General features: G+C 51.3%; 1 protein-coding gene across 3 annotated transcripts; it reads right to left on the bottom strand.

Annotated features, from left to right (window-relative positions):
- Positions 1-28,611: 28,611 nt before the first annotated feature.
- TMCC2 (transmembrane and coiled-coil domain family 2) lies at positions 28,612-59,487 on the bottom strand. 3 transcript variants are annotated; one of them, XM_026450912.1, is made up of 4 exons: positions 58,929-59,487; positions 32,054-32,988; positions 30,701-30,836; positions 28,612-30,141 (listed from the first exon to the last, which is right to left on the bottom strand). In XM_026450912.1, exons 1-4 carry the CDS (start codon positions 59,442-59,444, stop codon positions 29,830-29,832), a joined length of 1,899 nt encoding a protein of 632 aa, XP_026306697.1. In that variant the 5' UTR covers positions 59,445-59,487; the 3' UTR covers positions 28,612-29,829. The 3 variants fall into 3 exon arrangements, with proteins under 3 accessions (XP_026306697.1, XP_023042641.1, XP_023042640.1); XM_023186873.2 differs by lacking the exon at positions 58,929-59,487 and adding an exon at positions 45,114-45,345; XM_023186872.2 differs by lacking the exon at positions 58,929-59,487 and adding an exon at positions 33,879-34,051.
- Positions 59,488-66,027: the final 6,540 nt, after the last annotated feature.

The following is a 66,027-nucleotide window of genomic DNA, read 5'->3' as shown; positions in this document are numbered from 1 at the left end:
ATAATAATAATAATAATGCCCAGCTAATTTTTGTATTTTTAGTGGAGACAGGGTTTCACCATGTTGGCCAGGCTGGTCTCGAATTCCTGACCTCAGGTGATCCTGCCTGCTTCTGCCTCCCAAAGTGCTGGGATTACAGGCATGAGCCACCATGCCAGGTCTATTTATTTATTTACTTATGAGACAGCATCTCACTCTGTTGCCCAGACTGGAATACAGTAGTGCAATCTCTGCTCACTGCAACCTCTGCCTCCCAGGCTCAAGCAATCCTCCCACCTCAGCCTCCCAAGTAGCTGGTACTACAGGTGTGTGCTACCATTCCTGACTAATTTTTCTTCTTTCTTTTTTGAGACAGGTTCTCACTCTGTTGCCCAGGCTGGAGTACAGTGGTACAATCTTGGCTTATTGCAGTCTTGACCTCCCAGGCTCAAGCAATCCTCCCACCTCAGCCTCCCGAGTAGCTGAGACTACAGATGTGAACCACCACACCCATCTAACTTTTGCATTTTTTTGTAGAGACAGGGTTTTGCCATGTTGCCCAGGCTGGTCTGGAACCCCTGAACTCGAGTGACCTGCCCGCCTTGACCTCCCAGAGTGCTGAAACTACAGGCTTGAGCCACTGTGCCTAGCCATGGCCTTTTAATATACTATATCATTTACTTATTTACTGTACTTGTCTGTCTTTCTCCACTAGAATGGATGCCCCATAAGACAAAAATCTCAGTTTTGTTCACAGATGTATCTCCAGAGCCTGCAGCAATATACACTGTTGGCTCTCAGTCAATGCTGAATGAATGACTGAATGACCGAATGAACATCATACTTTTTTTTCTTTTGAAACAGAGTCTTGCTCTGTCCCCCAGGCTGGCGTGCAGTGGCTTGATCTCGGCTCACTGCAATCTCCACATCTCTCTTGCCTCAGCCTCCTGCATGGCTGGGATTACAGGCACACGCCACCACACCCAGCCAATTTTTGTAATTTTAGTAGAGACTGGGTTTCATCATGTTGGCCAGGCTGGTCTCGAACTCCTGACCTCAAGTGACCTGCCCGCCTCAGCCTCCCAAAGTGCTGGGATTACAGGCGTGAGCCACCACACCCGGCCTGAATGAACGTCCTATGTAGGTGGTTGCCTTATCAAGCTGAATCTAGTGTCTCAGTAGCCCCCACTCAATGGTCCTGGTCCTGCTCTCTGAACCATGTCCTGTACATCTATTCTCTTTTCCAAAAAATCAACCCTGTTGTCTATTATGTGATTCCCACCCACTCCCCTTCCCCTACTTTAGAAGTGCCCAGGCTCTTCAGCTAAGACTCAGGACTCTTCCTTTGTCCTAGGTCCATCCTTGTCCTCGAGACATGTGTGGGCTATCAGTCAGCAGGCTTCAGATTCTGACTCGAAGAGCTGAAGTCCGCCTCTAGAAGCTCTACTGGAGTGTGGGCATTGTGCTTTGCAGGGGACTGTTGCTTCCCGACAGTGCTCTGGATCACTGTCTCCCCTCTCACTTTATCTGCCCAGGGAGGGTCCAAGGCAGCTGTTGGGATGGGGCAGGGGGAGAGGTGAAGGGGTCATCTTGATGGTGGGAACTAACATGCCGCTGCAGTTTCCCTCCCTCCACACAGAGGACTGCCTGGACTTGCCCCGGGAAAGGGCTGAGGACGGGAGAGGATTCCTACCAGGATTTCATGGTCCTGGTTGCAGAAGGCCCTTTCCTGTCTCTTAAAACTGCTTCCCCACCTCCCCCAACCCTCGTCATCGTCTGGGTTCTTCACATTCCCGAAGCACTGATGTGGCACTAAATATTCCTGCAGCTCCAGCCTTCTCCCTTGGGGGCCCACATCATCGCTGTGAGCCTGGTTTCTGGAATGTTTTTGGTATGAAGTGTCCAGGCAGGTGAGGGGAAGGGCTGTGCAGGGTGGGATCCACAGCCCCTCATCTAGGTCTCTTTGGAACCAATAAAATGGATACTCTCTTCCACCTCAGATTTTCTTTCCCCAGAAGGCTTCCCCCACATCCACCCCCTCACCTTGCCCACCCTTTCCTCCGCCTGGCTTAGAAGAGGTTACATAAGCAGATGCAGGCGGACACAGATGTCAGGACTCTCCTTTCCTGAAAGTCCACATCCCCCAGTCTCTGCTGAGACAGCACTGGCGGAAAGGGCTGTGTCCTCTCCCTCCCTCCCCATTCCACACCCTGTGCTTCCCTTAGGTACAGGCTGTCCCTCCACTGTGTCCTCCTCTCCTCCATCCCCTCCCATTCTAGTCCTGTCCCTCGCCCTTCGGCTTCTCCCACTCACTCTCTCTCTCTTTTTTTTTTTTTTTTTGAGATTGAATCTCGCTCTATCACCCAGGCTGGAGTGCAGTGACGCAATCTAGGCTCACTGCAACCTCCACCTCCTGGGTTCAAGCTATTCTCCTGCCTCAGGCTCCCGAGTAGCTGGGATTACAAACATGCTCCACCATGCCTGGCATGGTGGCGGATGCCCATAATCCCAGCTACTCAGGAGGCCAAGGCAGGAGAATAGCTTGAACCCAGGAGGCGGAGTTTGCAGTGAACCAAGATAGTGCCACTGCACTCCAACCTGAGTGATAGAGCAAGACTCCATCTCAAAAAATAAATAAATACATAGTCATGATGAGAATTCGGAAAATACTAATAATTAGGATTGGGTACGGGGATGGAGAGGAGACAGAAATGAAATTTTAAATAAGGGTGATCAGAGAAGGCCTTCCTGAGAAGGTGGCATTTGAACAAAGACCTGGTGGCAGGGGATGCAGGTGGAACTAGCTATGTGGCTATGTGGGGGAACAGTGTTCAGGGTGGAAGGAACAACCAATGCAAAGACCTTAAAGCAATAGCAGGTTACAAGTTCTAGAATAGCCAGTGAGGCTGGAGCAGAGTGAATGAGACAGCAGCAGGAGACGTGTCAGGAGAGGTAAGAAGGGTGGGGAAGGTGGATTACGCAGGGCCTTGTGAACCATTATATGGGCTGTGGCTTTTATTCAGAATGAAATTGCAAACCACCAAGAAGTTCTGAGCAAAGGAATGACTTTTTTTTTAGATAGAATTAAAAAAAAATTCTTCTGCTTGTTGAGAGTAGCCATGGGAGGGTCGATGTTGTCCAGTTCTGGAAAGAGGTTGTCCAATTCTGGAAAGGGGCTTGGACTGGAGTCTGTAGCAAAGAAATGACAAGTTGTCAGATTTCTGACATATTCTGAAGCTAGAGCCAACAGGCTTTCCTGATAGATTAGATGTAGGATATGAAAGAAAGAGGGAAACCAAAAATCACTCCATGGCCTTTGGTGTGAGAAACTTGGAGGGTGGAGTGTCCATCAGCTGGGTTGGGGAAGGCCTGCAGATGGAGGAGGTGTGAGGTGAAGTCAGAGGCACTTAGGCCTCCAGGTAAAGATAAGTGGTATGAGGAGTCTGGAGTTTGAGAGATTTGGGTTGGAGATAGAGATGTGGGGGCTGTTGCTAGAAGGAATTTCTGCTTCGGGTGGAAAATCCAGCCAGATGACACCTGAAGAAGTCGCTTCCATCTGTAAAGATTCTAGGATTGCATTGACTAGGAAAGCAGAGAGCACTGCTTTCCAAAGCTCGTCTGATATGATTATGTGAGGAGGTGGGCAGTGCTGCCATGAGAAGGCATGTTTTGCCTGCTGGGGACTGGCTTTCTCCACCCAATAAAGTCTTCTTTTTTTTTTTTTTTTTTTTTTTTGACACAGGGTCTCACTCTGTGGCCCAGGCTGGAGTGCAGTGGTGCAATCTCAGCTCACAGCAGCCTCCACCTCCTGAGGGCAAGCGATCCTCCCACCTCAGCACACCCTGCTCCTCCAGTAGCTGGGACTACAGGTGCACACCACCATGCCCAGCTAATTTTTTTTGTATTTTCAGTAGAGAGAGAGTTTTGCCATGTCGGCCAGGTTGGTCTCGAACTCCTCACCTCAAGGATCCACCTGCCTCGGCCTCCCAAAGTGCTGGGATCACAGGCTTGAGCCACTGGGCCTGGCCAAAGTCTTTCACAGATTTTTATAAGAAGGTTAGAGAAGTCGCCCTTAGACCGGGGCTCTGCCTCTGACACTGGCCCCTACAGAAGGGTTGTGAGTCGCTTTATACAGCAGAGGCCCCAGGCTGGGAGAAGGATTCCCACTCAATATTCTTTCTGTGTTTCAGAACTTTCTACTTCAGATCCCTGAAGGAGCCTGGAATTGGAGCGCAGCCCAGTGAGGGCATGGCAATCTCTGCATTTTCACAAGCACGGCAAGTGACTCTGATCACACTAAAGTTCCAGAATTTACTCAAGGTGAGGGCCTGAACCTACCTTAACCTGGAATAGTTTTACTCTGCCAGGCATGCAGCTTCCCCCTGGGATGAAATCTTTGTCTCTTTCTCATTCTGCCTCTTTTTGGCTCTGAAATCCTCTCCTCACCATCTCTTTGCAAAGGAATTCCCCATCCTTTTCAGTTGTCTTTTCCTTTCTCTCTCCAGCCTCCAACCCCCTCCCTGAGCTAATCCCACCGTCTCAGTTTCACCCTTTCCCCTCTCTAGGGGCAGTTGGGTCAAGCTGGGGGATGAGTCATCCTAGGTGGGGGAGGGGATTTCAGGTCCATAAATGGGCAAAAACTCAGATTTCAGGTTTCTGTGTCTAGGAAAAAGCCAGTCTGTCCCCTCTATCTCTCCACCCCCAAAGGAATTCCCCAGGGAAGAAGAGGAAAGAGTCTGGGGCTGGCTTTGACCGGATGGAATCCTAGAAATAGCAGAGCTTTTTAAGAGAGAGATTTCAGTGTGACTCAGCTTCCCTGATAAACAGACACTGCCGGCCAGGATTTTCCCAGCCCAAGAGGCCAAAACCCCCACTTCCCAGTGGAAGTGTTCAGCTCTGCCTTTGGAGTTCTGGGCCCAGCCAGCACCGCTGCCTCCATCCTCCTCAGCATTCTCTTTCCGTGATCAGAATTCGAGCTCCGGGCTGCATTAACCTGAGCTCTGGCCTGTGAGGGCACCCAGCTATTGCAGCAGAACTCACCACATGTCCCTCCTGGAAGCTAGGGTCAAGGTGCAATGACCCTTCAAAGTTCTTCCAGCTAGATTCCGAATCACCTCTTTATGACCCCTGGCAGCAATCACCCATCACCTTTGTTGTGTCCATCCGGAGGGTCCTTGGTAAGTGACAACTTCATACTCACAGCAGGCTAGCTACTGGCAGGGATCCCTCCTCTGGTAAGGGACCCCTGGCTTGCCCTGTGTCCCAGTCCAATGTGCAGTCCTCTGTGAATCCAAGAGCCATTGGTGAGGCTGAATGGGGCCTGGGGAGAGCCTGGCCTGCCAACAGGGCCTCACATGGTGGCCAGGCTCACCTGAAGACCTGTTTGCCATTCAGAGCCTCACTTTGCTGCTCAGAAACCTTGCTTATCAACAGGCTAGGAGGCTCAGGAGCAGAGTCACTGAGCTCTAAGAGAGGAACGGATTCAGCCAACATGCCAATTCATTCATTTCTAACGAATAACAAAACCCCTGTCAAACCAACCAGATACTTGGGTTTGCTGATGGGCACATTCACTGCCTGTGGCAATTTCACCCAGGGGTATTCTGAAGTTCAGTGGGAAGTTTCCTTGAAGAGCGTGGAAGCTGGGCTGGGAGAGCTGGTTGAATTGGTCTTCATGGTGGTGCCAACCTCTTTGTCAAGATACATCTGGTAACCCCATTCAGGACACCCCGCCCCAGCGCAGCTCTTGGGAGTGCCTCCCCACACACGCACACATTGGACATCCCAAAGACAGCCTTGCTGGGCTAGCACATTCTTCCCACAGTGTGCGTTGCAATGACTTAGAGAGTCACTTTCACAGTCAGCTCACACCCATCACATTACTGCAAGGATTAAATGAGACAACACATGAACATGCTTTGTAAGCAATACATCACCGGAGAAAACCTAAGGAGTGAGAACAGGTACTCAATAAATGTTTAATAAAGGGCCTCCACCCGCTTTCCTGGCCCCAGCCCCTTATGAAGGGGAATCTGATAGTTAAATCAAGTGAAAACCCATTCCCTAATAAACACACCAACATTTATTAAGACCTTACTATTGTTCTAGGTGCCACGTAAAATGCAGAACAGAAGCAATTGAGGCACGTCCCCTCCTTCAAGGAATTTACATATAATAAACTTGGGGCCATAAACTAACAGCTACAGGATGGTCATTAACAGCACAGAGGTGGCAGGCTGGTGGCTCAGGCCTGTAATCCTAGCACTTTGGGAGGCTGAGGTGGGTGGATCACCTGAGGTCGAGAGTTCAAGACCAGCCTGACCAACATGGAGAAACCCCATCTCTACTAAAAATACAAAATTAGCCGGGCGCATGCCTGTAATCCCGGCTACTCGGGAGGCTGAGGCAGGAGAATCGCTTGAACCCGGGAGGCAGAGGTTGTGGTGAGCAGAGATTGTGCCATTGCACACACCAGCCTGGCCAACAAGAGCAAAAACTCCGTCTCAAAAAAAAAAAAACAAAACAAAACAGCACAGAGGTGAGTGTGCTAAGGGTGTGTGTAGTAAGACGCCCCAGTTCCATTGGAGCTGGTTGTCATGGGACTGCTTGTGTTGACGTGGCTAGACTGAAAACTGGCCGTTTTCAGTCCCCACTCTTGTGTCACTGGATTGGTCAGTCAAGGAATAAGCCCCCCAGCTGTGGGGCTCTGCACACCTGGGCCCAGGGGCAGAGTTACTGGAGCGGAGATTTGAGAGCCCAAGTCGTTCCTCATAAGTAATGTTAGCCTTGCTGTCCCAGCCCTTGCTGCAGATGCCCACGAGGGTCAGAATGGGCAGACAGGCTGGGCGTAGTGGTTTACATCTGTAATCCCAGCACTTAGGGAGCCAGAGGCGGAAGGATAGCTTGAGCCCAGGAGTTCAAAACCTGCCTGGTCAATATCGCAAGACCCCATTCTCCACAAAAAGGGGGAAAAAAAAAAAGAACAGGCAGACAGATGCCGGGTAGGGGTGAGGGGTGGAGTTGGTCAACTCCCTCCCTCACCAGTCATGGTTGGGTGTGGGGTGAGCAGCACACAGCTGGCTCCTTGACCCTGGCCTCCCACCAGGCTCACCCATTCTGTCTCCCTGCCTAGCAGGGTTGACTTTCTTTAGATGCCTCTTAAAGGCTCCTGGAACACAGAACTGCAGTTCTCTCTTTCACAGCTAAGTGAGCTGGGTCCACCTCACAACTGAGTCCCATACCCAGGCCTTTTGGGGCAGTCTATCCGGATCCACGTTTCCCCACATCTGCACCACTCATCTCAGAAAAAAGAACCAGCTTGGAATTGCATTAAATTATGTGCATGGTGTCACACCATCCCCATCCCAAATTAACTTGCAGGGCAAAGGAGTAGATACCGATCACCACTGAAGTCTCTGGCATTGTGCTAGAGCACTGGTTCTCCAAGTGTGGTCCAGGAACCCCTGGGGGCTCCCCAAATCTTTTCAGAAGGTACACACAGTCAGAAGTGGGATCTGTTGTTGTTGGTGGTGGTGGTGGTGTTTTGAGGCAGGGTCTGCCTCTGTCACCCAGGCTGGAGAGCCGCAGTGTGATCGTGGCTCACTGCAGCCATGATCAAGCAATTCTCTTGCCTCAGCCTCCCAGGAAGCTGGGATTAGAGGCATCTGCCACCACACCCAGCTAATTTTTGTATGTTTAGTAGAGACGGGGGTTTCTCCATGTTGGTCATGCTCTTCTCGAACTCCCGACCTCAGGTGATCCAGCTGCCTCGGCCTCCCAAAGTGCTGGGATTACATGTGTGAGCCACCATGCCTGGCCTTAATTACTACTTTTTAGATGTCTGTTTTCATTTCTAATATAGTAAAAATCAGTAACTATCATTCATCCACATAAACAAAAGTTCTTTGGGTGTCCTCAATAATTTCTAAGAGTGTAAAGAGATCCTGAGATCAAAATGGTTGAGAACTGCTGCTTTCGTGCGAAGGAATACAAGGTTGGGTGGGGCAACTCACGCCTGTAATCCCAGGACTTTGGGAGGCTGAGGTGAGTGGATCACTTGAGGCCAGGGGTTCAAGACCACCCTGGGCTACAAAAAATGCAAAAATTAGCTGGGCACGGTGGTATGTACCTATAATTCCAGCTATCTGGGAGGCTGAGGTGGAAGGATCCCTTGAACCTAGGAGATTGAGGCTGTAGTGAGTTGAGATGGCACCACTGTGCTCTAGCCTGGGTGACAGAGTAAGACTGTCTCCAAACAAAAAGAGAAGGAATACAGCAGGTAGGGAGTTGCCAGATAAAATAAAGGATATCCAGTTACATTTGAATTTCTGATAAACAATGAGTAATTTTTTTAGTATAATATTACATAGGACATGCTTAACTAAAAAGTTATTCATTGTATGTCTGAAATTCAAATTTAAATGGGTTGTCTGTGTTCTGTATTTTTATTTGCAAAATATGGCAACCCTAATAGCAGGAGAGATTTGGGTTAGACAACAGGATGAACTTGGATCAGATATTGGGATTCTGACCCAGGGAAGGATGGAGAATCCCCTATTCTGGACAGCTTTAAGAAAGGAGAACGTGGGCCAGGTACGGTGGCTCACGCCTGTAATCCCAGCACTTTGGGAGGCCAAAGCAGGAGGATCACCTGAGGTCAGCAGTTCAAGACCAGCCTGACCAACATGGAGAAACCTCTACTAAAAATACAAAATTAGGCAGGCGTGGTGGCGCATGCCTGTAATCCCAGTTACTTGGGAGGCTGAGGCAGGAGAATCGCTTGAACCCAGGGGGTAGAGGTTGCGGTGAGCCGAGATCGCACCATTATACTCCAGCCCGGGCAACAAGAGCAAAACTCCGTCAAAAAAAAAAAAAAAAGAGGAGAATGTGGTCAGGTGTGGTGGCTCATGCCTGTAATCCCAGCACTTTGGGAGGCCGAGGCAGGCAGGTCACCTGAGGTCAGGAGTTCAAGACCAGCCTGGCCAACATGAAGAAACCCCGCCTCTATTAAAAATACAAAAATTAGCCAGGTATGGTGGCACACACCTGTAATCCCAGCTACTCAGGAGGCTGAGACAGGAGAATCGCTTGAACCTGGGAGATGGAGGTTGCAGTGAGCCGAGATTGTGCCACTGCACTCCAGCCTGGGTGACAGAGTGAGACTCCATCTCAAAAACAAACAAACAAAAAAGAAAGGTGAGTGTGTCCGCGGACCTGAAGGGCAAGCCTCTAAATGCTTAGGGGTAGAGTTTATAGTCAGAGGGACCTTCCCGCAGCTGCACCAGAGACTCCCCCACCCTCAAGAAACCTCAGCAGCTGAAGATGAACAAAACCCACAGGAAGTGGTGGAAGTGAAACTTGGTGTCAGTGTTGTTGTTATTAAAAGGGGGAAGTGCCGCCGGGTGAGTGAAGGGTGGGTGGAGGCAGGAGACTGAATTTTCTAGAGGTAATGAGGTCATTCAGCAGCCCCTCCCTCCTGCTCTGCTAAAAATAGTTATGGTTGTGATAGGGGTGCGGGTTGTCTGAGGCTGGGGGAATGACTCTTGCTTGAAGTCTAGATGGGGCAGAGCAGAAGTAGTGCTGGGGTGGTCGGAGCTTCAAACCAGGTAGCAGGAAAACCTAAGAAGCATTTTTGGGTTTGGAAATAAACAAATAAGTAGCCTCAGAAGCAGCTCAGAGGAGAAGGGCCCTGCCCTCCAGCTAAGAGAACTAACTATAAGAGGGAAGAGCGGCCCGTGACCATGGCAGTCCCTCCTTTGGTCAACATGGGAAGCTCTAAGAAGCTCTTTCCATTAAGAGAGACAGGGGTGCTCCAGAAATCAGGATGGCAGGGAGGTTGCAGTGTTTTTGTCTTTAGCATTTATTGAGCACTTACTGTGTGCTTGGCATTGTGCCAGGCCCTGAGGCTCCTGAATTAAATACAATGTGGTTCTTGTGCTCCAGAGCTTGGAAGTCCAGTGGAAGAGACACGCATAAAACTAATATAAATTCATGAACTCATTGTGATCAGAGGTAACAGTTGAAAGCTCAAGCAGCAGCCGACCTACTGTGAGCCTGAGCCCGCCCCTCAGCAACTCTCCCCAGCCCTGGCCCAGGCTGCAGACCAACAGAGGCCGGAGTCACCCAGCTGCCTGCAGAGCAGTGCATCAAGTCAGGACCCTTTCTCTCCCCAGACGTCTTTGCCAACTGTTTGGAGCAAAGGGAAATAATCTGGTTTGGGAAAAGACATAAGAATGACAGTTTTCTTTCTTAAACCTTCACCCTCTCCCATTTCAGCCTGAGAAAAGCTGTTAGATGCTTCTTCAGAGGGTTTCTAACGGCCACAATTGCCTTCCACCTAAGAGGGAACAGGGTGGGGAGGGGGGCAATGGCCTTCTTTGACCGCAGAGGTTTTGGATTTAGCCTGAAGACACAGAACAAGTGAAGCTGAAAGACAGTTCACCCTTTCTGGTATCTAGAGCTTATTGAACAAATGTCCATTGACCCCCTATTGCCAGGGGCAGGGGTGAAATATTGAGTTGAGTCCAGGGCTCCAGCCTACTAAAGTCACAGTCTTCAGAGGAGTCAGATAATGACCAGGCAGTGCCTAAGCAGGATCTGAATCCAGGGCCGTGAGGAGGGAGCAGGCCCCTTAGTCATCAGATGCTTCATGGAGGGAGCTGGGTCTTGCAGGCTGAATAATTTTCTGGGTCAAGTATGTGTTTAGGGAGCAAGAATTCCTTGGAATCTTAAAAACTGGTCTCCCATGGACAAGTCCGGTGCCTGTATGGAACATGGCTCTGTATCCTGACTCCTATGCCCCGCTGCCATATTTTATGCTCCTGGGTGTGTGCTCCTGGCCAGTGAGGTGTCTGCACTCTTGGAACAAGTGGTGGTCAGGGAGTCTTTGTCCCCCGCGTTCCTGGAGTTCAGGCTACAGGTCTGGTTTCTGCCGTTGCCCCTTCTGGTTCCCTCCTTCTCACAAGCCACAGCCTGGCAACCTGGCCCTCTCTCTGCCTTTATGAGGAGGGAGGCTGCTCAAACCACAGCTCACCACAGAGGCCAAGCTGGGTGTGCCTCTGTGGAGCAGTGGCAGGAGCCGGCTGAACACAGCCAGGACCAGTTTCCCCAGGGGCCAAATGCAACCTGTTCTCCACTGCATCTTCCCCACTGGTGGGCAAACTGTGTTGGGCTTCTGTGAGGCCCCATAAAGGTAAGAGAGTCTCGAGTGACTTTGCCCAGATTGACTGTGTGACCTTGAGCAAGTCATTGGACCTCTCTGGGCCTTGACCTCCTTTATTCAATTATAATCCAGACCCTAGGGTCTATCCCAGCAATGTATGTGAACGTGCATTGTGAGTTGTCGAGCACAGCACTCACGTGAGAGGTTATAACTTTATTACTTTGAATTTGCCCTGAGCCCCACAGTTCGGGTAGGGAGGTTGCCTCAGAATTTATTTTTGGGTATCAGCTTCCAGATGGAGATTCCTAACCTGGGATCTGAGGATGGTCTGCAGGGAGTCCTGGTGTCATATACAGAATTTTTGAGTAGATGCATTTTTCTTGGAAGAGGATGCAGAGTTTTCATCAGACCCTCAAGAGTCTGATGAAAACCTGGTAAGAGCCACCATCTGAGCCCTGGGGCTCCCTCCATGGGGGGCAGGCAGAGGGGCCTCAAATCCCTGGTGGCAGTATTCATGAACCAATGTGACCCGCTCAACAAGGACATGCCTATGTGGGTCTGAAAATACCAAGTGCAGGCAGGCAAGCTAACAGAGCTCCTGAGAACCACAGCGCCAGAGCCTGCGAGGTGAATTTCATTACCACCCTCTGCGCTGGCCTGACCTTAGCTGGAGCACTGTGCTCTGTTCAAAACAACATGCTTTTTGCGGGTTTTTTTTTTTTTGGTTGGTTGGTTTCGTTTTTTTTTTGAGATGGAGTCTCACTCTGTCGCGTAGGCTAGAGTACAGTGGCGTGATCACAGCTCACTGCAGCCTTGATCTCCCAGGTTCAAGTGATCTTCCTACCTCAGCCTCCCAAGTAGGTGGCCCATGTCTTCATGGCTGGCTAATTTTTTTTTCTTTTTTCTTTTTTCTTTTTTTTTAAGTAGAGATGAGGTCTTGTCTTCTTGCCCAGGCTGTTCTCAAACTCCTGGACCCAAGTGTTGCTCCTCCCTCAGCCTCCACTTTGAGATGACAGGCGTGAGCCACTGCACCTGGACAAAGATATCATGTTTTAAAAAGAACTTGGGTAAATGGAAATGTTTCCAGAGGAAAAAGGCCAAGCTGTCAAAAGGTCTTAAGCCCATGTCTTAGGAGAAATGACTGAAAGAACTAAGGGTATTTGGCTTGCAGCAAAGAATACAGGTTAGATGGGGATTGGAAGTGGGCAGTAACTTGTTGAAATGCTGCCTAGTGAATTCTACCGGGAGGCAGACAGAAACTTAGCAAAAGGAAATACTTTCCAGCGGGAGCCCTGTCCCTCCTGGAGTGGAATAGGACTTCCCTCTGGCTCACATACTTGGTTTTGCAGGATGGAATACATTGCAGACAGGATCCAAGCTCTATCTAAGAAGGGAACAAATAGATGACAATGACCACTTCCCTAGGGGTTGGGAGACTGAGTGATGCCTTGTGGGTCAGGCAGGGGAGTACAGGCTGGACTTGGGCCCTTGCAGCCTCTGTCTCCGTCACAAAGGAGTCTGCTCTGTCTGCCTGGGTCTGCGGCGGTCACACTCCTCCGTCTCCACTTCACAACCCTCTGATGGGGTGTTGCACAAGCAGCGGGGGAGCCAGGTTGGGTGAAGAGAGAGGAAGCTGGCGGCCCTGGGAGGCTGGGCAGCAGCTCCCTTGGAGGACAAGCTAGGCTGTCGTGGGCCAGGCTGGAGGGGGGGCAGGGGAAGATGGCTCACTGGTGAGTCACGGTGGCCATTGTCTGCTCCTGCTCCCTCTGGGGGAGGGTGACTGAAAGAGACAAGCCCTCTGGCCAGCTGGGCCTGTGAGGGCAGGTTTTCCACCCTTGTCTTCACAGCTCTGAAAGCAGCTGGGGTTTGGCTCCCTTACCCTGATTGCCTATCATGCAACAAGGCAGGGCTGGTGGCTGGCATTGGATGGATGCTGAGGGGAGGGTGTCCAACCCCGTTCACACCTTGCTAAGGGGCTCAGGATGGTCAGTGGATCCTAAAAGCCCAGGCTTGGGGAGAAGCTGTCCTGCCCTGTCTGGCACGGCAGAGGAAGCAGGCAGGCGTGCCCCTCTCTAGTGATCACACTGAACCTGAGCGGCACACCCTCCCCACCGCACCCTTCCTAAGCCTCCTTGCAAACCTGCTCCCATCTAGCAGGCCTGTCCAGCACCCCACCCTCCCTCAGGGCCCCAGGGGGAGCCTGCAGAGAGCGAGGTCACTCTGGGTCGGTGCCTGGAGGCACCACCCTTGCCCCTCACCACAACCTGGTCTGGTCCGAGTGTCAGGGCCTCCATCCTGCCCCCTGTCAAGCCCAAGTTTGGATCCCTGATAACTCCTAAGGCTGACGTCACAGAAGCACAGAATGACAGACTGTCAGAGTTATTGTACGTTTGGGGAAACTGAGGTTCACAGAGGTCAGACACATGCAGCAGGGGTGCCCAATCTGCAGTGGGCAGGGGGGGGAGGGAAGACTCCCTGGTGGGGGACAGCTGTGCTTCCAGGCCCTGGCAGGCCTCCGAGTTGGGGACAGTCTGAGGTTTAGGGCCACCTTTCAGTTCCCCTGCCGCTGACTCCTTTGCTGCCTCATTCTCATTTGGGTGGAACAAAGGTGTTCCAGAGCTCAGGGGGTGAGGTGAAGTAAGGAGCTGCCTTTTGTGGGCAGCCGTGTGGCTTTGGGCAGACGTAGGTTAGAGCCTGCATTCCTCAACCTTCTGCCGGTGGGACCCTGAGAGGTGCCTAGATCTCATTTCCCATCTGCGAAATGACAGTAATAGGCATCTCACAATGCAAAATGCTTTGCATATATTGTCTCTTGTATCTTTGAAGAGGAACAGAATATGCCACACCAAAATATGCCACTTCAGCATAAGGGTTACTCTCATTTGAAAAATGGCTGATGCAAAAGGCACACTCTGACCTCTTCCCTTTTCTCCTTGTCCCCAGGGGAAAGAAACATTTTTGTAACCAGAGATGAGGAGTTGAGGCTGAGGTAAATGTGCACAAAACGATAAAATACCTCTTACCTTCCTTAGCTTCCCTAATCATCCTTTTCCACAGTTGCCACTCTTTCTTTTTTTTTTTTTTTTTTTTTTTTTTTTGGAGACAGAGTCCTGCTTTGTCGCCCAAGTTGGAATGCAGTGGTGCAATCTCAGCTCACTGCAACTTCCACCTCCCAGGTTCAAGCGATTCTCCTGCCTCAGCCTCTTGAGTAGCTGGGATTACAGGTGCCCGCCACCATGCCTGGCTAATTTTTGTGTTTTTAGCAGAGATGGGGTTTCACTATGTTGGCCAGGATGGTGTCGATCTCCTGACCTCATGATCCACCCACCTGACCTCCCAAAGTGCTGGGATTACAGGCATGAGCCACTGCGCCAGGCCCACAGTTGCCACTCTTTCTGTGATCATCTTGGTTTTGCAGCTTCTTTAGATTTCCCCTTGTCTTTGGGGGAACCTCTGTGTACAGGTGAAATAAAATCTGAATGTGTTTCTCCTGAACATCTGTCTTATGTCAACTTAATTCTGAGGCCCCGCTGAAGACCCCTGGAGGACGGAGGTGAAGTTCTGCCTCCCCAGGAACTCTTGCAACAACACTGAGGTCAATATTATCCCCGTTCTTCAGAAGAGAAAACTGAAACTTTGAGAGGTTAAACACATGTGCTGGATCCCATGAGGAGAAAGCTGTGGAGCTGGGTTGTGACTGGGACTGTGATTTGAGGGCCTTCTCTCTTTTTTTTTTTTTTTTTTTTGAGACAGGGTTTTGCTCTGTTGCCCAGGCTGGAGTGCAGTAGCATGATCATGGCTCACTACAGCCTTGACCTCCTGGGGCTCAAGTGATCCTCCCACCTCAGCCTCCTGAATAACTGGAACTACAGGTATGCACCATCATACCTGGCTAATTTTTATATGTTTTGTAGAGGTGGGGTTTCACCATGTTGCCCAGGCTGGTCTCAAATTCCTGGGCTTGAGCAATCTTCTGGCCTTGGCCTCCTAAAATGCTGGAATTAACAGGTGTGAGCCACTGCGCTCAGCCGAAGACCTACTCTTTTTTTGAAACTCAGTCTCACTCTGTCGCTCAGGCTGGAGTGCAGTGGCATGGCAACCTCTGCTTCCCAGGTTCAAGTGATTATTCTGCCTCAGACTCCCAAGTAGCTGGGATTACAGGTGCATGCCACCGTACCTGGCTAATTTTGTATTTTTAGTAGAGACGGGGTTGCCCAGGCTGGTCTTGAACTCCTGACCTCAGGTGATCCACCCGCCTTGGCCTCCCAAAGTGCTGGGATTACAGGCGTGAGCCTGGCCTCTCAAGGCCCTACTCTTGATGGCTCTTCTAGACTACTGCTGGCTCAGGATGGATCTGAGACATGGAAGAGGTGAGTGAGATAAAAGGTCACAGTGCTCTTCCCAGAGCAGGGCAGTGGAGAGAGGGGCTTCTCAGGCAGAGGATGCTACTGGTGTCCAAAGGAGAGGAGGCCGAGAGGGTTGCCCTGAGTCCAGGGACACAGTCCAGGGCTTTCAACTGTGCCTGGGGGAGCTTTGGGCTAGCAGTAGAGGAGGGACTGGAAGTCTTGAACAGCAGGTGGCCAAGAGTTTGTATAATGGAGGTTCTGTGGTTAAAGGGGCTCCTCAGTGCCCATGGGATGAGGGCTGAGGGCTCGGACTCAGGATGAGTACATGCCAAGCTGCTGACAGTGCTTTCCTCTGGGGAGAGGGGCTGAGGGACATTGTTACTCTCTATGCCTTCACAGTGTTTGCTTTTTTTTTTTTTTTTTTGAGACCAGACCTTGCTCTGTCACCCAGGCTGGAGAGCAGTGGCATGATCACGGCTCACTGCACCCTCAACCTTCTGGAAGCAAGTAATCCTCTGCCTCAGTCTCCCAAGTAGCTGTGACTGCAGCCAAGAGTCACCACCCTTGGCTAATTTTTTTTTTAACTTTTCTTTTTTTTTTTTTTTGGAGATGGAGTCTTGCTCTGTCGCCCGGGCTGGAGTGCAGTGGCCGCATCTCAGCTCACTGCAAGCTCCGCCTCCCGGGTTTACGCCATTCTCCTGCCTCAGCCTCCGGAGTAGCTGGGACTACAGGCGCCCGCCACCTCGCCCGGCTAGTTTTTTGTATTTTTAGTAAAGACGGGGTTTCACTGTGTTAGCCAGGATGGTCTCAATCTCCTGACCTCGTGATCCTCCCGTCTCGGCCTCCCAAAGTGCTGGGATTACAGGCTTGAGCCACCGCGCCCGGCCTTTAACTTTTCTTTTGTAAAGACAAGGACTTGCTATGTTAGCCAGGCTGGTTTCGAACTCCTGGCCTCAAACAATCCTGCTGCTTCTGCTTCCCAAAGTGCTGAGATTATAGGCATGAGCCATGTTTGCATTTTTTTTGTTTGTTTCTTTTTTGTTTTTTGCTTGTTTGTTTTTACAATGATTGTGCCATATTTGAATTTTCTTTTCTTTTTTTTTTTTTTGAGACGGAGTCTCCCTCTGTCACCTGGACTAGAGTGCAATGGTGTGATCTCGGCTCACTGCAACCTCTACCTCCTGGGTTCAAGCAATTCTCCTGCCTCAGCCTCCTGAGTGGCGCATACAGGCATGCGCCACTACGCCTGGCTAATTTTTGTATTTTTAGGAGAGACAGGGTTTCACCATGTTGGTCAGGCTGGTCTCAAACTCCTGACCTTGTGATCCGCCCACCTCGGCCTCCCAAAGTGCTGGGATTACAGGCGTGAGCCACCGCGCCCAGCCTTTTTTTTTTTGAGACAGAGTTTTGCTTCTCTTGCCCAAGTTGGAGTACAATGGCGCCATCTTGGCTCGCTGCAACCTCTGCCTCCCGGATTCAAGCGATTCTCCTGTCTCATCCTCCCGAGGGACTGAGATTACAGGCATGTGCCACCATGCCTGGCTAATTATGTATTTTTAGTGGAGATGGGGTTTCTCTGTGTTGGTCAGGCTGGTCTTGAACTCCTGACCTCAGGTGACCTGCCAGCCTCGGTCTCCCACGGTGTTGAGATTACAGGCGTGAGCCCTGCACCCAGTCGAATTTCTTTTAAAGGAAGAATAAAGACCAGAAGGGCCTACGTTATGCTAATAGTGGGTGGGGGGGAACAACTTGGGATTTGAGTTTCCCAGTTGAATTTTCTGCAACAAACATGTATCAGTGAAACTAGAAAAATATTTTAAAATGAGATTACATATGTAAATTGTTCAGAGTAGCAGCACTGTTGGAACAGAACACATGCCATACTGGGAAGCTTTCTATCTGCACTGTCCGAGACTGGAGTCACTGAAGCCACTATGGCTGTGGGCTCTTGACATGTGGCTAGTGCAGCTCAGGAACTGGATTTTTAATTTATTTAATTTTGACGATGTTAAATTTAGGCCAGGCGCAGTGGCTCACACATATAATCCTAGTGCTTTGGGTGGCTGAGGCAGGAGGATCACCTGAGTTCAGGAGTTCGAGACCAGCCTAGCCAACATGGTGAAACCCTGTTTCTACCAAAAAAACAAAAACAAAACACCAGGCGTGGTGGCGGGCACCTGTAGTCCCAGCTATTCAGGAGGGTGAGGCACAAGAACTGCTTGAACCTGGGAGGTGGAGGCTGCAGGGAGCCGAGATTGTACCACTGCACTCTAGCCTGGGTGACAGAGTGAGATCCTGTCTCAAAAAAACAAAACAAAACAAAAAAATTACATAGCTCTGTCTTGAGGGCATTGAATAGGACAGACTGTGAGGGTGACAGGGTGATGCTGGGTCTTAGGAGTGAGTTTCCTGCCTTATCACCATCTGAGCCCCTCCTGATGGGTGCTTTCTCCCTTATCCTTTCTCTCCTCCCAGGCTTCAGAGCATCCTCTGTTCAGGGTCCCTCCTGCCTCAGGTTCCTTCTCCAACATGTACAGAGGACAGGGGTTCCTCGGTCAAACCCCTCCAGGTGTGTGCGTGTCACGGTGGGGGTATCTCCTGCAGGTGAGAGCCCAGGCTCAGCACCACCTTGCTGTGGGGATCTTGGGCAAGTCACCTCCCCTTTCTGGGCCTCAGTTTCTTCATCTGTATAATGAGGGTATTGGCCAGAGATTCCATAAGGGCCCCATGGCCCTTTGTCTTCTTCTTTTTTTTTTTTTTTTTTTTTTTTTTGAGATGGAGTCTCTCTCTGTCACCCAGGCTGGAGTGCAGTGGCACAATCTCAGCTCACTGCAAGCTCCACCTCCCGGGTTCACGCCATTCTCCTGCCTCAGCCTCCCAAGTAGCTGGGACTACAGACGCCCCCCCACCACGCCTGGTGAATTTTTTGTATTTTTAGTAGAGATGGGGTTTCACCGTGTTAGCCAGGATGGTCTCAATCTCCTGACCTCATGATCCGCCTGCCTAGGCCTCCCACAGTGCTGGGATTCCAGGCTGAGCCACCGCACCCGGCCTCATGGCCCTTTGTCTTCTAATTGCTGAGATCACAGGTTGAGGTCCTTGGCCATGGTCACGGTGTACTGGGCACTGCTGGGCAAGGGACACTTAAATGAGGTAACAGAAAGGACTTTCTGCTTTGGGAGGCCGAGGTGGGAAGATTGCTTGAGCCCAGGAGTTCAAGACCAGACTGGGCAATATAGTGAGACTTCATCTCTACAACATAGTGAGACTTCATCTCTGCAATAAAAAAAACAATTAGCCGGGTGCAGTGGTGGGTGTGGTCCCACCAGCTACTCAGGAGGCTGAGGTGGGAGGATCGCTTGAGCCCAGGAGCTCAAGCTCGCAGTTAGCTGGGATCATTCCACTGCACTGCAGTGAGACCTTATCTCAAAAAAAAAACCCAAAAAACAAAAAAGGCCGGGTGCGGTGGCGCACGCCTGTAATCCCAGCACTTTGGGAGGCCGAGGCGGGTGGATCATGAGGTCAGGAGATCGAGACCATCCTGGCTAACACGGTGAAACCCCATCTCTACTAAAAATACAAAAAATTAGCCAGGTGTGGTGGCGGGCACCTGTAGTCCCAGCTACTCTGGAGGCTGAGCCAGGAGAATGGCGTGAATCCAGGAGGCGGAGCTTGCAGTGAGCCGAGATCATGCCACTGCACTTTAGCCTGGGCGACAGAGCAAGACTGTGCCTCAAAAAAAAAAAAAAAAGGGACTTTCTGGCTGGAAGACTAACAAGGCGCTGGGATGGGTGAAGTGTGTGATGATAGGTGTGTCGTGGGGCCCAGAGAACTCTCTGCCTGTTGATCCAGCTTGCCTCTGGCAGTTCATTGCTCGGTACTCTTCCTCAGATCCTGACTTTATTTTGGCACTTACCAATCTCTGTTGTCACTGACCTATTTTTATCTCTGTCTTTCCCGATAGATTTCAAGATGTTCACAGAGAAAGAGTCTGCCGAGCTCACCTCTGGATATCCCAGCTCCTACATGAAGCAAATGTTTCTTTTTTAATTTTTTTTTAATTTAAAAAAATTTTTTTTGAGACAGAGTCTCGCTCTGTCACCCAAACTGGAGTGCAGTGGCCGGATCTCAGCTCACTGCAAGCTCCGCCTTTCGGGTTCACGCCATCCTCCTGCCTCAGCCTCCCAAATAGCTGGGACTATAGGCTCCCGCCACCTCGCCCGGCTAGTTTTTTTGTATTTTTTAGTAGAGACAGGGTTTCACCGTGTTAGCCAGGATGGTCTCGATCTCCTGACCTTGTGATCTGCCTGTCTCGGCCTCCCAAAATGCTGGGATTACAGGCTTGAGTCACCGTGCCTGGCCGTTTTTTTATTTTTTGAGACAGTCTCGCTGTGTTGCCCAGGCTGGAGTGCAGTGTCCCATTCTTGGCTCACTGCAGCCTCCGCCTCCCGGGTTCAAGTGATTCTCCTATCTCAGCCTTCTGAGTAGCTGAGACTTCAGGTGTGTGCCACTGCACCCAGTTAAATTTTGGTTTCGCCATGTTGGCCAGGCTGGTCTGGAACTCCTGACCTCAGGTGACCCACCCGCCTTGGCCTCCCAACGCGCTGGGATTACAGGTGTGAGCCATTATGCCTGGCCCAGATGTTTCTTTTTCTTTCTTCTTTTTGAGATGGAGTCTCACTCTGTCACCCAGGCTAGAGTGCAGTGGTATGACCTCGGCTCACTGTAACCTCAGCCTCCCGGATTCAAGTGATTCTCCTGCCTCATTCCCCCATGTAACTGGGATTACAGGCCAGCGTTGCCATGCCTGGCTAATTTTTGTATTTTTAGTAGAGATGGGGTTTCACCAGTTGGCCAGGCTGGTCTTGAACTCCTGACCTAGAGTGATCCAGCCACCTCAGCCTCTTAAAGTGCTGGGATTACAAGTGTGAGCCACCGTGCCCGGCCCCAGACAATGTTTCTACAGGTTTGAAGAACAGAAGCATGAACAGTTCCTTTGCAACCTCTCCCTGGCGTTTCCCCTTTGGGGTTAGAGTTAAGCTCCATGGCTAAAGGACCCAGACTTGAGAAAAAATACAAAGTCAACAGAATTTGGAGACATTTTGTCTTGCTTTCTGCCTCTTTGAAAGTGACTTTTTCCCTCAACTTCTCAAACTCCAACCTTCCCTTTCTCCTGAAAAGCAGGAGAGTGTTCAGTGGGTTGTCCCCCACACCGGGGGCACCTACATTTTTGTTGTTGTTTGTTTGTTTGTTTTGAGACAGAACCTCCCCTGTTGCCCAGGCTGGAGTGCAGTGGCACGATCTCGGCTCACTGCAACCTCTGCCTCCCGCGCTCTAGTGATCCACCACCTCTGCCTCCCAAGTACCTGGGACTACAATCACGTGCCACCCTGCTCTGCTAATCTTTTGTATTTTTTGTAGAGACGGGGTTTCACCATGTTGCCCAGGCTGGTCTCAAACTCCTGGGCTGAAGCAATCCACTCACCTTGGCCTCCCAAGGTGCTGGGATTACAGGCGTGAGCCACCATGCCCAGCTCATTTCTTTGGTTTTCTTTTCTTTTCTTTTTCTTTTTCTTTTTTTTTTTTTTTGAGACATGGTCTTGCTCTGTCACCCAGGTTGGAGTGTGGTGTGGTGGCGTACAATCACAGCTCACTGCAGCCTCAACTTCCACCTCCCACCTCAAGCAAGCCTCCCACCTCAGACTCCTGAGTAGCTGGGACTACAGGTGTGAGCCACCATGCTCAGCTAACTTTTTAATTTTTTTTGTAGAAATAGGTTCTCACTATGTAGCCCAGGCTGGTCTCAAACTCCTGACCTCAAGTGATCTTCTTGCCTCGGCCTCCTGTGGTGGAACTACAGGCATAAGCCACTGCACCCAGCCACACCTGCATGTTACATGAAGAAGTAAAGCGTGAATGTGGCTTGTCACGCTTCAGTTACAGGCAGGAGCATTGTCGTCTGACCTGGGTTCATCCTGGGTCTGCTGTTTGCTAGCTGTGTGTCCATGAGTGAGTTCCCTTTATCCTTCTGAGCCTCAGCTTGCTCATCTGTAAAATAGAGTCCATGACACCTCCCTGGCCATTCTCCAGGTTGCTGTGAGGATACAATGATTCAGTGCAGCACACAAGAAGCATCTGTGAGCTGTAAAGGCCTGAACAAAAAAAAGGGTTCATATTGCCATGACTTTGGGCCAGGGTGGGGCCTTCCCACACCCTCGAATCATACCAGAGTTGATGACAGTGGCTGTGCGTGGAAGCCACCTCCTTTTTAATCTTACAGCTGACAAGCAGAGAGGGTAGCCCTGGTATCGCTTTCATCTTTAGCCTCACCCCTGGGGGAGGGTGACAGAGAGGCCAGGGAAGCCCAGTGGAGCCCAAATCTTGCTCCTCTCCTAACCTGGAGCTCCTCACTGGCCTGACCATCCAGTACTGAGGACCCCTCTGGTGGTCAGAACACAGGTCCCAGATCTGTCTTTCCTTTCTCTCTTTTTTTTTTTTTTTTGAGACAGTCTTGCTCTGTCGCCAGGCTGGAGTGCAATGGTGCAATCTCAACTCACTGCAACCTGCACCTCCCAGGTTCAAGTGATTCTCCTGCCTCAGTCTCCACAGTAGCTGAGACTAAAGGCACACACCACCACGCCTAGCTAATTTTTGTATTTTTAGTAGAGACGGGGTTTTGCCATGTTGGCCAGGCTGGTCTTGAACTCCTGACCTCAGGTGATCCGCCCTCCTCGGTCTTCCAACGTGCTGGGATTACAGGCGTGACCCACTGCGCCCAGCCCCAGACCTGTCTTTACTCCCCACCACCCTGACTCCATAAGCCTCCCCTCTACCAAGCTGGGGGCCTGCCCTTGAGTTGGCTTTGCACACAGACACCATCTTAGGTATTCCCACAGCCCCCAGGGCCTGGTCGCTCATTAGCCATGTCAGCCTCTCCATCGTAAGTTCTTTATTTGTGTAGATATGGGGACACCAGGACCAGAGAGCTGATGTTACCAGCTCAGTGTCACACAGCACATCTGAGCATCAGTCCCCAAATCCCCAGAATGGCAGATGGCTCCAGCTCTTTCTCACGGGAATGCTTTTTCTTTCCCTTCTTTCTCAAAGCTTCCCTCTGGCTTCCCTTTTGATTTCAGTGGGTTGTTCCCACCCCAGGGGCACCTGCATTTTATTGTTTTGTTGTTGTTGTGTATTTCTCTTCCCTTTGGCTTCCCCCTCCTGCTTTTTTTCTTTTTTAAGACAAAGTATTACTCTGTCGCCCAGGCTGGAGTACAGTGGTGCAATCTTGGCTCACTGCAACCTCTGCCTCCAGGGTTCAAGCAATTCTCCTGCCGCAGCATCCCGAGTAGCTGGGACTACAGGCATGTGCCACCATGCCCCACTAATTTTTGTATTTTTAGTAGAGACAGGGTTTCACTGTGTTGGCCAGGCTGGTCTTGAACCCCTGACCTCGTGATCCACCTGCCTCGACCTTCCAAAGTGCTGGGATTACAGGCGCGAGCCACTGCACCCAGCCGCCTTTGGCTTTCAAGCATGGACAACCCCTTTGAAGCCCCCAAGCCCCAGAGTGCTGGGCTGGAGTCTCCTTCCCGCTCTGAAAGCCATCCTCATTCTTCTCCTTCTCACTGCCACAGACTGAGAAGCCCCCTCCTCAGGTATCTTGCCCTCTGGGTTGTGGGCCAGGCAGTGCTGATGCCTGAAATAACTGCATAGCTACTCACACCATGGATACCGTCTCTCCCACTACAACCCCAGGACATGACCAAAGCCATCCTGCTATAGAACACGGTCCCTTTTTGCCTCTTATGCTTCCTCCAATGCTTGGAGAAACCTCCCCTAGCTCCCATCAGAAGGAAGCTCTACATCTTGAAACCTCCCCGTCCCCCGCAGGCCCTATTGATCTCTGCCTGCCTCTGTACTGACGGGGTGTGTGTGCGTGTGTGTGTGTGTCTGTCTGTCTGTCCCCACTAGCTCGTGAGCTCCATGACAGCAGAAACCACGTCTTGCTCCTCTGTGTCTCCACTGCCTGTCACAGAGCCCGAGCTCAAAACCAAGTTTCTTGAATTTAATTGAACCTAAAGCTGGGTGGTTTGGGGGTCACAAACCTGGACTCCATGGCTACCAAACCATGATAAGAGCTTCAAGACCAACAGAGGAGAAAATGAAGAAGAAGGAAGGAAACCCCTCCTTGGCCCCTTCCTCCTCAGCAGCTGGATTCCCATCTCTCAGGTCTTCCCACCCTTGGCCTGGCTGGGCCACACTTGGCTGAGAAGCTAAAGTGGAGGAGGCTGGTCAGAGAGACATCAGGTCTGTGTTGGTGACTTGTCTCTTGCATGAGTTCACTTAATGACAAGTTTCATGGGAAATCCTCTCTTCTCCATCTCCACCCTCAGTATGGGTGACTGGGGCTGACCCAAACTAGAAAAAGGACAGAGGGACCCCAATTAAGTAATGGCTGGAGACAGCACCATGTAGGAGTGGATGGTCTCTTACCTAGGGTGGTATGGAGAGGACTCAGTCTTCTACAGGAGAGCAAGGAACAGAACTCCAGACCACCCAGAGAGATACTTAGATCTTTCTAAAGTGTTTACTTCAGACTTATCTTCAGAGAGCTGAGATTACAACAAGAAAAACCAAAGTGGCCAGGCACAGAGGCTCATGCCTGAAATCCCAGCACTTTGGGAGGCTGAGGCAGGTGGATCACCTGAGGTCAGGAGTTCGAGACCAGCCCGAACAACATGGTAAAATCCAGTCTCTACTAAAAATACAAAAATTAGGCTGGGCACGGTGGCTCAAGCCTGTAATCCCAGCACTTTGGGAGGCTGAGGCGGTCAGATCACCTGAGGTTGGGAGTTCGAGACCAACCTGACCAACATGGAGAAACCCCATGGAGAAACTCTACTAAAAATACCAAATTAGCTGGGTGTGGTGGCTCATGCCTGTAATCCCAGCTACTCGGGAGGCTGAGGCAGGAGAATCACTTGAACCTGGGAGGTGGAGGTTGCAGTGAGCCGAGATCATTCCATTTCACTCCAGCCTGGGCAACAAGAGTAGAATTCTATCTCAAAAAACAAAACAAGCAAAAAACCCCAAATTAGCTGGGTATGGTGGCACACACCTGTAGTCCCAGCTGCCCAGGAGGCTGAGGTAGAAGAGTTGCTTGAACCCAGGAGGTGGAGGTTGCAGTGAGCCGAGATCGTGCCATTGCACTCCAGCCTGGGTGACAGAGCAAGACTTTGTCTCAAAAAAAAAAAAAAAAGAAAAGAAAAGAATAATCAAAGTAAGGCAACAAGAGAGGGATAAAAGACTATGAATGGGGTACAGTGTACACTGCTTGGGTGATGGGTACACCAAAATCGCACAAATCACCACTAAAGAACTTACTCATGTAACCAAACACCACCTGTTCCCCAATAACCTATGGGAATAAAAATTATAAAAACTATTTAATGCCAGATACATGTTGAGAAAATTAAACTGAAATAATTTATTTCACTTAAAAATAAAACAAAACAAAAAAACAAAGTAAGGGCAACAAGAGAACCTCAGGCTGAGGCTGGCAGGGCACAGAGACTGGGCACCCATACCTCTCAGAATCACCACTGGTGCTTTTGTAATCAGAGCCAGCTTTGTGAATGGTTGCCTGGAGGCAGGCGCATGGCTGAGGTGGCACCGCTGGGCCTGGGATACTTCATCTGGACAGTCGGCCTTGGGGTTTGAGGGGACCAAGGCGGGAGTACTCTCCCGGGAGGCCCTGTGTCTGGGAGGCAGCACTGCTGTCACCACCCCGACTGCTCTTCTAGCTGCCTGGGTGACTCAGGACCTGCCAGCAGGCTCGAATGTGCTGGGACAAGTCTCAGCCTCCCCTCCTTCTCCACGTGCCTCCCCGTGGCCTAGTGGGGACCAGGCTTCCCCCTTCCATCCGCACCTGGAGGTAGGCTGCAAGCTGTCAGGCCCGTGGGCCACTGCTGGCTGCTTCCCCAAGCCCTGCCCAGCCCTGTCCCTGGGCAGATCAGAGCCCTCCCTGGGGCCCCAGATGGCTGGCAGCAGTCTAACAGGCCATTCCCCTAGGGTGAGATCCCGGGGTGCCGTGGGGCAGGCACTCATACCTGCACCTGCGAGCCTCACTGGTGTCCTAACAGTTGGGCAGCACGGATATGATTATCCCCATGTTTCAGTTGGAGAAACTGAGACCCACAACCTCCACAGTCTCAACTCAAAAGCAGGCCTCTTGATTCCTGCTCTCCTTCCTAGACCCCACACCCAGGACCACGGGCTGGAGGCGGGAGGGAACCACAGACTGATACACTTGTGGAGTTGAGGTGGAGGCAGCCATCTTGGGTCAAATAGGCCGAATCCAGTCCTCTCTCAAGCTGGGGCTTGGCCTCTTGGGACTGGACCAGCTTTGTCTACCAGACCGAGGGAGGGGAGAGGTTGCTGGGAATAAGCAGGTTCTGGGTTCCCAGGGAAGAGGAACCCTGAGGACCTCTATTAGGCCTTCCAGTGTCAGAGGCTGAGGCTCACTTAGCCACCCTTGGTCTTGTATGTTCCTGTGGGGTCGGCTTTAGACTTCTCTGAACAGTTCTTCTGCACCTTAACATCTCACAGGGTCAGGAATGAGGTGCAGTAATAAATCTCGGGTTAATCCATTATGTTCTAGGCCTTGTGCTTAAGTCTTGATCTGTAGAATGTCAAGTCTCCTGCACTCAAGCCTGTGAGCCAGTTTCATGTCACCTCCATTCCTCCTGGAAGATGAGGATATTGGGCTGAGAGCAGCTGGAACCCTGTCCAAGGTGAGTAGCAGCACTAGGGTTTGAGCCTAGGTCTGCTGGCTCCTTAATATTGGGATCCAGGCTTGACTTAAGGGCCCTGGCTTTGAAGGGGAAATTGAGCCTGCCACGAAGATCCCTCCAGGTGCCCTGGCTACAGCTCCCCTCCTCTCCCACCCTGTGGCCCCAAGTCTTTCCTCCTCCCTTCCCTCCCTCCATAGCTCAGAACCACTCCAGAGTAACCTGGGCTGGCAAGGGTTAAGTCACCTCCTGCTGGCCTGTGTTGTCTGCCTGCTTTGCTGTTTGCCAGGGCTGCACCTGTTGTAGCCCTATAGTTTTGATGAGGTTGGCAGGGAGTGCCAGCTCGTACGGGCATGGTAAACATGCCACCTGCCTGCTCAGTGCTGCCAGAGCAGTAATGTGCCAATTCCAGCATGAATTCTTAGCTACTCCCTCCCTAGTGGACCCAGGCTGACGGGGGCATATCAGCCTGGCTGAGACCTCCAGACCCTCAGGTGAGGGGCTGGCACCTGCATGACAGATGCTCTGGAAAGGACCTGCCTTTTGGCCCTGCATTCTGAAGGAGAATGGTCCCCAGCAGAGGAGGCAACCCCAGTGAAGGCCAGGTTGAAGTGGGGACAATGCACTCCCTTTTTCTTTCTTTTTTTTTTTAAATTTGAGACGGAGTTTCACTCTTGTTGCCCAGGCTGGAGTGCAATGGCACAATCTTGGCTCACTGCAACCTCTGCCTCCCAGGTTCAAATGATTCTCCTGCCTCAGCCTCCCCAAGTAGCTGGGATTATAGGCATGTGCCACCACGCCCGGCTAATTTTGTATTTTTAGCAGAGATGGGGTTTCACCATGTTGGTCAGGCTGGGCTCAAATTCCTGACCTCAGGTGATCCACCCACCTCGGCCTCCCAAAGTGCTGGGATTACAGGGGTAACCCACCATGCCGGGCTGCACTCCCTTTTTTCCAAAGGGCGAGAAGGCTCAAACACAAACAAGGAAGCGTCAGTGAGCATCAGCGTTCAGGATGGGCAGGGCTTTATTAGACACGTTGTCATGATAAGGCAAACACAGGCTGGTGTTCTGTCCTTTTTGCAGATGACCCTGTGTAGCTGGGGCTGGTCTTCCCCCACCTCCTCTGTTCGCTGTCAGTCTCAGGATCAGCTGAGCATGCCTGCCACCCTCCTTCCCTTTTTCCTCCTCCCTTTCAGTGTGGGCTGTGGTTGGCAGTGACATTTAATTCAGGGAAGGCGCCTGACCTTGGGGAGGAATGTGGGAAATGTCTGCAGACTGGGGCAGTCACCCCCCACCTGGAGCCCAGGAATGTGGGCTCTAGGCCACCTGTGGCCCCCAAGGGAGGTGAGTGCAGGGTCCAGGAATGACACTGTTGGAAGACCCTAGCAAGGTCACCTAGTGAAACTCCTACATTGTACAGAGGGTAAGCATGAGCCACCAATGCCCACCCCCGTGGCACCAGCACAGCCTTCTCTCCAATCTGGTGATGGCACTGTCCCTGACTCTTGGTGTCTCCTCAAGCCTGAGGCCACAAGTACAGTGGCAACTTTTGATTTGTCAGACCCACAGAACTGCAGAAAGTCCAAGCCCTTCGGAGTGAGCTGCTGCACATCCTCTATCACTGATGTGGAGACTGAGGTGCAGACAGATGTGAGTTGGCTGCCATCTACTCACTATGGGCCAGGACCCAGGTCTCTGGGGTGGGTGCATTTCCCACCATCCCTCCTGTTCCCGATGCTGGAAGTCAGCATCTCCTCTTCATCCCAGCAGGGAGATTCAGGTGGCCTCTCCGAAACTCCCACAGGATTACTGCTGGGAGTGCAGTGCCTTCTGGGGTGCCCATCTGTGTGAACTGCCGGGAGTGGGCGCTGTAGCCACAGAGGGCCTGGTCACTACACTCAAGCCCACGCTCCAGCACCTGGAGAGCAGGTGCTCTGTGCTCTGGCTGACCGCTGAGAAAACCAAGCTAACTCCAGCAGCTGCCTTCTTTCGGGCTGCACTGGGAGAAAAGGTTAGAGTAAGGACTCTGCTGCCCTCTCGTGGCCCCACTTGGGCATTACTGCTGTCATTCAGGCTGCTGGCAGCTCAACTGCTCCGAGCTATGGAAATCTCTCTCCTAATTGCCCTCCCATGGACTCCAAGAGGCCTGGATGGGGTGTATACCATTCCTCCTATCACACCACTTAGGCCATGCCTTGTTCCTTGTCGGATCCTGGAGGAAGAGGGCCTCAGGTCAACAGATGACGCCCAGCCTGTTACCCAGAATGCTTGGGTGTGGGGAGACACCTGGTGGTTCCCACAGACACAACCTAATCAACCAACACCAGACAGGATGGTTTGAAAATTTAGAGGATATTTATTTCTCAGGAAGGTGCACAACAGCTGGCAGGCACTGCTTTCCCTGCTCTAGGGGATTCCTCTCTCCTTTTCCAAGAAATCCCCTCTCTTCTTGGAAGTGCCCATGGGAGGCTGGGATGTGAAAAGAAACCATACACAACACTCCAGAGCCTTAAAAAAATAAAACAACAACCTCCTCCACATGAATACACACTTACAAAATAAATAGACAGATAAAAGAGGCCACACGCCTCCCATCCCGGCTGTAGGGCTGCTTGGGGAGAGAGGGGCTGAGTGGCTTGGTCCCACTTCTCCCAGCCAGGATGATCCAGAGGCTAAAGGGAATGGAAGGGCCCTGGCTTCAGAGAGGACAGGGCAGGACCTCTCCCGGTGCTCAGCAGGGAAGACGCTGGGAGCATGGGTAGGGAACAAAAGAACAAATAAATAAATAAATAGAACCCAACAGCACTCCCAGAGGCCTAAGGGCTTAGGGTGAGGCTCAGGGGGGCCCTGGGGCCTGTTTCCCTGAAAATAGCAGATCCAGTACAGGCAGAAAGAACAGCAGGGAAAACACAAGCCACACCCACCTGGCCTGCAGAGCCCAGCCCCAGAAGGAGGCCACAAATCAGCTCTACAGGGAGGAGGGGTGGGGTTGGGGGTGCTGAGCTCCACACTAGCTGCTCTGAGCCTGCTCTCTGGCTCTAGAGGTGCCTGAAGGCTAGGGACCCTCCCATCCCTGTGTTCTCTGAGGCCAGCAGAGCCTCCTCCCTCACTCTCCAGCCTTCATCCTCACCATCTCTACCAGAGGAAACCGTAGCTATCTCTGAGGTGGGCTCTTTCCTAGGAAAGTTGAGGCAGAGCCCTCTCCTCTTATTCTTAATGGCCTTCCTGACCCGGGGCATCCTGAGGGTCAGCTGGGAGAAGTCCTTGTGTAACTATAAATAATCAAAACAATCCAATCCCGTGTCCACCTCTGCTCCACTTGGCCACAGGTGCCCCCACTATATCCAGCCAGGGCTGCATTCTAAGCTCCCTTCAGGCCGACAGGGAGAAGGTGTCAGACAGAAGCAAGTACAGAGAAGGGGACAGGAGCTGCTGGAATGGACAGTTTGGGCAGGAGGCCAAACTGGACACATGAAGAAGTCCAAGGGTCCCTCCTGGAGCAGTGTGGCCCGCTGGGGGCCGGAGAGCACAGGGTCGGCATGGCTGGCCACTCAGCTGGGCAGCAACACGTGCTCCAGGAGGTAGGTGAGGGAGTCCCAGTGCTTCCAGAGGAGGAACAGGACGAGGACCAGGAGGGCGGTGCTGGTGATGCGCAGGCGTGTCTTCATGAGGGGCGTGATGAAGTTGGCGACGGTGGACACGAACACCAGCAGCACGGCCATGAGCGCCAGGATCACGTTGATGAACTTGCCCAGCAGCGCCCGCGCGTTGGCGTTCTCCACGCCCTCCAGCTGCACCACCTGCTGCTGTTGCTGCTGCAGCTCCAGCTTGGTGACCCGGGTCAGGCAGGACTCCACGGCCTCCTGCGGGGGGCAGAGGGGCTGGCATGTGGGTGCTCAGGATGGGCAGGACCCCTAGCCTGAAAATCTACCTACCCCACTGGGAAGGTGCCTGTAACGAAGCCTCCTCTCCAAAGGCCAGGAGGAGTGGAGGTTGACTACCTGTAACTTGGGTCAGAGCCCTCTAAGGATGACTCTCTGGGGAGGATGCTAGGAAATGAGAGTCTTGATTACTAGGGATGGAGAGGAGCTGGCCCAATCCCAGCTAGCTCCCTCTTGAGGCAGGCTGGAGCCTGGGAACTCCAATTACTCATTTGCAACGCTGCCATCAAAGAGGTAGGGGGCATGGCGGCCCTTGCCCTGTGGGCTTGCCTCTGCACAGTGCATGCTCTCAGCTTCAGGCCTGTCTTGCTCATCTACACTCGGCCCCCGCTATGCTGCCCTCTTCGTCCACGTGCCTATCTGCCCTGGCCAACAGGCCAGCCTGTGTCTATCGTGCCCCACCAGACAAGAATCCTAACCCTCTGGCTGCTGCCAGCTCTACCAGCACATCTGGGGCCTCCCACGGTTGCCCTGGCCATACCTGGATGTCCCGCGCCCTCTCATAGGACTGGTAGGCCACCTTCTCCTCCATGCTGGCCAGCTCCTGCTTCAGGTTCGTCATCTCGTTCTGGTGAAGCTCAGTCAGGTCGTTGAGCTGCTCCTCCAGCCGCTCATACCTGGCAGAGGGAGAGAGTGACACCAGTCCTGGCTCCCCGAGCCTCCCTTCTCTCCCATGGTTGATTCATTCATTCTCTCAATAAACAATGACTCAGCCCACCCCACGTGTCCAGCTCTGCTCTGTTCTAATTTTAACAGCAACAACAATGAAGCTACTCTTTACACAGCACTTAGGTGCAGGCATTGTGCTAAGCGTCTTGCCTACATGACCTCATAGGATCCTCCCCGCAATCCCATGAGATAGGTGCCAGTGTCATCTCCATTTTACAGTGGAGAAGACTGAGGTGTGGAGGCTGAGGAGCTGCCTAGGATCACACAGCTCATGAAGGGAGGAGTTAAGGATTGGCCAACTTCAACCTGGGCTCTTAAGCCCTGGGCTCAGATGCTCTCTGGGTACCAGGGATACATGGGTGTGGAGGACACAATCCCTGCTCTGAAGGCACAAAATAGTGTAAGATGACTATTATGTGAGGAGTGGATAATTTTTAGGTGGGGCTCCCCTTCAATCTTCCAAACCTTCTTCGTATATATGGAGAAGAAAAAGAGAAAGTGCTAGCTAAGGAGAAGATCCCCCTGTGAGCCCAGGGAGCGAGCGGCAAGTACTGCAGAGGCACACAGCAAAGGGCAGCACAGGGCCGAAGGGAGACACAGAAGGAGAGGCCGAGAGACGCCAGCTCCGTTGCAGGCTGGCCCCAGGAGCTCCGACTGGAGGTTCAAGTTTCCCAAGTTACACAGTCATATGCTTCAACTTTACAGGTCTGGACTCATTATATCTTTACGACCCTATGAAGAAGAGATTAATGTCATCCCTGACTTGAGGTCAGGAGATCGAGACCAGCCTGACCAACATGGTGAAACCCTGTCTCTACTAAAAATACAAAAAAATTAGCTGCGTGTGGTGGTGCGGGCCTATAATTCCAGCTACTCAGGAGGCTGAGGCAGGAGAATCGCTTCAACCCAGGAGGCGGAGGTTACAGTGAGCTGAGATCGTGCCACTGCACTCCAGCCTGGGCAACAGAAAGACTCTGTCTCCAAAAAAAAAAGAAAAAGAAAAAAAAGAAGGCTCCTTAGGGCCTCATGCTGGCCCCTTCCAGCCGCCAGGACGCTGCAGATGCTCCTCTGACTGCCTCCACACCCTGGGTCTGAAATCCAGTGCTCCTTGCCTCATTCCAGGTCCGGCTGGACTGCAGGAGGGGCTGGCTGGGCAGGCACCTACCTGTAGCGCTCCTCCTGCAGGCACTGGGTCATGTAGGTGTAGTCCCTCTGCAGCTGAGTCTTCAGGTCTTCCATGGAGTCCTCCAGGTGAGACTGTCCCTCCTTGATCTCCCGTAGCTCTTCCAGCAGAGCATCCAGGTTTCCAGGAGCACCATACAGTGCACTGGACTTAGGGCTCCCCAGTGCTCCGCTGGGCCCAGCCCCCGAGTTGCTGCCTGCCCCGGCTGAGCTGGCGCTGGCACTGGAGCACTCGTCATCACTGCCATATTTGGGGCTGGAGACGAGTGTGGCACTGCCGCTCAGTGCCCGGGCTGCCTCCTCGGGAGGCCCATCTTCCAGGGGGTCCTTCAGGTGAGCGATGTTGTCAGCACTGCCAAACTTGTTGCGGATGAGGCTGGCAAACTCCCGGGGCTTGGACACCACGGCGGTGTGGGTAGCCTGCGAGAGACCGGAGAGGCTGCCCTTGACGCCCTCCACCACGCCGCCCCCGAAGCCACTGATGCCTGCGCGCACGTTGGCGCCTACGTCCTTCAGCCCCTGCTGCATGTCCCGCAGCACGTCCTTGGGCTGCCGCGAGGGCCCATTCTGCTCAATCTCCTTCAGGCGCCGGCGGTAGTGCTCCAGCTTCTTGTGCAGCTGGGCAATGGTCTGGGCTGACTTCTGGTTCTTCTTCTCGAACACCTGCTTGATGCGCGACACCTGCTGCTTGTCCGCGTTGTTGGCCAGTTTCAGGTACTCTGCCACGTTGTCGTCGCGAGCCTCCTGCTCGATCTTGATCTGCTCGGTGATCTTCAGGATCTTCTGGTGCAGGTGGTCAATGGCGGCCTTGGTCCGCTGGGGGTCCGGTGCCCCGTCGGGCACATCCAGGCTGATGGGGCCGTCAGTGTCACCATGGCCGGCAGGGAGGCTCAGGGCCACCAGGTCTCCCTTGTCGACCTGTGGAAAGAGGCAGGCAGAGGAAGCATGGGTAAACCCTGAGACCACAGGAGTGCCCCTGGATGCCTCTGGACTTGGTTTTTCTACCTGGAAAATGGATGCAGGAGTCCAAAAGAAGACAACCACCACAAGAACTGTATTCCCTGACAGCCACTTACACAGGGCTCTCACATCTGCACTCTACCCAGTCCCCATAGCATCCCTAAAATGCAGTCTAGGCAGAGCTGCTCCTCTTTTGGTCCAGAAAGGTCAAGCAAGTTGTTCAGGGACACACGGCCAGGAAAGGACAGCACTTCCAGCCCAGAACTCTTTTATTTATTTGTTTGTTCATCTATTTATTTGAGACAGAGTCTCGTTCTGTTGCCCCAGCTGGACTGCAGTAGCGTGATCTCAGCTCACTGCACCCTCCACCTCCCTGGTTCAAGGGATTCTCCTGCCTCAGCCTCCTGAGAAGCTGGTATTACAGGCACCCACCACCATGCCTGGCTAATTTTTGTATTTTTAGTAGAGATGGGGTTTCACCGTGTTGGCCAGGCTGGTCTCGAACTCCTGACCTCAAGTGATCTGCCTGCCTTGGCCTCCCAAAGTGCTGGGATTATAGGTGTGAACCACTGCGCCTGGCCCCAGCCCAGAACTCTTAAAGCTCCAGCACATGGACCGGGCAGGTCTGAGGCCTCATTGGAGTCATGGGGTTGGATTTCTGAGGAATGAGACAAATTTTCTCTCTGGACTCAACCGCCTCATAAGGCCTCCCCCAGGCCTCTCCCTCAGGGCTGACCAAAGCCTACACTTGGTGTCCTGCCTGCCTGCCCTCGCCCACCCCATCTTCACTAACGCAGATCGGTGGGCCACCCTGCCTCTGCTGACACCTCTCCCAGGCCCTCCATTACCTTACAGCTCTCCAGAGTCATTGGTAACCTTTTCCGCTTCATAATGGTAGGAGCCCCCAGTCCTTCCTAGTCTCCAAGAATTGGGAGAGGAGCATGCCCCACCCCCACCCTGCTGGCCGGGTTCCCGAGGACTAAAGCCCCAGAAGGAACTCACAGGCCAAGGGAAGCGGGGACCAGTTTGGGGGCCTGAGGCTACCAGCCGCCCAGCTTTTGCAGAGGGTGAATGCGTAGGAAGGAAATGACAGCCCCCTTTACTCCCCACCAGGCGGGCAGGCTTTCTGAGTGCATCAGGGTGGCACCAAAGTTGGAGAGACAAGGAAAGGAGAAGAGAGACTAAGAAAGGATGAGGGGGAGGGAGAGAAAGGAAGGAAAAGGTCGCAGGAGATAGGAAAGATGAGAAATGTAAGATGGGCTGAAAGCGGGGAGGCCTGAGCCCCGCTCCCCTGGCGCCTGGTTCCCCTCAGCCTGTTGGAGGATCTTTCTGTCCACAGCTGAGTCCCCAGTGTCTTATCGCCATGCAACAACGGAAGCAGCAGGAAATGGCTCAACCCTATGTATTTTTACACACAGCACACCCCAAGCAAGGCTGGGTCAGATCATTCGCCCTTAGTATGTACGGGAGGGGGCAGGGGTGTGGTCAGATATATGTGAGGGAAGGGGTTAAACACAAAGAAAGTGGCCCAGTCTAACATGCACCGGAAATGGAAACAGTCCCTGCCAACAACAGGCATAAGTCACTTGGCTTGATCCTGCCAAGGTGCAAAGTTATTGGGAAACATGATTGAAAACAATAGCCCTGCCAAACTCAGGAGCCGGGGGAGGGCCGCTCCTCTGTGGGCTTCCACTGGGGCTTTTCCAGGTTACACTTCCCCCTGGGGATGCTGGGGACAACCACAACCCCGTCCCTAATCTCTCCTGAAGTCAGGACTTCCCTCTTATGTTTGCTTTGGGCCCCTCATCCCCTCTTGCCCTCCCAGCAGGTGCTCATACCTTCAGGACTCTGCTTCTCAGAATTTCTCACCTTTCATACCCACAGTCTCCCTTAAGTGATCTGCTCCAAGGTCAAACTGTCACCGCAGCCTGACTTAAAACCCTACCCTGCAATTAGGCTGCTTCCTCCTGCCTTGTTCCCTGTAGTGACAGCAAAAAGCCCATCTCTCCATTTTCCTGACCTTCAGTGTCCGCGCTGACAAAATGGGGGTAATCATAGCTACTCTCAGGCCTTTTGTGAGGGCTATACAAGATGATGTCTGGCAAGCACTTGGCATAGTGCAGCATACAGAAGGTGCTCATTAAATGCTGAGTCTGATTCTGGGCAGCGTAATCCCTTTTTTCCCCTGGGAGAAAAAATGCCTGCAATCAAGCTGGTCTAAATTTATTTCAGAGATTATACCAACAAATTTACTCCGTATTGCTAGAACTACATAAAATTAAGGGTTTTTTTTGGAGACAGGGTCTCACTCTGTTGCCCAGGCTGGAATGCAGTGGCACCATCTCAGCTCACTGCAACCTCGGCCTCCTGGGTTCAAGTGATTCTCCTGCCTCAGCTTCCCGAGTAGCTGGGATTACAAGCATGAGCCACCACGTCCAGCTATTTTTTCTGTGTTTTTAATAGAAATGGGGTTTCGCCATGTTGGCCAGGCTGCTCTTGAACTCCTTATTTCAGGGGATCCACCCGCCTCGGCCTCCCAAAGTGCTGGGATTACAGGCCTGAGTCACTGCGCCCGGCCCCAAATTAAGTTTTATAGGCAACACACGGCCTTTGATGTTACAGAATCTGGCTCTCTTATAAAGCTGCTGCCCTTTCCACAGATGCCCAGCTCTCTATCACTCTCCTCCTGGGAGAAAGAATATCTAGAAAACGGGTTCTGAGTCTGGCTGCATCACTGCCATTTGCTCATCTTTGTAACAGGGAGAGAGTCTGTCCCACCTACTTAGGGGGAGAGTGGGAGGAGCTAATAAGCAACGGATGTGAAATGCTGTGAAAAGCAAAAGTGCTTTAGGACCACATGGGAGTGTAAAATAGCAAAGTCTCCACCTGCCGTGGCTCCTTCCTGGCAGCTTGGCCCTCTCGTCCCTTGAACTGGCATCTTTCTGGCTTACAAATGGAAAGCTTGAACACAACAGAGTTCAAGCTGGCTGTGAAATGCCCATTAATGAGAGGAGAAGAGACACTCCTGGGAAAAACAGCTGGGGCCTGATGGTGGGTGCAGAGGCCTGGGCTGAAGCCCTGGCTCCCTCGCCCACCCCTCTTCTCTACCCTAGGACCCAGACTTGAGTCTAACAGTCCTGCAGCAGGACACCAGCTCCTTCCATCCCTCCATGGAGGCCTGGACACCTCCTTGGTGACATGAAGGTCTGCAATGCCTGGATTGAGCGGGTCAGTCTCCAGTCACAGAACATATCCCCATTTTATTCTCTTCCCTGTGGAGGACTCAGCTCCACTGGCTTCCAGAAAGGTGGCATATTTTCCCTATGGCCTCTGGGCTCTTCTCTTTTTCTCAAATTCTAAATGTTTTGGAAAAGGATAAGGATAACAATTACAGTTGGCCTTCTATATCTGAGAATTCCACATCCATGGATTCAACCAACCATGGATTAAAATAATAACAATAATACAAATTTTAAAATACAGGGGCCAGGCGCAGTGGCTCACACCTGCCAGCACTTTGGAAGGCCAAGGCGGGCAGGTCACCTGAGGTTAGGAGTTCGAGACCAGCCTGGCCAACATGGTAAAACCCTGTCTCTACTAACAATACAAAAATTAGCTGGGTGTGGGATGTGGTGGCGGGCGCCTGTAGTCCCAGCTACTCGGGAGGCTGAGGTAGGAGATTGGCGTGAACCCAGGAGGCGGAGCTTGCGGTGAACCGAGATTGTGCCACTGCACTCCAGCCTGGGCGACAGAGTGAGACTCCATCTCAAAGAAAAAACAAAATTAGCTGGGTGTGGTGGTGTGTTCTGGTTGTTCCAGCTACTCGGGAGGCTGAGGCAGAAGAATCACTTGAACCTGGGAGGTGGAAGTTGCAGTGAGCCAAGACTGCACCACTGCACTCCAGCCTGGGTGACAGAGACTCTGTCTCAAAAACAAAAAAACAGTGTAACAACTATTTTCTATTTTCTTAGTATTTACATTGTACTAGGTATTGTAAGTAATCTAGAGATGACTTAAAGGAAGGATGTGTGTAGGTTCTATGCAAATACTACACCATTTACTGTATGAGACTTAAGCAATCTGGAGTTTTGGTATCTGCAGGGGGTCTTGGAACCAATCTCCTTCAGACACTAACATTTCTTGACATACTTCAGACTTGTCTCTAAGTGTTTACACCTATTAATTCATTTAATCCCAGTATTAACCTCACAAGATGGGTAGCACTATTATTTCCATTTTACAGGAGAGAAAACCAAGGCCTACAGATATAACTTGCCCAAGACTACACAACTAGTAAGTAAAGAACCTAGAATATAAATCCTGTCTGGCTCCAAAACTCAGGGCCTAACCTCACCTTGGAGGGCTGGGTAGCTCTGACAGATCCACAGCTTCAGATACCTTTGGCTAGGAGAGCTGGCCCTCTGCCACCTTTTCAGGAAGCAAGAGAGTCTAATCAGTGGTTGTCAACCACAGCCCAGCCTCACTCCACAGCAATGAAATTGGAATTTCATACAGCTAAGACTGCAGGCTCTTTTTGTTTTTTGTTGAGACAGAATCACTCTGTTGTCCAGGCTGGAGTGCAGTAAGGCAATCACAGTTCACTGCAGCCTTGACCTCCCCAGGCTCAAGTGCTCCTCCCACCTCAGCCTCCCCAGCAGCAAGGACTACAGGTACATGCCACCACACCTGGCTAATTTGTGTTATTTTTTTGTAGAGACAGGGTTTTGCCATGTTGTCCAGGCTGGTCTCAAACCTCTGCGCTTAAGCGATCCTCTTGCCTTGGCCTCCTAAATTGCTGGGATTACAGGACTGAGCCATGCTGCGCTTGGCCAGACTGTAGGCTTTTACACCCCGCAAGAGCAAGGAAAAAGAAAGGAGTTCTCCCCAGCCCCATCCTGCCTTCTCCACATCTGAGGGCGTGCAAATCCTTAGAAATGTCCAAATACTGGCCACAGCATTTAAAATCACCTCTGAAGACTTATCACGGTGACATCTCCAGCCTTCCTCACTGGAGGTAACCCTTAATCTTACTGGTCTCCATGCAGACTTCCTTTGCCCACCCAGCCCCCTCTCGTGCTTAGGGGTGTGTGCGTGTACCTGCATGCATGTGTGCAAACCTGAGAACAAGAGAGAGAAGAGGTTTGTGTGTGTTGTGGGAGGTGGTGGGAGGTGCTTGAGGGAACACTCTGTGGGAGATACCAAGATCCTGTTTGTGGTTTTTGCTTTTAAGGCTGGAACACCTCGGCAACCACTTCCATCTGAATTAACTCCCTTCAATAACTCCCCGTGCCAACCGGAGACTTTTACTATGGACTCACCACGAGATCCTAATTGAGACTGAGCTCATCCGTGCTTGTAGCCTGGAGCCCAACCTCAGGAAAGCATCTAAGAGCTTCTCCCCAACACCAGCCTCCTCCTTAGATCACAGTCCCCACCCCACCCATCAGGGATGTAAAGAAGGACACAGGGATGTAGGCAGTTTGCCTGGAGCCCCAGACTGCACTGAGACACTCCTCAAATCAAGGATGGGGTAGCCTACCTCTGGGGTAAACCTCACATTTATCTCACTCGGATCTGCCCTCTTCACACACAGGCTGACCAAACCCAGGAAAGGTTATTTCAGTTTGGAGAACAAGGGAAACATCCTGCATGCTAACAGGAAATAGCAGACATCCCCCCATCCTTCCCCTCCAGGATCTTTAGTCCCTACCCCTATCCCTGGAGGGAACCCAAGACCTCCAGATCCCTGAGAGGCTGTGCTGTCTAGTTACAACTCTGAGAAGCAGAGTTGGAGCTGGCTGGGAAATCCCCACGAATGAGAAGAGACATTCCTGGGCCTGGTGTGTGGAGTGGCCTTGAGCTGGGATCCTGGTCCTCTTGCCAGCCCCTCTTCTCTACCCCTGGGTCAAGATTCCAGCCTGGGAGTCCTGCAGCAGGACACCAGCTTTTTCCTACCCTTCACAGAGGTTTACAATGCGTGGGATCTGCTGTTCGGTCTCCAATCACAAAACATCACTTTGCTCTCCCTCCCCGTGGAGGGAGCTGGCGTGTCTGAGGAAGGTGGGGAGCTCTCCGTGCCCTGCCTTCCGCGGCACACGTACCCAGGGTGACAGCTCCCTTTCAGGACTTGATGGAGAGAGGGCAACCAAGGTAAACAGAGCCAAGAAACTGGCAGACAGGGACAGGTACAAAGAGGGATTATGCTTTAACAAAGGAAAGAAAATTAGTGAACAAGAAAAAGATGAGAAAGCTGTTCAGAGTGCTGGAACAGGTCAGAGGGTGAGAAAAGGAAAAAGATTTGCCAAAAAGACCAGCGATGAGACAGGATACAGGGCCTGCGGAATGTAAAGGAAAGGGCTTTAAAGTTGGAGTTGGGCACTGATTTAGATCCTGGCTCTGTCACTTACCAGCTGAGAGCTATCACGATGAGGAGATGAAACACTGAGTAAAGGGCATAAAGCAGGTGCTTAGAAACAAATACGAACAAATTAAGAGACATTTCACACCCTTAGAATGATTATAATAATTTTTTTTTTTTTTTTTTGAGACAGGTTCTCACTCTGTGGCCTGGGCTGGAGTGCAATGGCATGATCATGGCTCACTGTAGCCTGGACGTCCCAGGCTTAAGCAATCCTCCCACCTCAGCCTCCTAAGTACCTGGGACCACAGGCATGAGTCACCGAGCCCAGACCCTAGTAATTTTTAAAAAGGAAGTAAGTGGGCTGCACACAGCGGCTCACACCTGTGGTCCCAGCACTTTTGGAGGCCAAAATGGGAAAATTACTTGAGCCCAGGAGTTTAAGACCAGCCTGGGCAACACAGCAAGACCTGTCTACCAAAAATAAAAGACAGCCAGGTGTGGCGGTGTGTGCCTATAGTCCCAGTTACTCAGGAAGCTGAGGCAGGAGGATGGCTTGAGTCCAGGAGTTCGAGGCTGCAGTGGGTTATGAACACACACACCACCGCACTCCAGCCTGGGCAACAGAGTGAGACCCTGCTTCAAAAAAAGGAATAAGTGTTGGTGAACATGTGCAGAAATTGGAAGCTTTGTGCAATGTACCTAAAATGGCACAGCTAATGTGGAAAATAGTTTGGGAGTTCCTCAAAAAATTAACATAGAATTACTTTATGACCCAGCAATTCCACTCCTAGATATTTTCAATGCCCGAAAGAATTGGAAATGAGTATTCAACACTGATCTGTACACAAATGCTCACAGCAGCAATATTCACAATAGCCAAAAGGAGGACATAACTCAGATGTCCGTTAACTGATGAGTGGGTCAACAAAATGTGGTACGTCTTATAACGAAATACTATTTGGCCATAAAAGAAATAGGTGTGGTGGCTCACTCCTGTAATCCCAGCACTTTGGGAGGCTGAGGAGGGCAGATCACCTGAGGTTGGGAGTTCAAGACCAGCCTGACCAACATGGAGAAACCCCATCTCTACTAAAAACACACAAAAAATTAGCTGGGCATGGTGGTGCATGCCTGTAATCTCAGCTACTCAGGAGGCCGAGGCAGGAGAATCGCTTGAACCTGGGAGGCGGAGGTTGTGGTGAGCCGAGATCGTGCCATTGTACTCCAGCCTGGGCAAGAAGAGCGAAGAGAGAAACTCAATCTCAAAAAAAAAAAAAAAAAAAAAGAAACAAAGTGCTGATAATGCTCCAACATGGGTGAACCTCAAAAACATTAGGCTAAGTGAAAGAAACCAGACAAGAAAGGCCATATAATGAATGATTCCATTATATGAAATATCCGGAATAGTTAAATCCACAGAGACAGAAAGCTGATTAGTGTTGCCAGGGGGCTCGGGTGAGCGTGAGGGAAGGAATGGGGAGTGACAACTTAATGGGTACAGGGTTTCCTTGGGGGTGCTGAAAATGTTTAGGAACTAGATGGAAGTGATGTTTCAACAACTGGGTGTGGACGGCCAGGGTCTTCCACTGGCCTGGGCCGCAGCTCCCACCGTTGTCCCATTACAGAGTGGGTCTGCAGGAGGATCTCTGGGTCCTTCAGCTCACCATGTCAGGTTTAGTAGAGCAGCAGCTCTTCCTGACACATTCCTAATCCCCCTGTCGTGCAGCTGGTCGACTAAAAAGAAGACCAGGACAGATTACTCAACCTCCAGTCACCAGCAGGCAGAAATGCCCAAGGTTCCCCAGCCCAAAGCAGGGCACAGGTGGGCTACACAGGCACCACTGCGCCTCTCTCCAAGCCATCAGAGTCCTGTTTGGTCCATGCCACCCAGCTGTCTATCCATGCCTGGCCACCAGCACCACACCTGGAGTTGTGGCCCCCACGCCATGACCTCCTCACCCAACCCCCTCCTGCCTGAGACAGGCTGGCCACTCCACAGGTACCTGACTCCAGATTAATCCCTGTGAATGGGCTGGGCAAGCTCTAAGAGGAGAACTGTGGAGGGAGAGTCATGCTTCTTCCATGATCCAACCACACCAGAATGCCCCGTGCTCAGGGACCCTACCAGTCAGGGCCATACATCTTGCTCTACACAAAGGCTGGGGGCTAAGAAGTGCTGATGAATGTCTGGATGAGCCACAGCTGGGATGTTCTCTCAAGTGTCCAAGACCCAACTTTCCCTATTCCTCTTCCTGCTCCAGTGAGACCTACCCTCAGCCCATGCACACCTGGGGGCTCCCCTCCACATGGCGTTGGTGGCACTCTGGACTCACCTCCCTGGCCCCTTTCACAACACTAAATTAAGCTGGATTAGGCTCTCTGCCAGATTATAAGGAGCTGCCGGATCACGGCTTCCCAGCCCTGGCTCCCATGGCCTTCCTGGGGCTCCCACCTCCTCCCAGGGCCTGAACTCAGTGTCCTCGTGTCAACCCGGCCCTGGACACGGGACACCGGTGCTTCCTCTCACACACTAGCCCAGCAGCCTGGATCCCTGAGATCCGGGAGGCACACAGTAGACACTGTTGGGACAGAAAGTATCCAGGCTTAAGTGAAGCTCTGTGGAGGGAGGGGAAGGGCACTAGCTATGTAAATTGGGAAATGTGAATCGTGGTTCTCTTTCTTCACAATGTAAATGCATTAAGCAGTTTTCAAGATGGACCACAGAAACAGCTGCCACTTGCAAAGAACATGTGCTCCATACCTGTGCTCCCAGTTGCACGAGAGATCTGTACCTCTGACCCTCCTCCTTCTGAGGCAGGCAGCCCCTTCCCAGACTCACAAAGAACCCCTATTAGGGTCCCCACAGCAGGCTGACAGGAAGGAAGGAGCCTTCTCGTGTTACCATCTGCTCAGGAGTTGGAAAGACAATATAAGGTCACTCTTAGATGGAAAAAAAAAAACACAAGGAAAAAGCTTTGAGGGTTCCTATGCTTCCCTTTAGGAAAGCAGGGCAGCCCAGTCATCCTGACAATGGAGTCAGGTGTCAACCCTGGCTGGTCTATGGGTCTAGACAAGCAGGCCGAGGCCCATGCAGAACACCGCTCCTGGGAGCAAGGCCTGGGCTTCCAGTGGGTCAGAGCCCAGCAGGCGAGTGTGGCCCCAGGGCTGGCAGGCCTGGGTGACTCAGCAGAGATGCTTCAATCTGCTGACTGCTGCCCCGTGACTCTGATTTCAGTGGCCCTCTCAGGAAAAAGAACACTCAGATTCCCTTTTTCTCCTCATTCCCAGATGGAAGGGGAGGTCAACCGGACTAGGATGGAGAGGAAAGCCTATGGCCAGCTAAAATCCTTCAACCCGAAGAGGTCATGTGACCTTACAGTAAAGCCGGGAGAGAAGGAACCTGTCATTTCCCGTACCAACCCAACATTCCAGCAAGTATTCCAACCCTTGGTCCTGAAGTCGGAGGCTTCCCCCATTCCATTTTCTCAACTCAGCAGGAATAGCCCCGTGGGGCTGGTGGCTCTCTGCCTTCCTGGTGAGGATATGTGGGCACAGGAAGCTGCTCACTCCAGCTCTGATGTGTCATCACAGCTGACCCGGGTGCTCCCAGGTGGGCGAAGGTGTGGGGGTGGAGAAAGAGCCTACCTATCGGTTTAATTGGTGCCTGGAAGCCTAAGCGGCTTTTCTCAAGCGGGCAGGCACCACGTGCTTAGATACTGAATGGGGCACATGTGGGGCAGTATGGACCTGAGTCACTTTGCCAGGGGCACAGCGGGGTGACAAAACCCCCGTAGAAAGGCCCCAGCTGCCACATGGGGGATTCGAGGGGCAGAGCATGCCCTCAGTAGCTTTAAAAGGCCTCTCGCTCTACTACAAGGGGATTTCAGGTGCAAACTCCCGAGAGACAGGAAAGTCACTCACTCATCCTTTCAGGCAGCACCTGCTCATCTCCAGGCCGCGCAGAGCCAGCTGCCTATTACCAGCTGACACCAGGTAGAGGCTTCCACCTGCCACCTCCTGTAGCCAGCAAGTTCTTCCTTCTGCCCTGACCCTAAGGGCTACTCTCTTGTCCTGGTGGAGACACCCCTTCTCTTCTAACCCTTGGCTTCTAGCCGCTTCCATTAGGGCCACCCCTCAGTTCTGATGAAAACTACATCCTCCACTCAGCGTCTGCCCTGTGGAGAACAAAACACTTTTGTCCAGTAAATGTCCTGCACCCTCCTCGTCTCCTCACACCCACAGATCCCAGTTGGGGCCCTGAGCTGCCCTCTCATATTCAAGTCTTCTCCATTCTCCATCCTCTGAATTCCCTAAAAACTCTCAGTCCCCAAACATTTTACTCCTTATGGCCTCCCCCACTGTCTCCCTGGGGTCAGCACTCACTGGACCTTCACAATCCCCATCCCTGTCACTGTTTCTCCATAGACAGAAGTGACCACAACCAGGAACACCCCTCCACTTAATAAGGTGCCTGGGCCCCAGAAGTGCCACATAGCCACGGCTTCTAGAGGCATCTCTGCCAGAGTTCACCTGCCCTCCTGCACAGGGCACCCACACCCAGCCCCAGGGGCTCTCCCAGCATTTGGCAGCCTAAGGCTCTTCCCTTCTCCTACCCACAAACAGTTCTCTGGAGGAGAGCTCCCTGAGAGACTGGAGTGTAAGCAGAGCCCACCTGACTAACTGCAGAATAGGCCTTTCTCCATCCCCCAACTCCACTCCACCCAGTGAAATTCTCTCCTTCCACCCACCAGGGGCCTCACCTGTGTGGGCCCTGTTTCCCGAAGCCGTGCTGGTGACGAGGTGCCCGGAGCTCTGAGGCCCCAGCTGTCTGTGGAGTGCGTCGGGCCCCCGGGGTCACAGACCCTGGGCAGCACTGGGCTTGCTCCAGGAAGCCGGGGCCTGCGAGCAGGTGTGCCTGAGCTCCCAGGCTCTGCAGCCGCCATCTCCAGACTGAGGCACAGCCTGGGGATTAGGGACGGATTGCTCTGGGAGATTTCCCCCTCCCCTGGGGCTCACGGGCTGCTCCTTCCCATCTGGCAGGAGACATGGAGGATCACCGAGCACGGGAGGACCAAGCTCTGATGAGATGCCCCTCCCCAAGTCCAGCTGTTCCACTGTGAGTTATGTGCATAAGGATGCCCAGGTATGACAGACACCAATGAGGAGGGGTGGCAGGGGGGGCAAGGGAAGTTGAAAGGGATGTGCACAAGGACACATGACAGGATGCACTTGCATCCTTCAACCACCCAGAAGACAAGCACTCCACCTTGCCCCTCCCATCTCACAGAAATGCCTCCCATGATCAGAAGCTCCTCTCACAAACAGAGCAGTCTCATGGATTTGGAATGGAAGTGAGCCTCCCAGCCAGCCTTCCAGGACAGGGAAGAGCTCTCCAAAGCCAAAAAGACTGGAGCCTGGAGGGGGGCTCCCCAGCAGATCCTAACACAGCCAGCTCCAGCCAGAGTCCTCTCCTCCTCTCCCTGCTGCCCTGCCCGTTGGCTTAATGCACCATCACTTCCAAGGCAGTTTCTCTACTCCAATAACCACCTGGAGGAAGCAGCCAGCCTCACCAGCGAAATTCTTCTGCCCTGAGATCCTGTCCCAGAAATCCAGTCTCTGCCCTGGACACCAAAGCCACTTCTGCACTAGCTTTTGCTTCCCAGTCTCCGCCAGCATTGCCCTGGCAAAAACACCCAAGATAAAACACAGATGGCAAACTCACAGCAGTTTCTTCCTCCTTGGACTTCATCTCGACAGTCCCAGCAGGAAATTCTGTGAGTGGCCAGCAGAGGGGGACAGAGGTCCACAGTTGAGGACAATGAGCAGTGAGCTGGGTAAGTGAGTGGCCCGCTGAGTCCTGGGGCCTTCTGGATCTCTCTAATGGCAGCTTCCCACAGCAGAACTGTTCAGAAAGACGTGAATTCTGCACCCACTTGAGCCTGGTGAGGGACTCCGGGCTTAAATAATGATGGTCAACACGCGTCACGTTGATTGGGTAGTCCCAAATTCAAGAAGGTGTAAAGAGATAAGGGCCCAGTGCTATCTCTGGGAGCCAGTGCCAGGGCTTGCGGCCAAAATCACCAAGATCAGGAGTCCTCATACCCTGGGCTCATGGAAACTGTACAAATATCTGTGGTTGGCTGATGACTTGGGGTTTGTGAGCACAGAAGCCTGGCAAAGCATATTACATAGGTCCCAATTTCTGGGGCCAGCTCTGACCTGTAGGGCCAGGGAACACTTCTAGCAGTTCCCCTACTTCTGTAAACGATCCCCTTCCTATGGTACTGGATCTTGACTTTATATGTTGGCACCAAGCACTGTTCTTGCATAAGGGTTATTTGTAAATAGGTCTTATGCCCCTATTAAATGATAAGGCAGGGATCAGATCTTATGTTCATCTGGACCCTTCGCTGTGCCTAGCATAAGACTGATCCTCCCTCAACACTGACATGGTAGAATGATGAAATGATCTATCTCATTTAGGTGCCATGAAAGGCAGTCTGGCCACTGCAGTTCTGTCTCAGGTAGCAACAAAGACAGCTTGGTCTTCTCATACTCAAGATACCCCTTCTTTTTTTTTTTTTTTTTTTTTTTTACTTTTTGAGACGGAGTTTTGCTCTGTCACCAGGCTGCAGTGCATGATGCGATCACGGCTCACTGCAACCTCCACCTCCTGGGTTCAACCGATTCTCCTGCCTCAGTCTCCCGAGTAGCTGGGACCACAGGCGCGCGCCACCACGCCCAGCTAATTTTTGTATTTTTAGTAGAGAGACGGGGTTTCACCATGTTGGCCAGGATGGTATCGATCTCTTGACCCCGTGATCTGCCTGCCTTGGCCTCCCAAAGTGCTGGGATTACAGGTGTGAGCCCATGTAAGCCCATGCCCAGCCCAAGCTAAGATTTTTAACTTCTTCTTATTAAGCAGAGGAAAAGGAAGAGAAGGCAGTGGCAGCAGGAGACAGGTGGGGAGGGGCCGAGTGAGCTGAGAGCCCTGGGGTTCACTCTGCATGGTAGGTCTCTCTGTGCTTCCTGGGATCAGGAGGGCTCAGAAGCAACAGAGTTTCCTGCAAGGCCATGTTGCACCACCAAAATAAACTGGGGATAGGTGCCCCCAACACAGGAACCTCGTAGTTCCCTAACGGGAGGTTTTAGCTCCAATCCAAGAGCAGCTTACCCATCAGCACAATAACTGAACAGCAGGAAAACAGGGGGTCAGGAGGGAACCAACAGTCTGCTAGGAGAAAAGTAGCAAACAGGAACCAGGGGGATGCCTGCCAGGCAATTTAGCAGGAGAGTAATGCTTTTCTGAGCCTGCTCTTGTCTTTATACATGAGACGTGTTCCCAAATCTGCCATGGACGCAGAGCTTCCTGTGGTGGGGGTGGGGAACAGACAGCCCAAAGCATGGTGGCATGGTGGGAAAGGCCCTGTAGAGCCCTGGGTGCGAGACTCACTTCCATGCTTTCTGAGTGACCCTGGTCAAGTCACTATAGGTGCTGAGAATGTTTCCACAAATGTGATGGGAGGACGGTGTAAAGAGAGGGGATTAAGGTGAATGTGTCTGGCAGGAAGATGTGCTGGGCTCGCTGGGCACTGGATGAGCCTTTCAGTGGCCCACAGAGTGCTTGGGAGTCAGAAGACCTGGTCTAAATCCTCACCTGCCACTTGCTAGCTATGCAGCTTCCACGTTCTGTCCATGCCACTTCACAACTGCAAGGAGGCCGGAGCAACTACAAAGCAGCAGCCTGGGTGAGGCGGCCTTACAGAGTGAGACCAGTGGCATCAGGAGATAGAGGAGAAGGTGAATGAGCCAAGCCTTGGAGACTCTGTGCAACTGAGTCTCACTTCTCCTAGTTGCAAATGGTACACAGGACCATTATCTCCCAGGACCCTCGTGCAAACGCATGACACTTTCTAAGTTTTATTGAAATCGGTGACTGGTCCTGAAGCTCCCTCACCATGGGTATATGTGCACATGCATACACAAACCACAGTATTCCAGATAGTACCTGGAAGACTTGGTCTGAAACAGAAAAAGTCAAAGAAGTAGCTGCCATCGGGAGCAAAGTTACGAGAGTGGCAGGCACACCTGGGAAAAGCTGCCAAGGGCACTAAAGCAGCAGGCTCTGAAAGGACACCAGTCGCAAAGCAGCTCTTCTTTTGCAAAGAAAAGGAGCTGTGGAGTAAGCCGCATCCCCTGCACTTCCTGATCAGTCTTGGACACCCCTGGGCTGCCTCCTCTCTGGCCTGGCAGAGATGGAGGCCACATCTCAGTGACAGAGAGTGGTCACTATCAATTCACAGGATGGGCAGCTGAGCTGTGGTAGGGGGTCTCTGGCTTCACTTTTTCCACCCATCCAAGTTAAGCCTGAGGCGGGGGTGACAGATGGGCTCTTGTCATCTTAGAAGGGTGGACTGGAAGGAAGCCCAGGTCCTGGGCACAGGCTCTTCTCTCTGCACGTCTGGAAGGTCTCAGCCCTTTTACTGGGTTCCCCTTAGTTTAGTTTTTTCTTCTATATCCTTCCTCCTCTTCCCTTAATTTTTATGCCATGCCTCTTCTTTCTTTAGTACTCTTTAAATCTTTAAATCTTAAATTTTTTATTTTCTCTTCCTTTGCCTTGTTGTTATTCTCTCCCTGCTGCCCTTTGAAAATCATCTTATTTTTCTTGCTTTTTCTTTTAGAGACAGGGTCTCATTCTTTCCCCTAAGCTGGAGTGTAGTGGTGTGATCATGGTTCACTGCAGCCTCAAACTCTGGGGGCTCAAGCGATCCTCTGCCTCAGCTTCCCAAGTGGCTGGGACTACATGTGCATGTCACCACACTCAGCTAGTTATTTTTATTATCATTATTATTATTTTTTAAGAGAGACAAGGTCTCACTATGTTGCCCAGGCTGGCCTCGAACTTCTGTCCTCAAGTGATCCTCCTGCCTCGGCCTCCCAAATCACTGGGATTACAGGCCTGAGCCACTGCACCTGGCCTACTTTTCTTTCTCTTAAAAAAAAAATCACAAACCACACATTTTGAAGGGTGGGAAACTGGAGAAGTCATAGGCTTTAGGAGCAAAGAACCATGCTGAAAAGCAGCTACATTTAGTAGCTTAGAATACAAGGTGAGGCCTTAAAAAAATCTCAGGCCCTAAATGTGCGGTGAAAATCTCCCAGTGAGGATTCTTCTTTGAAAGGCTGGCAGCTTCTTTTATGCTCACCAAGCCTGCTTGGAAATGGAGGTTTGCAAAGTGGTCATTATTCAGAGGTTCTCTCCCCAAGTATTCACTTTCAGCCCAGCCAGAAGGTGCATCTTCTTAGAAACACACATGACCAAAGAGCTCTGCTAACCCCCAGGGAAATGCGAGAGGAAGGATAATATTCTTCAGCATGAACGGCAGCAACCAAGGTGGGCAGGCTTCCTAGGAGTACATGGATAGGCATAGCTGTGTGAGCTGAGAAAGCAGACAGATCAGGTCAGAGTGGAGGAAGATGCAGGGCAGCACCCACATGCACACACCAGGGCACCTTTCAGCTGCTTCAAGGGAGGGAGCATGCCATCTCTCCTGCTGGTACTCTGCCCATCTAATGCCGCAGACACTCCTGTTTAGGTAGTCCTTCTTGGGCACAGACATGAGCCCAGATGTTGGGCAGTGAACAGAACCACTTACTTAGGTCACTTTTAGGCAAATCAAAATCTGTACCAGGCAGGTAGGAAAGACGGATGATTTCATGCCTTTACAGTCACTTGCCCTGGAGGAGGCTTTACTGGGAACAGGCCCGAGAGAAAGTGACCTAGAGAGGAAGCCACATTTCCTTTTTGGGCAACTTTTAGGGAGCAGAGCACCCTCTACCCCATCCTGCTTGCCAGGAATAATTTGGAATCATTCCTTTCTAAAAGCAGAGGATTGAAACACTGAATTCTAGTGTGCTCCTGCTGACTCAAGGGCTCAGAGCATACCATGAGACTGATGTGACTAAACGAGAAATGTGTGTGAATGCATTCTGCAAACTGTAGCTTGCTGTTCAGCTGACTGTTGATGCCAGGAAGGCTTTCAAAAGGACAGGAGTGGCACCTCTTGGGGGGCATGCCCATAAGCCATTGAGCCCCTGAGAAGTCAGTGGACAGGCATGGGGCCCAGATTATATTTGGATCTGAAGCTACCTTCTCAGGCAATGAAGAAACCTTACATAATGAAGTTAATGTTACAGAGCACTTGTCTTTCCAGGGCAGGATTCGCCTTTCCAGCTGCCCAGAGGAGGCCTCCTGGTCACAGTATCACCTTGGGTCTGATTTAGCTCCTGCTGAGCCTGCTAAATTATTCACTAGCTATGGACACTAGCCCAGTTCTAGGGTCCCAGTGGTGGGGTATCTGGAGAACTATAAGGAAGAGGAAAGGAAAAGGAAGAATGAGAACTCCCAGAATCAGATCTGGAGGGGGATCAAAGAGGACAAAAGCAGCAGGAGGCAGGAGGCCTCTAGGTTGGCCTCTGAAAGATTTGGGAAATGGGCTAGGGGCCCAAGAGCCTGTCCCCGGACAGAGAAGAGAGGTAGGAAAAGGCTACTGTCCCCAGAAACGACACTCACTTCCCCCAACTCCCTACTGCAGCTCAGGGGAGCTGCTGATTTCCTAGGAGCCTAGAAGGAATGCAATGGGGTGTGTACATTCATTTTTGCTTCTATTTCAGAGCCCTCTGCTCTGTGGGGTATAAAGAGAAAGCCCAAAATGTGCCTACGGAAAGGACAGGCAGAAGCAGGGATCAGGTTAATGATACTGTATTTCCATTGCCTCATCTGGCACCGGAGGAGACTGGGGTCACGTTTCTCATCTCAGGGATGTGGCACATCCAAGGAAGAATGTGCTGGGTAGCCGGGGAGACCTGAGCCAACTCCCATGACCCAGCCCACATCATAAGCGCCGGCTCCTCACCGTCTGGAACTCGATGACAGCTACTCTTGCTGACTGCTACCAGCTCTGGCATCGGGGTCTGACACCTGAACCGTGAGCACACCTTCCCCTTGGGCAGCCTTGGAGAGCCCAGGCAGATATCTGGCTGGCCTCTCCCACCTGTGTCTGCAGACAGACAGCTTATTTCTCACCAAGTTTTCACCTGAGCTTGGGGACAAAGGCATCAACAAGGCATGACCTCACATCTTGGCTAGGTAACTCGGAAGTTATCTAATTTTGCCCCCTGTATCCTGGCAATTTCTGTACTCCCAGATGCCAGAGCTAATCTGGAGAATACTGGATATTTTCTTTTTTTTCTTTTCTTTTTCTGAGACTGAGTTTTGCTCTTGTTGCCCAATCTGGAGTGTAATGGTGCGATCTGGGCTCACTGCAATCTCTTCTTTCCGGGTTCAAGCAATCCTCCTGCCTCAGCCTCTTGAGTAGCTTGGATTACAGATGCCCACCACCACACCCGGCTAATTTTTGTATTTTTAGTAGAGACAGGGTTTCCACATGTTGGCCAGGGTGGTCTCGAATGCCTGACCTCAGGTGATACGCCCACCTTGGCCTCCCAAAGTGCTGGGATTACAGGCATGAGCCACTGCGCCCGGCCGATATTTTCAATCTAGAAAGAAAGTCAGTGGGTGTTAGTGGGGAAAAGATGCAAAAAGGCTAATTCTGGAGGCCAGTTACTTGCTGTCTGATTCTGTCTGAAAAGTCAAGAGGCTGCTGCAGCTTATGATGTCTGGTGTCAGAGCTTTAGGTCAGACACAGAGTTCTCACTTTGGGCCTCTCTCCTAATTGGACAGGACCCCTACAAGGCAAGGGGCTTCACCTGAACATGAGGAATTCTAATCAGACTAAAGGAAGAAACTTCTCAGATCTCCAGGCATAAGAGGATATACAGCTGTGCTGGGACCCCAAAGCCTCTGGGGAATAGGGGCTTTGAGTCACTGAGACAGGGAGCAGCAATTCATGGCCAATCACACAGCTGCCCTGCCTTGGCCTGGCAAGCCACTGGCAGCACAGGCACGGCCTTGAAAGGCTCCTCTGAGACTGCTGGTCTGGCTGCCTCTGGCTCTCCCTCTGCCCAAAGGACCTTTCCATGCAGAGAGGCAGAAAGAAGGGCAGAAGAGATGGGATGGGATGGGCGAGGGGAACAGAGGAGGCAGTTGCCCTCCACCACTCCTGGGTGTGAGGGAGGGCAGGCCAGCAGAGGCTGGCGCATGTACCTGCATGGTGGTGTGACTCAGAAGGTGGATGCATTCGTGTGAACATGCAGAGTGAGGCCCGTCTGGGCCCCTTCAGCCTCCCATGCAACCTGGCCTACAAGTTCAGATACATCGGGCGCCCGCATGGCCAGCTGGCTGAGTGGTCATGTTTGGAAACCTCTCTCAGCAGAGCCCGCCCCACCCACCTCTGAACCAGCAGACTCCCAGACATAAACAAACCAGGGCCCCTGGACAGCTGCCAAGATCTGTCTTCTTGGCAAGAGCCAGGGGTTGGGGGGGCCCCTCACTCACCATCCTTCAGAGTAAACAGGGGTGCTTATTTATGCTGGGGCAGAGAAGAAATCTTGTTGGATAAATCCGGTGTGGGAGTGGACGGAGAGCACAGGGCATTCAGAGTCTGCTCTGGCTTAGGTGATGGGCTGAACTCCACTAGTTTCCCTGTCTGGAGCCTGGAGATAACACCTCCATGAGGCCACAGGGAAGCATCCAGTCAGGACATTGTCATCTCTCCACCCTCCTCACTTTACCTGCAGCATGAATGGGGAGATCTTGGCCCTCTCTTCCTTCCTGCCTGCTCTCAAAGCAGGGCCTGTCATAAAGTCCTGTCCCCAGCACCTCCACAGTCTCCCGAAGCTGTCCAGAAGCCCTCCCGGCTCTGCCCCATGCTGCTTCTCAGCCACACTGCAGGAGGGGAAGGGGTGAGCAGGACACAGTCAGGAGCTGGCTGGCTGTAAACCCAGCACTCCTGCGCTGCATCCCCTTCCTGACACTCCATGCACAAGCACAGGGGTCAGCTGGGGAGAGGTTCTGAACAAGGCGAGAGGGGACTGATGCCTAACCAGGCCTGGGAGAGATGACAGAAGGGGAATACAACCCTCTGACACTACATTTTCCAGGAACTGCTGTTAAAGAAAAAAAGAAAAAAAAAAAAAAGAAGAAGAGGAGGGAGAAGAGGGTGGGGACCTTATCTGTTTTCTGAGGAGCCAGATGGCTCAACTCCATCTCCACTGGATGTATAACCAGCGGTTCCCTCTCTAGTCTCCAGGGCATGTGCCTCCCAGAGGTTAAGGCAACACACGGATGGAAAACCTGCACTCTCTAATCACCTGCCAATGCCCAAGTGCACCCACAATTGATGACAATTTTTTCCCCACTTTACAAATCTAAGACAGAGACAGCAGTTACTTTTCTGTGTCACATACATACTAGAAAGCAGAATGGCGAGGCTGAGATGATGATTTTTTAAAATGGAGATAGGGTCTCAATCTGTCACCCAGGCTGGAGTGCAGTGGTACAGTCGTGCCTGACTGCAGCTTCAACCTCGCGGGCTCAAGTGATCCTTCCACCTCAGCCTCCCAAGCAGCTGGGACTACAGGTGCATGCTACCACACCCGGCTAATTTTTAAATTCTTTTTGTAGAGATGGGGTCTGACTATGTTGCCCAGGCTGGTCTCAAATTCCTGGGCTCAAGTGATCCACCCATCTCGGCCTCCCAAAGTGCTAAGATTACAGGCAGGAGCCACGCACCCAGCCAACAATGTTTTTTGTTTTTGTTTTTAAACAGGAAAGTAATTGAAGGCACAACTTCAAAGACAACTAAGTGGATCTAGCAGGAACAACCAACAGCCAAATTACCATCACCAAGGCTGAGCTGCTTCCCTGGACCGTGAGCCCCTATCTGTCCCCCATCACACCCTGCTCCCCTTGGGGCTTGAGGTCCCCTATTTTCTTGGGGTGGGGCTAGGGTGAGCCTCTCTAGGACAGCTGAGGAACTTTAGCTGCCTCTAGGGTGTTTCGGTAACTCAACCTCAACAGGGCTGCTCTGGTCCGAAAGCCAGCTGGTGAGTTCTAAACAATGGCAGGGGGTGTGCGGAGTGGGGGAGGCTTATGAATTAAAAATAGATGCTAGTAACCACCAGGGATCTTGCAGAGAGCATGTGGGGCTGTGTTTACTAGGGAGAGAAGAATACCTCCTATTCATGCCCAGAGATCAGGGCAAAACCACTACTGCTTCTCACACCAGCCCAGGGCCTCTGGGTGTGGGGGAGTCAGCTGACAGAGCAGGGTTTACTGATGGCTGGAAGACCCTTTTCCTCTGTGACAGGGAAGCACCTTTCTCTCCTCACGATCCCCAGGGCCACGCCCATTCCTGGAAGGATAGCTCCAGGTCAGGAAATCTAGGTTACTCAAGGGGAAACAGCAACCAAGAGATAAAATCATCCCCCTCGGCTGAGGCAAACCGGCTCTCCATAGACTTTGCATAAAATGGTCCTCAGCTGGGTTCAGTGATGTCACCTCTCAGATGAGTCTTGGGTACAGACTAGGATCCCTTGTCTCCCTGCCAAGACCTAGCTGGGTGCCATAGACAAGCAGTCTCTTGATTCCCCTAGGCCTTAGTCTATTCATCTGTAAAATGGAGATAACACCTGCTCTGCCAACTTCACAGGTATGTTATAAAGATCAACCAGGTCATACACCTAACAAAGCTGAGGGTTCTAAAGAAGGATATAAAATAGTCACAAGAACAACCATTTCCCCCATTATCACCCTGAACCCAGAGAACTGTCCCCTCATCAGGTCACCCAAAGTCTCTGGGTCTCGTCTTCCATAAGCAGCAAAAAAAGAGTTCCTCCCTCCCATCTGGATATCTCAGGCATGGTGAGCCACATGGCAGAGCCCCACAGAGAAGCTCCCCAGCTAATGCTTCCCCCAGGTCCTGCTTCCCCCAGGCCCCTGCAAACATCTAGTCTTTTACCAGCTTCTGTCAGTGCCCACTGCCCACCCCAACATCTTTCCCCTGCTCAGGAGGTCTTCATGGGAGCCCTAGACAACCAAAGACAGCAAGGTTCACGGTTTCCCTCCTCATAAAATAGCTGCATACCAGAGACTCCTGCTTGACAGGGTTTTTCTAATTTGATTTTTAAAATGTATTCATTGACTCACCCATGAGAGGTGGGCCTGGCTGCCTCTACACGCAGAGTGTCTGCTCATTAAGGGCTGAACAACCTGGTTCATTCTGCTGGGCTCCTCCAGCTCTCAATTTCACAAAGCCACGCCACCCTTTTAGCCAACGCGTGCAGAGCTCCTCACTCTGAGAACAGACTTCTCCCCACTGGAGGCTAGGCTTGCAAATGGTTCAGTCCCATCATTTTAAATACTATCTATATGCTGACAACTCCCAAATTTATGCCTCTAGCTTGGATCTCTCCCCAGAACTCCAGACTCGTATAGCTGACTGCTTATTTAGCATTTCCACGTGGACGTTTAATAGCCATTTCAAACTGAAGGTACCCCAAACGTAGCTCTGATTTCTGCCTCCCCACCTCACACCCCTTGCCAGGTACTCATTCCATTTGCCATCTTCCTTGACTCAGTTATTGGCCATTTCTTCTTTCTGGCTCCCAGGCCGCAAATCTGTGAACCACATTTGACTTCTCTCTTTCTGTCACGCCACATAGAATCATCAGAAACCTTTGTGGCTTGATCTTTGGAACCACTCCAGAATCCAGCTACTCTGCCCCACCCCCAGAGTAGTTGGACAGCTTCTGAACCAGATGCCCTGCTCACACCCAGTTTACAGCACTTTGGGAGGCTGAGGAAAGCCGGATCACCTGAGGTCAGGAGTTTGAGACCAGCCTGGCCAACATGGTGAAACCCCATCTCTACTAAAAATACAAAAATTAGGCAGGCGAGGTGGTGGGCATCTATAATCCCAGCTACTCAGGAGGCTGAGGCAGGAGAATCACTTGAACCCAGGAGGTGGAGGTTGCAGTGAGCAGAGATGGGTGACAAAGCAAGACTCTGTCTCAAAAAAAGAAAAAAAAAAAATTGGGGTATCTTCACCTGGCTTAGCTGTCTCACAGGATTGCTTTAAGAAATTCACGAAACAATGTCTACAAAAGCACTTTCTATGTCGGAAAAGTACAAAACCAAACCCGAGCTGCTATACAGTGCCAGGCACACGGCATGTACACAAATGCTTGTTGAATGAATGAACATCCAAACATTTTCAAATGTCAGCATGCACAAGAACTTGAGAAACAGTCTGTGTTGATGAGAGAACAAGTTAAAACTATATGTGGAGATGGATCTGCTCTGGTGATCATCTAAGGTAATAACAACTTTATATCCGAGTTTCCCTTGGGACTTTGATGCTGGAAAACCCACGGGGCCTCACATGCCCCAAATGTAGAATTGTTTGGTCTTCCATCAGGTCTCCTTCTTTCACTTCCACTTGAGCTGTCTTCTCTTTCATCTGCCCTCCCACTGGACCTTCCAGACTCCTCCTTCCACAATAAACAAGCTGCCTCCTGCCCATAGTCAGGCACTTGGTCCCCTGCAGGCTCTTACTGCAGCTCCACTTGCCCTGGAGCCCGCATTAATCGCAGTGATTTTTTTCTTCCTCTTCCTCCCTCATTTTGTGCCCTCTGGAGATGGGACCAGCATTCTACTGTACTCAGTGTTGCTTCAGCCGTGCCTCCTTTGAGGTCCCTGCCATTGCACTCTTCTACCCCACCCTCCTGTCATCAAAGCTACCTGCTGCCCTCCTTTCTGACCACTGTCCTAGGGGGCATCTCCATGTCATGTGGACAGCCCATCCCACAACCTAGCTTCTCAGCTCTTGCCACTGCAAATTATCTTTCCATTCATTCCTTGTTTGTCATGCTCTATGAGTATACTCGGACCTTTGTCTTCCCTATCCCATCCCCCAAATCGTAAACTCCAATGCCCTCTCCTATCTCTCACTCCTCTTTATTCTTAACATACCTGCTCCCTCACTCCCTCAGTACCCCCATCTCCTTTTCTCCACATTCATCAGCCTTCTCCTATCCCTACCTCCTTCTCTGCTAGCCAAGGTTTCAAGGTCCACCCCTTTGAGCATTCTCTGACCCAAACCCCCAACTCCTTTGTCGCCCTTACATGCCATCCCAGCAACCCCCAACCCTGGATTAGCCAGATAATCGTTCAGCTCTGTTCCTACCCTCTGGCTAGGACCACTACAGAGAAAACAATTTGCAACCACTAGGGTGCTGCCAGCACAACTTAGGAGCCTCTACAACACCAGACAGGTCACCAGAGAGTTCCTGCTCAGAGCCTTGCTCTGCCCCAAGCCAAAACTTTACTGCCCTTCTCAAGCCAGCCCTTCCCATCACCCCTACTATTCTCAATAAACAGTTGCACCTTTGGTTTCTTCCCCCATAGAAAATAAAAACAAAGTAAGAATTCATTTCTGCCTCCCAGAGGTGACTCTTTGTGACCAAGGACCATGCTGACATCTGGATCTCACACCCTTTCATCTACTCACTGACCTCACCCCAGTGAGAATTCCCCTTCCTCACTGCTATCTTCGGTCTCTCCCTAATAGGGCCCTCTCCAGTCAACATGGAGGTGGGCTCAGGTGCTTCCCGACTCAAAAAAACCAACAAAACCAGACTGCCTCCACCTGATACCCTCCTTCTTCCCAGCCAAGCTACACACCTGCCTCTACTTCCACCCTCTCCTTAATCCACAGAAGCTGGCTTTAGGTCATGGTTCCCAATGACAGCCACTGCTTGCTACTGCCTGTGCACATTTCCAAACCCAGATGTGACCTGCCCCTTCTATGCATTTCACTCTGATTACTTCCTCCTCCTTCAAGCTCATTTTTCTTTTGTTTTGCTGCAAGTTTACTTCTATCCATCTGACTGCTCTCTCACAGGCTCCTGGTGCTTGGCCTGTCACTTATATGTCAGTTGGATCTGTCCATGGCCTCCTTCTCATTCGACACATCCTCCTTTGAAGACCTCACCCATACCCATGATTTCAACCTCAGTGCCAGCTCCCAGAGCACTGGCCCCGGCCCAGGACCCTACCCCACAGACCCAATTACCAGCTGGTCCTCCCTAGCTGGACAGCTCCCAAAGGCACTTGCAACTCAACAGGTTTAAAACTGAACTCATCACCTTCCCCTCAAAACACGCTCCTTCTCCTGTGATTCCTCAACTAGAGAATTCCCTCATTTCTTTTATTTCTCTTTATTTGTTTATTTTTTTGAGACTGAGTCTTGCTCTGTCGCCCAGGCTGGAGTGCAGTGGCTTGATCTTGGCTCACTGCAACCTCCGCCTCCCAGGTCCAAGCAATTCTCCTGCCTCAGCCTCCCGAGTAGCTGGGATTACAGTCGCCCACCACCATGCCTGGTTAATTTTTGTACTTTTAGTAGAGACGGGGTTTCACCATGTTGGCCATAGTGATCTTGAACTCCTGACCTCAAGTGATCCACCCACCTCGGCCTCCCAAAGTTCTGGGATTACAAGTGTGAGTCATGTGCCTGCCCCAATCTACTCTTTATATTGAGACCTAGAGGGACCTCGTCCTGCCAGTTTCCTGCCTAGCACCCCTTGATAGCTTCACACTATTCCCAGACTCAACATGGCAAGGCCTTTTGTGATATGGCCTCTGCCTACCTGTCAATCCCCAAAAGTGCTAGATGCTCTGGCCATAATGAACCCCCAGTAGCCCCCAGCACCAGCTTGTGTGCTTTTGTACATCCTACGCCCTCCCTTCCCCCTTCCCCTCTCCCAGTTCTTGCCTGGCTAAATTATTTAAGATTCAGCTCAATGGTTTCCTCAAACAGGTCTTTGCCAGCTCCTCGCTCTCTCCTCAAGTCCCCTCTCCCTTGAAGCTCCCACAGCAGCTCCCATCTCTCTGTTCATTCACCCACTCGTCCCCCCCTAGAGTGAGCTCCACAAGGACAGCAACACTGGCTTGTTCATTCTTGTAGCACAAAATAATAATTCAATAGATACTTGTTACATGAATAAAAGAACGAATATATAAATTCATGAAGTGCCAAACTAGCTTTTCTCCTTCCCAAATCACCCTTCATGGATTCCCTATCTTCTTTGGTTGGTGCCAATAGTAAAGATGATACTACTCCAGGCTCTATTCCAAGTATGTTATATATATTAACTCATTTAGTCCTACAACTGTACTATTATTATCCTCATTTTCAACTGGTGACACAAGCATAAAGAGGTTAACTGAGTAAGTGGCAGAACCAGTGTTGCTTCCAGTCTATGCTTTAAACTACTATACATATTGCTTCTTGATAGCCCATTTAAGGAAAACAAGTCAACATTAATACCAGTATGAACAAAACACAATTTTGAAAAACAAAACCCTGAGGAAACAAAAATTAGCCATCATGGGAATCATCTCTTGTTTTTGGCCTAGTCATATTTGACTCCTTTAACCAAGGCAGATAACTCTGCAGGCGGCAGGGTGTCAGGATCTGCCAGGCAGGGCCCCCGGTTCAGCTCCCTAGATCTCAAGGCCCCTCAGCAGATGGCCCTTGCCTTTGAGTCTCCCCCTGCCCCAGAAGACCCACCTCACCTTGTCCCCGATGCCTTCGGCCTCCTCAGCCAGGAGGTACACGTTGCTGCCATCGGCCAGCAGAAGAGCAGTGTCGGTGGTGGAGGAAGAGCGGGGACGGCACTGGTGCTGGTGCAGGATGGCGGCCAGGCTGCTGTCCTGGGGGGCCTTCCGCAGCAGGTGAGGGCTGCCACGCTGGGGCTCCAGGGAGCTACTCTTGGTGCGCCGGCTGCTGCTCCCGCTGCTGCCGCCCCCACTGCTGCTGTGCAGGCTGGCGCCCCGCTTGATGGAGGGCCGGGACCGGATCTGCTGCAGCACACGGTTGAAGGCAGTGGGCCGGGCAGGCAGATCGTGCAGGGACATGGCGTAGGAGACGCGGTGCATCTCCGGAGAGCGCTCCTTCTCATCTGGGGAGTCATGGTCGGACATACCCTGCTGCTGCTGCTGCTGCTGCTGGGAATCCTGAGACGTCTGGTGCTCCCTTTCCCGAGACCGACGGCGGCTGTGGAACAGGTGCTTCAGACCGTGGCCAAACATGGAGCCCTCTGACAGCTGCTGGATTTTCTGAAGGGGAAGAGATGAAGAACCCTGGTGAGTGGAAAGCTCTTGATTGCCTAGTCTGTGTGGGGTGAAGGTGAAGGGTCTGTCCTTGGTGGACTGGCATAGCTAATGCAGCCATCTGAACCTGGAAGATCTCTATAGATGGCATGTCGTGCATAAAAGGTCACTTTGCGAAAAGGTGGCAACCCAGACCCATCCTTTCGTTCCCAAAGAGATGTGCCCCCATGGTTTTCCACAGGACATTCCCAATCAAAATGTAGATTCAGAGTTTCTAGGAATGATGCTCTCAGGGCTTCAGTCTGAGGCTTAATGGCATACATAGGTAGCACTTGGCTCATGGGGTTGTATCCCTCTAGATTGATACCCCCACCCCGAGTCCTTCCCTCCTTCCAAGTTAGACATCCCTTCAAGCTGTACCAGCTCTTTCAGGCCACCAAGCATTGATTTCCAAAGATACCCAATTCCAACATTCCCCAGGAAAATCAGGGTCATACAATCAGGTTATACTGTTGTAGCAGACACTGCTAACTGCCTACCCAATATCTATTTCTCTTTCTTTCTTACCAACCAAACTGCAAGGACTTAACTCACCTTGCTAAAAATTCCTGCCTCATCAGACTCCCTTGCAGCTAGGAGTAGCGCCACATGACAGTTTGGGCCAACAAAAAGCAAGGTGAGTTTCTGGGAACACTTTTGCTTTCCTGATAAAGGCACTGGTCCTTTCCACATCTTCCCATCTGGAATGGGAATGTAGTGCCTGGAGATGCAGTGGCCATTCTGCAACCACAAGGTGACACGGTTGATGATGAGGGCCCGCACACAGATGGGGGAGCCCAAGGGACAGTCCTGGGAACTTGAAAGTCTATGGAGCCACCAAACCAGCTGTGAACATCTATCCTGGGATTCTTGTTGCATGAAATAAACCCATCTTTGTCTACACAACTCTAGCATGATTTTCTGTTATTTGCAGCCAATCTCATTCCTGATACGGTTGGCAATGAAATAAACTTTACTTCTATGAGCAAACCTTGTGACATAGTCAGTAACGTGACCAATTCTTTAGCACACACATCGGAACAAGCTATCCAAATGAGTGTCTTTCCCCTTAGACCCACAGAGGCCCTGCAACCTGGTGCTGCCCTGGCCACAGCCTTTCCTCTCAGCCCTGTCGCTGAGATTCTCCAGCTGCTCCTCCGGCAAGACTGCTCCCAGAGGGGCAGCTGGATGGCCTGCCAGGGCGAGCAACTGTGGGATAATTCCAGACAGCTGCTTCTGTCAGGGGACGGCTTATCTGGCCAGGCTGAGCCCTCTATGAGAGCTTTGGAGCCGTTGGGAGGAGGGGTGAGACTTGGAGGACCAGGGGACACCTCACATTCTGCAGCTCCTTAGAGGAAAACTCAGGACTCAGCCATGTGGGACTCAATGAGCCATAGCAGGATTTCCTGTGATGAACAACCTACAATCTTACCAGGCAGCCTCAATCATTTAAAAAATGTTCCAAAAAATTACACAGACTGGATTTTCTTTTTTTCCCCCTAGAAACAACCTTACAGAGCAGAAAATCTAGACCATGTAGAAACCAAGAAAAAGCAACCTGACATCCTCTGAATGAGCTGACCCCACTCTTAGGTTACTTTACAACTCAGCCTTGAGTTTGTGCAGATGGCTGCACTTACAGCTGGATACAAACAACTACGCTATTATGTATTTGTGTAAAATTTTAGGATTTTCATTTTTCACCTCATTTGAGCATCCCCAGAATCTTCAAAGTAGGTGAGGCCCTTACATCACCCATTTTACAGACCAGATAAATTACATCATCACAACTCATCACGAACTAACGGGTTTTCATTTTAAAGAAGCCTTGTATCCTGCATTATCCCATCTGGTTTTCCTAAATAGTAACAAAACCAACAACTGGAACATCTCCTTTCAGAGATGAGGAAATTAAGGCTACCACGATTCCCTCTCAAGAACCGAATTCTGGGGCGGCCCTCGAGATGCTAAGTTACACAATACCAGGTTTTCCCACAGGAGTTACCATCCCCTGGGGGCCAGCTTGAGGCAGGATCACAAGGTTCACCTGAGTCTGTGCTGGGAAGAATCAAGATGTCAACTCTGCCATGGACTTGGAATGGGCCAGATCCTGCAGTCTCCAGAACAGGGACACGCCAGGACACCTCCCTTTTCCCCAGGCCCAAGCTGATGTGAGACCTCCCTCCAGGTACTGTGATGGGGCCAGCTGGCTCTGGCATTTGCCAGCTGCCTCTGCCAAATCGTCACATTCCATAATACAGATTGTCTTTCTAGCATTCTATTCCAGGTCCCTTCCTCTTCTCCCTCCATTCCGAAACTGGCTTCTCCAACACTGAGGATCCACTCAGGCAGAAAGAGTTTCCCTTCTAAAGACTTCAGCAGAGGTCCTAGAGTTCTGAGGCATTTCCTCTCCCCTATCCCTGGGAGGCCGGTGGAGGTGCCAGGGAGAGCTATGGCAGCCACCAACATCTGCCATATTGCCCTGGAGCCTAAAATCTTTGGTCAATTTGCTTTTAAAATTTATACAACAGCATTTTGCAAAGTGCATTCCGATTTATACTGTCATTATAATCTGATACTAGTCTAATCTCAGGAGCTAGAAATGTGAGACATCATAGCATCAGTCTATTTTGCAGATGAAGAAGCGGAAGCACAGCATAGCTAAGTGGCTCATCCAAGCCACACAGAGAAACCAACTTCTAATTGAATTTACCTTCATGGGCCCATACACCAATTTCTTTTTTTTTTTTCTTTTCTTTTCTTTTCTTTTTTTTTTTTTTTGAAACAGAGTCTCGCTCTGTTGCCCAGGCTGGAGTGCAATGGTGTGAGCTTGGCTCATTGCAACCTCCACCTCCCAGGTTCAAGCACTTCTCCTGCCTCAGCCTCCCGAGGAGCTGGGACTACAGGTGTGTACCACCACACCAGGCTAATTTTTGTGTTTTTAGTAGAGATGGGGTTTCACCATGTTGGCCAGGCTGGTCTCAAACTCCTGACCTCAGGTGATCTGCCCACCTCGGCCTCCCAAAGTGCTGAGACAACAGGCATGAGCCACCACGCCCGGCCCCATACACTGATTTCAAGACTAAAGTAGATAGGGTATTTGCATGCATCCCAGAACAGTATCAAAGGCAGGAGCAAAACAAAAATGCCTGGGTCAAGGGTTGGTAGGTTCCCTGAACTGCAGTCATGATCTGCCCATCCCATGTTATAGGACAAGACCCTCAACTATAAAGTCTTTACTTCCCACCTCCCTGAGCTGTCCTGTAGGTGAAGGAAACCTAAGGAAAGTGACCAGGAGACCCCAGGACCTTTGCCCCAGCAGACCAAGGAGTCTATCAAAGTCTGTGGCAGGCAGGAGGGAAAGAACAAAAAAGAAGTCAAAGAACAATGTGCGGAGAGAGGAGATTGCTCCAAATGAAGGGGCTTTTCCTTACTGATAAGGTGCAAGGCGGGAAAAGCAAAGTGACGCATGGGCTGGGCCGCTTCTGTATGTGGGTGTCAGGGAGGAGATGGTTAAGGAGTTTTGACATAACACAGTAAGTGTTTAAAAAAAAAAAAAAAACTCAGCACATACACATAACCAGCTACAAGTTTCAGAAGTGAGGAAAACCATGGTGACTAGCTTAAGGGAACTTAGCCGCCAACGCAGCAGAAAGCACCACCTGCTCTGACTAACAGGTTCCAGCTCCTAAAATGTCACTTGCTTTTCCACATTGACTTTTGCTTTTCCCTGGCTGCCAGAAACCATTCTGGTGGCCAAATGAAGCCATGTAGTAGAGAGCCGAGAGCTGGGACACAAACAGGGCTTTCATGATCCATAAGGCCAAAGCAAGAAGTGCCGTCCCCAGAATTGGCCAGAAGGGAGTCAGAAAGGAGAGCCTCCCAGGGTGAGTTGCCCTGGGGAAGGAAGTGAGGGGAGTTGGCTGTCCCTCTCCTGGAACTATCTGAAAGGGCAGGAAGGACCCCCTCTCCTTGGGTGACATTGTCCTTTCAGGAAGAAAGGGAGGACTAGATGGCTTCTGAAAGATCCTTCCTGAGAAGGCTGTGGTTTCTGAACAGTTGGGCTTCATCCGTCTTTCTCCCTGGGTGTGGGTCCCCCAAAGGGGAAGTTTGCTCCAAAATCTGCAAACACAGCTGCATAAGTCCAAAACTAAAATGCCTCGGGGTACAGTGTCACTGGCACCATCTGGTTAAAAATGACCAAAAGTGGTTTCTAATTTTTACAGGTCCCCGTGTTCTCCACAAATCCCAGGAAAGCTTAAAGTCACATTAATCTGTAGCTAATTATCCCACCTGGCAGCTGACTGCATAGCCCTTCCTCCTACCTGGGTTTGAAACTCCTTCTGCCCTACCAACAGTTTGGCTGTGAGGGTTCAGTGGGGTGACTGGGTCACCCTGAGCCTTTGCCAGCCTAGGTCGCCAACGTTCCTCTATTTATAGGGTCTCTATGGAAACAGGGCCAGCATTAGAGAACTAATCACTGTGAAAACCCACAGAGTTCTACTCTCAGGATCCAAAGTGGATTGAAGAAGTCTCCAATTGCCCTTAAGAAGCTCTGGGTGGGGAGCCTGAGCGGGAGCAGGAGAGGAACCATTACCCCAGGTTTGGCGCTGATGACCACAGTGGTGTACAGTAGGCAGCTGCAACTGCTCAGGCCCACTTAGAGTTTCTATTGGAAACCCAGTGATGAAAGCTTTTTGGAATCATTTATTTCTTTCTCAGCCTCACAGCTGACATTAAAAAAAAAAAAATCTCAACTCATGGGCACACAGGCAAATAACTCCCCCATTCTCAATTTTATTTTGATTCCTTTCTCCTTTATTGCTTAGAGAATTCTGCCTGGAGCCAAAGCAAGTGGGAAAAGGTCACCTCATCCACCATGTCTTCAGGCAGAACTGATTCAGCACACACCAACATAGAAGACTTTTATTAAAGTTCCCAGCATAGTGTGCCCTCTCTCTGCCTCTTTGCATCCTACCCATCCTTCACCACCTCGCCACTCCATAAAGCCCTCTCTGATCACACCAGTCTGCAGCGATTTCACCCTGCACTGAACACATAAGCGCTCATTATCTGCACCACTCATTTTGCAATTAATCATGTACTGCCTTGTGACATCGCTTCCAGTGCTCTCTCCAACTGTTATCCAACTTCTCACCAGCTGATGGATGGAACCTTTGAGGACAATATGAGTGACTGGACAGCAGGAGCTTTAGCACCTACATCTGTATCCCTAACATTACCTGGCAGAGGCCTCAACACAAACATGGAAGACTGCTACGTAAATTATTTGTTCATTTATTTTCTGAGCAGCCACTATCCAAGTCTCTACAAATCCATCTTACAAAGGTGATTTTAATCCTTAGATGGCTATCTTTTCCAAAGACATAACCTTTCACAAATATTCCCAATGCTCCAACAGCCTTTTCTTGTGTCTAACTCAGATTTCTCCTGCTGCAGTTTAACCCTCTTCTCACTCTATTATCTTAGTAACCGCCAAGACTGAGTTGGCTTGGGAGGAGATGAACACAGGCCAAGGAGCCAGAATGTGTGTGTGACGTCTTCCAGAATGGCTTAGGGAGGGCTCGGGTGGGGGGCTCATGGCCTTATAGCCAGCTTTGTTTTCCCTGGTGGACATCACTCAGTTAACCTGGCTGGCATAAGGAAGCCTTTAGTCATTTGGTTTGAAAATAATTGTTCTTTTTTTTTTTTTTTTTTTTTTTTTTTTGAGACAGAGTCTTGCTCTGTCGCCTAGGCTGGAGTGCAATGGCGTGATCTTGATTCACTGCAACCTCTGCCTGCTGGGTTCAAGCAAATCTCCTGCCTTAGCCTCCCGAGCAGCTGGGACTATAGGGGCACACCATCATGCCTGGCTAATTTTTTGTATTTTTAGTAGAGACGGGTTTTCACCATGCTGGCCAGGCTGGTCTCGAACTGCTGACCTTGTGATCTCCCTGCCTCGGCCTCCCAAAGTGCTGGGATTACAGGCATGAGCCATTGCGCCCAGCCAAATCACTGTTTTTCTAGCACAGTCACAAAACATACCTGTTATCCCCAACAGCTTTGTTCTAACTTCTTACATGAAGAGAGACTTAAGTGTTTGGCTGACAAAGGTGGACCCTGTCCAGTTATGGCCTCATTCCAAAAAGGTACCATGCTAGTAGTCTATGGGGATTTCAAAGGCAGATGCCATTTCTTAAGGGAGAGATGGAAACAGAAATGAGTTTTGAGTTGGCCTTTAAGACCACCACTGAGAAGCTGCCTGAGCCCTTTTCCCCAGCTCCTGATAACCCCATAATCTTTTAAAACTTCGACCCAAAATTTAGGTCCTATCAGATGTTTCAACTCCTTGTTGAAGGAAATTCTTTTTTTTTTTTGAGACAGAGTCTCGCTCTGTCGCCCAGGCTGGAGTGCAGTGGCCGGATCTCAGCTCACTGCAAGCTCCGTCTTCCGGGTTTACACCATTCTCCTGCCTCAGCCTCCCGAGTAGCTGGGACTACAGGCGCCTGCCACCTCGCCCGGC

The sequence above is a fragment of the Piliocolobus tephrosceles genome, chromosome 1 (assembly GCF_002776525.5).
Source record: "Piliocolobus tephrosceles isolate RC106 chromosome 1, ASM277652v3, whole genome shotgun sequence".
Taxonomy (NCBI): domain Eukaryota; kingdom Metazoa; phylum Chordata; class Mammalia; order Primates; family Cercopithecidae; genus Piliocolobus; species Piliocolobus tephrosceles.
The sequence above is the reverse complement of the archived record's forward strand: the minus strand, read 5'-3'. Positions and strand labels throughout refer to the sequence as shown.

What these genes read in the sequence shown, in the direction of transcription:
- TMCC2 (XM_026450912.1), bottom strand. Translation starts at nt 59,444, where the DNA reads ATGTTTGGCCACGGTCTGAAGCACCTGTTCCACAGCCGCCGTCGGTCT. An exon ending in CCGAAGGCATCGGGGACAAG is followed by an intron (nt 32,989 to 58,928) that starts GTGAGGTGGGTC and finishes CTCTTTCCACAG; the next exon opens with GTCGACAAGGGAGACCTGGT. An exon ending in CTGCAGGAGGAGCGCTACAG is followed by an intron (nt 30,837 to 32,053) that starts GTAGGTGCCTGC and finishes TCCCTCTGCCAG; the next exon opens with GTATGAGCGGCTGGAGGAGC.